At 36.6% G+C, this 72,089-nt stretch overlaps 5 protein-coding genes across 6 annotated transcripts in view; all 5 read right to left on the bottom strand.

Moving 5' to 3' along the window:
* Nucleotides 1-3,754: 3,754 nt before the first annotated feature.
* Nucleotides 3,755-30,445, bottom strand: LOC138323778 (probable chitinase 10). Of its 2 annotated transcripts, none has more exons than XM_069268615.1 (37): nucleotides 30,356-30,445; nucleotides 25,158-25,194; nucleotides 24,699-24,894; nucleotides 24,115-24,367; nucleotides 23,863-23,987; nucleotides 23,175-23,298; nucleotides 22,742-22,927; nucleotides 22,480-22,596; nucleotides 22,133-22,287; nucleotides 21,645-21,688; nucleotides 21,196-21,403; nucleotides 20,642-20,894; nucleotides 20,390-20,514; nucleotides 19,705-19,828; nucleotides 19,200-19,385; nucleotides 18,914-19,030; nucleotides 18,530-18,684; nucleotides 18,158-18,204; nucleotides 17,214-17,421; nucleotides 16,662-16,914; nucleotides 16,377-16,501; nucleotides 15,154-15,277; nucleotides 14,637-14,822; nucleotides 14,381-14,497; nucleotides 13,914-14,068; nucleotides 13,471-13,520; nucleotides 12,303-12,498; nucleotides 11,834-12,086; nucleotides 11,550-11,674; nucleotides 11,165-11,288; nucleotides 9,554-9,739; nucleotides 7,870-7,986; nucleotides 7,578-7,732; nucleotides 6,184-7,034; nucleotides 4,882-5,271; nucleotides 4,346-4,441; nucleotides 3,755-4,005 (listed from the first exon to the last, which is right to left on the bottom strand). In XM_069268615.1, exons 2-37 carry the CDS (start codon nucleotides 25,192-25,194, stop codon nucleotides 3,824-3,826), a joined length of 6,345 nt encoding a protein of 2,114 aa, XP_069124716.1. In that variant the 5' UTR covers nucleotides 30,356-30,445; the 3' UTR covers nucleotides 3,755-3,823. The 2 variants fall into 2 exon arrangements, with proteins under 2 accessions (XP_069124716.1, XP_069124715.1); XM_069268614.1 differs by having other exon boundaries at nucleotides 18,140-18,204.
* Nucleotides 30,446-32,668: 2,223 nt separating this feature from the next.
* On the bottom strand, nucleotides 32,669-33,022 carry LOC138324411 (BTB/POZ domain-containing protein KCTD5-like). The gene has a single exon (XM_069269476.1). It carries the CDS (start codon nucleotides 33,020-33,022, stop codon nucleotides 32,669-32,671), a length of 354 nt encoding a protein of 117 aa, XP_069125577.1.
* Nucleotides 33,023-33,675: 653 nt separating this feature from the next.
* LOC138324412 (uncharacterized) lies at nucleotides 33,676-34,308 on the bottom strand. The gene has a single exon (XM_069269477.1). It carries the CDS (start codon nucleotides 34,306-34,308, stop codon nucleotides 33,676-33,678), a length of 633 nt encoding a protein of 210 aa, XP_069125578.1.
* Nucleotides 34,309-45,482: 11,174 nt separating this feature from the next.
* On the bottom strand, nucleotides 45,483-58,659 carry LOC138323779 (chitotriosidase-1-like). Its single transcript, XM_069268616.1, has 12 exons — nucleotides 58,502-58,659; nucleotides 57,063-57,099; nucleotides 56,372-56,567; nucleotides 55,461-55,713; nucleotides 52,967-53,091; nucleotides 51,009-51,132; nucleotides 50,063-50,248; nucleotides 49,783-49,903; nucleotides 49,280-49,430; nucleotides 47,782-47,903; nucleotides 46,690-47,049; nucleotides 45,483-45,729 (listed from the first exon to the last, which is right to left on the bottom strand). Exons 2-12 carry the CDS (start codon nucleotides 57,097-57,099, stop codon nucleotides 45,527-45,529), a joined length of 1,878 nt encoding a protein of 625 aa, XP_069124717.1. The 5' UTR covers nucleotides 58,502-58,659; the 3' UTR covers nucleotides 45,483-45,526.
* Nucleotides 58,660-64,473: 5,814 nt separating this feature from the next.
* LOC138323780 (putative chitinase 1) overlaps nucleotides 64,474-72,089 on the bottom strand; it is a 14,623-nt gene continuing 7,007 nt past the window's right edge. Inside the window, exons 3-9 of the mRNA XM_069268618.1 lie at nucleotides 71,805-71,988; nucleotides 71,255-71,507; nucleotides 70,450-70,574; nucleotides 68,081-68,192; nucleotides 67,152-67,322; nucleotides 66,688-66,807; nucleotides 64,474-64,894 (exon numbers count right to left, since the gene is read on the bottom strand). Of these exons, the coding sequence (XP_069124719.1) occupies nucleotides 64,595-64,894; nucleotides 66,688-66,807; nucleotides 67,152-67,322; nucleotides 68,081-68,192; nucleotides 70,450-70,574; nucleotides 71,255-71,507; nucleotides 71,805-71,988 (1,265 nt within the window). The 3' untranslated portion in view covers nucleotides 64,474-64,594. The remainder of the gene's footprint in view (nucleotides 64,895-66,687; nucleotides 66,808-67,151; nucleotides 67,323-68,080; nucleotides 68,193-70,449; nucleotides 70,575-71,254; nucleotides 71,508-71,804; nucleotides 71,989-72,089) is intronic.

Genomic DNA, 72,089 nt, shown 5'->3' on the forward strand with positions numbered 1-72,089 from the left:
CTGAATACGCCGGCTTTACTTGATCATCTAAACATATTACGTCCAATGTATACATGTATAGCACTGGATGTCTACTTGATATTTTGCAAACTTTGAATAACAAAAATAAGATGTTTTTTTTAAGTTAAAGTCCCATATTCGTAAATTGTCAGTATCATATAAGGTGCCACTGCTGTGATCCTTACCTACTCTTTAAAGAGATAAAATCAGATTTTGAAGGGATATCCACAAATTCACTGCTTTATTATTCTTAAGCTATACTTTAGCTTCATATGTATATCAATTTTTACTTTAATCACTTGAAAAGGTCTCAAATCGATTCTTTAAGGGGGGTGGGGGTTGGTTATTTTGTTATGTAAATTTTCAAAATTACCTAGCAGCTTATTGGTAATAATTTAGAGAAAGTTGCTTTAGTGTTAGAGTTAATATTTGCATATACATACTGACACGCATACATGTAATCATGGATGGATGGGTGTGCATGGAAGGAGGGGTCTGTCTTTTAGAATTTAAACAGGCATGTTATTTGTCTTCTAATGTACCATGTTCATAGCGTCCCAGTAAGTGATCACTGTAAAATAAAATAATAATGTTATTGATATTATGTAATATGTCTTTCAGATGTATAAATTGTAAGTGATACAACCGCTTTCCCTATATTTTTTATCAAAATTATATCCACATGTTTAGCAAAATTTCACTCCGTGCGTGGGAAAAATAAACAGTTCACAGATATAGAAATGCAACTTCCAATTGAAAACTGTGTTTGGAAAAAGGTTACTATGCAAATACTTCATGCAGAATTTTTTAATAAGTATGCCTCAGTTAGCTACATGCTCAAAGCAAGTATATGACTGGTGCTAAAATATCTCCTGCAATATTCTACAAAAATATTTCTTCACTGACTGATTTTTTTTAGATTTGTTACACATGTTATACAGATGAAACTGTTTAAAATTTAACATCATTTTAAAGTTTTAAGAACTTAACTTATAAAAATTGTACAAGAAAAAAACATTCATGTACAAATAAATTAATTCTAAATTTGGTTCTAAATACATGTATTTACATATTGACAGCTCACTAGACAAAATATCGCGCGGGGTCTCTATTCAGTAAGTTGGTGATTTATACATATATTGTAATAGCTGATGATAAATCAACACATAGTCAACACTTGAAGGTGATCTTTTCTGTACTCTTAAACTTTTCCTGTTCTCTAAAATTTAGGCACATTGTACATGTATTTGTAACTTACTAGTGTTGGACCAGACCGGTGTTGTTTATTATTGCATGTATCATGTTTTCTTTCGATAAAAAGTGGGTAACTTTTACATATGTAGCGCGATTGGACTAAGTCGATTATCGGTTACCAGGTAGCTCAGTCGGTAGAGCACTCGGCTAGTATTCTGAAGTCCTGGCTACTACATTTTTTCCATTCCTGTTACAAATTTGGCCCCGACTAAATTACCAACGGTGGTGATATAAGGGTCTCGTACATCTTCGAGGGCGAAAATTTTGAAAAGGGAGGGAGGTGTGTAGCGGAATTGGACTGGGTCGATCATCGGTGAGCAGGTAGATCAGCGTTAGAGTATTAGAATAGTGTTCGGAGGTCCCGGGTTGGAATCGCGGTCTTGTCGCTAGATTTTCTCCTCCTCTACACATAATTAATCATATAAACTAGGGTACGAAAATACAAGAATACAAACCTGTCATGTCATCTATATAACATTTTCATATCTTTGATCATATCATTACATATATCGATATATCAGAACCAGTTTCTAAGTAGGATTTCTGTGGATATTAGTGATGTCAGATTATTTATGATGGCATTGATACGTTCTGAAAATATCATTATCATTTTTTATGATGTTATAGTCATTGTGACATCATATTACATATTGAGTATTGATTAACTCTTTGCTGTTTCCACCGCTTAGAGACAGACTCATATTACTACATTCCAGTTTCACTCAATTTAAAGATGCTCCTCCGCCGACAGAGCATAACTGATATTCGTCATTTGAACAATAATTGGTGTTTCATCGTATATACATATATATGTCTAATTAACACAAAAAGTAATACAAAATAATTTATTTTGCCTTTGGCGCATGAGCAATCAGTACTTCATTCCTTACAGGATAGTGCCACGAATGATTTTTTTTCGGGTAAGTTCAAGTTATCATGATTTATATTTTAACTTGAAGTAAAATAAGAAGCTCAAACTTTTCAATGGTGGCGATTATGTAAAATAAGTAACTTTTTTAACTGAAGAAAAATACTAAATTATCTGCTCTTGATTTTAAAAGTGAAAAAATACCATTTGTCAACGGTGAAGCATCTTTAAGAAAGTGACAGAATAATATCCTGGTAGAAATTTAGTTTTTAGATTGACTTTTCTTCTTATTGTTTTTAATGGAAAATCAATCATAATTTATCTTTTAGAGAAACTGTCAGTACTGGGCGACTGTTAAAAATACGCAATAAGCAGATACACTGTGTGTCATTTTGTAAGTCGCGCCGTGTTCTAGGCATTAGCATTTGAGTTTTCGATAAGCTTACTGTGATACACAACTGTTTATTCTGACGCCATCATGTCCATTGATGGAAGCGAGGGCAGTTGTTTTTGTAGAGGTATTTCAGCTCTTTCCCATTCTTAAATGACCCTTCCTGACAGAGAACACAATACATTTTAGATTTGATAACATCACATTAAAGGAACAATTCATTGAAGTTAATTCTGCTACATAACCACGAAGCAAAATGTTATAAAAGCTATACTTATGAAAAAACAACAAACATATTGGAAAATATTCAAGGTCGTGTTAGCAACATCGCTGAAATCCTTAATTACAATCAATGTGCGCTATATCAATACCCGAGTATGGGATACAAAAACTCGAATAGCCGCTTTGAAGCTGAGGCAAATACAATATTGTAAGAATGATTCAATTAGTTCTAGACATTTATCTGATTCTGTTCTGTAGCATGCTGAGATGAAGGGACACTTTTTTTTTTTGATTAAATGATTGACCTTGGCCTTCATTCAATGTCACGGGAGTCTAAATTGGTGTTTCACAGAACGAGACTAAACTCTTTTGAAAGTAAATCCTTATGGCCTTATGGATCCTTATCACTGCCTTTAAGGGAAACACCAAGACTTCGCTCCCTTTCGTAATTATCTCCATTTCATCCATGACACTCCTTTAGGTTTCACACACTATTAAAACTGGTCCCTTATGTGCGTTCCAAACTATGTCCTTTTAACAACCCAGCATCATGACGACATAAGTGGGCTGCATTTTACCTTTTAGCATGAAAATAACGAATACCGAGTTAATTTTCGTATGTCTTTTTTTTTAGTTTTTTCGTTCTCCTAATTAATCTTATCTTTTAATCAACAAACCTATTGATAACGGTCGATTGCGGTCACTCGTATATAAATACGTAAACATTTATAAATCATAAGTAGATAGCCAGGGTTTGCGTGGTCATATGCGTTATCATCATGAGGTTCTATTGAATATGTACGATTATTCAGCGACTGACCTTCCAAAAATTGGCCAAAGAGCGTCAAACCATCATTAGAACATACGACAAATAATAAGAAAACAGAATCCTTTAAGACTGGTAAGTTATTTTAAAAATATATATATATTTGGTATCTGTCTCGCCCCGGCCACTCTTTAAAAACCTAAATTAATTCAATTGTTATTAATTTGTCAGACACAGTGATATGGAGCGAATATACATTCAGTTTACAAGTTTATTGAATGAAGTATCAATGATGTAGTAAAATGTGTTAATGGCATAATGTCTATCTTCCAGACGATCCGCAGTTCACGTGTTGTGGATAGTCACAGTTCAGAGATACGGGGTTGAACAGAGTTCCCGCAGAACATTGCTCGTGGAAAGCCAAGCCACTCGCACACTCGTAGAAAAAGCCGCAGTGATCAGGGTCGGAATGGAGACCAAGATTTTTTCCTTGACAGAATTTCTCTGAAAGACGTACCAATGTTGTTAAAGATATAGCAAACACAGTAGTCTTGGTAGTTATTACTTTACTTATGAGATATACAAATACACTGCCAACCAAATAAAACTGTACATCTATCGAGCGAGTTTGGTATTTTATGCAAAGTTTAAACAGGCATTTGCATAATTCCAACACATCTGTGCGGAGATGCTTAACAACTTTTCATAAGATGCGCATGAGTATTTTACAGAAGCCTTGTGTAAAGATACTTTTTTCATTTCTTCAAATAACATTTTATTCAAGAAACATGCAAATAACAAGTAATTTACCTTTCGCTTTAATATCTATATCTGCGGGACTTACCTGGTGTGATAGGCTGGTTATTATGACTTTTAGTCGTCTGTGGTTGTGTCGGTGCTGGAGTTGGAGCCGGTGTTGGTGCTTGTGTTGTCGTTTGTACTGAAATTACCAGAGTTCAATATAAAAACCAGGTCAGCAGACTTACTATGGCGACAGATATGCAAATTAAATAGGAAATATTGGTAAAAATTAAACTACCGTACAGGCGGTTAGTTTCACAGGTCAAACTATTCGCGATTGGGAAAGATTTTCAGTATCCACAATAAACCATCGGAAAATACCGTCGTCAGTATTCGTTTATTATCAATTTAAGATGCGTTTAAAACTGGACAATTTTTAGGTTGCTATTACTCCCAACCATTTTTCCGTGGGAAACAATTTTCAACACACTTTGAACATGCGTTCATGTTTGTAACATGCGTTTTCAGTAAAAATATTTATTACTATTATATGCATCATGTATCATAGTACATCAGTAACTTGCATTATTTTTTCGAATAAATCTTCAAATACTTATAACCATTTGTGTATGTATGTACCTGGCGTAGTTGTGGACGTAGTCGTTGGCGTAGTCGTTGGCATAGTCGTAGTCGTTGGCGTAGTTGTGGAGGTAGTCGTCGGCGTAGTCGTGGATGTAGTCGTTGGCGTAGTCGTGACAGGAGCATTTGTACCGCTCGTCGTCATGACAACTGGCCTTTGCGTAAATGATGGCGGTATTGGAGCTCCATTGCATTGTACATTACTTGGTGAATCACAAAACGATGAAATTGGATTAAACAATAGACCTGGGGTACACGCAACTTCAAATGCTGATCCACCAGCACAGATGAAATATTTTGAACAGTCGGCGGGACTTGGGTAAAACCCTGTACCATGGGAGGCACAATTAAAAGTATTCGTAGTTCCAATGGTATGATGGGCGACGGGACCTGAGTAGAAGAAATATAAACACGAGTTCATAAATAAGGTAATTTACTTCATACTAGCCTACATCGTATTGTTTTCATAAGGTGATATAATTTTAATATTCATTTTACATTTTGTATGACCGTAGAAAAGACCCGTTCTCAGTCGACAACGCTTCTCTTTTGGCCGTGTGTTAGCGTTCATCATCAGAAGAAGAAAAAACAGAAATTTACACATACAACATATCGCTAGCAGGGGAATACGTCCTTAAATGATCTTAGCTGTTAATAAGACGTTAGTTTCATAAACTAATCAACAATCGCCTTTGTGAAGAATGTTTCCGACGATGCCCTGGAGATAAACATCATGAACGCATTTGCTTCGTTTTTCTATTCGGATGTCAGGTTTATATCCTGCTTTAGTAGTTGTTTTCTATATTTTGCATTGACAAACAGGTGTGTCTGTCAACATTAGTCTTCATTTTGAATTTGTTTGAAAGACATTCATTTCCATTTTATTTGACGGAGCTATTATATTTAATGTCGAATTTCGGAAAAAGACATTATGTATGACATATCACCCAGTGTACATGTAATACTGCATGTCATCATTTTGTAATAAAGAAAATAACGAATCAGCTCGGCTACCGAAATCATGAAAAATTATATATATTGTATATGTATAATCTACACGCTTGTACTGCTTGAAAATGACTTCATGAATTCATGAATTGCTGAAACTCGAAAAATCATTCAAAATACAAAACCTACCGAAAGCATATGATTGGTACTACTATTCAGACAAAATGACTAAGTCACTATTTAAATAAAGATACATTTTGTTACTATACATATTCACTTGAGTTCCTTACTTGGTATCAGCTTGTATATGATATATAATGGGTATCATCAGCACAAGTCAAATGCTATACTTACTAGATGTGGAAGGTGCAGAAGTCATTGGGGCGTTGGTTTGAGGTGCTGCGGTTTGGGTAGCTGAAGTTTGCGGTGCTGCGGTTTGTGGCGCTGCAGTTTGTGGCGCTGCGGTTTGAGGAGCTCCCGTTTGTGGCGCTGCGGTTTGAGGAGCTACCGTTTGCGGTGCTGCGGTTTGTGGCGCTGCAGTTTGGGGAGCTGCCGTTTGAGTTGCTGCGGTTTGAGGAGCTACCGTTTGTGGCGCTGCGGTTTGAGGAGCTACCGTTTGTGGTGCTGCGGTTTGTGGCGCTGCAGTTTGGGGAGCTGCCGTTTGAGGTGCTGGAGTTTGTGGTGCTGGAGTTTGAGGAGCAGGTGTTTGTGGTGCTGGAGTTTGAGGTGCAGGTGTTTGTGGTGCTGGAGTTTGAGGTGCAGGTGTTTGTGGTGCTGGAGTTTGAGGAGCGGGTGTTAGGGGTGCTGGAGTTTGAGGAGCAGGTGTTTGTGGTGCTGGAGTTTGAGGTGCAGGTGTTTGTGGTGCTGGAGTTTGAGGAGCTGGTGTTTGGGGTGCTGGAGTTTGAGGTGCAGGTGTTTGTGGTGCTGGTGTTTGGGGTGCTGGAGTTTGAGGAGCAGGTGTTTGTGGTGCTGGAGTTTGAGGTGCAGGTGTTTGTGGTGCTGGAGTTTGAGGTGCAGGTGTTTGTGGTGCTGGAGTTTGAGGAGCGGGTGTTTGTGGTGCAGGAGTTTGAGGAACAGGTGTTTGTGGTGCTGGAGTTTGCGGGGCAGGTGTTTGTGGGGCTGGAGTTTGTGGGTTTGGTGGTGCAGCAGTTGACATCGGGAGAGAAGTTGCGTTAGTTGCCAAAGTCGGCGATAATGTTGGTATCCTGTAAACATGCATCAAAGTATGTTTAGGAAACGATTTCGATTGATATGTGAACTTATGAAGAAGCCGTATATTTATGCAAAACATCAAAAGTTACAAATATTTTGCATGTAGACCTAATTTTCCCATCACATACCAAGTTTACCTACTTTGTTACCATCGTAACTGATCCACTACCTCTTAACTCGTTATAGATCGCGTTCATTAGTGGATATTTGCCCTTTTCTTTGAAATCGTCAAGGTCGTGATCACATTCCATTACACATTTGTCATGTTTTCACATTTGTAAATTTGACCGAAAATGACATTGACTGTCGATGGGCCGATAAGCTTAAAATAACAAACAATGAAATATTTGTGTTACCTAATTCAAAACAAGACTTCTATGTGTCGTCAATGTATACCTTGATATTAATTAATAAAAACACTGACGATTCATTTATCAAGATTTTAACCTCCCAGTCCACAGCGTTACCTACAATATACCTAAATTAATTACAATACTAGCCACATTTTGTCATTTCAACACCCTTCCTGAACTTACTTGGTAGTCAACATATTTGGGTCAACTTTTCTCAATTCGTCATTGATGGCGTTCAAAAGTGGATATTTGCCTTCTCCACACGATCCACTGAAATCGTCAAGTGCAAGATCCCAAACCATTACACCGCCAAAATGCTCTTGTTTCACGAAATCCACCTGTCGAATATTGTACTCCTTAATTCTGACAGTAACAACACTTGATGTAATTTTATAAACATTCAGTTTAGATGCAGAAACTTTTGTCCTTTACTTTACTATATACATTTACATTATATATTTTTAGCAATCTTTACCTTTTTACGGAGACTTTCCTGGTCATCGTAACCCACCCACTGGTTACCCTGGACGATGTATGGTACTTCTTCACCTTGTATAATGTGCTTTGTAGACTTTGGAATCATTGTACAGATCTGGATGGAAATTATTCAAACATAAAGCAATGTTTAAAGTCGATAGTATATATTCATTATACAAGGTAGGAGGCAAAGAGTATCATATTAATATTAATATTGCTGGTCAACTTGGATCCTTTTAAAGGTACTACACAGATCATATTTTATCAATTGAACATCATATTTCCAACTTGTTTGTTTGTTTGATTTAATTAACTTCCTATTAACAGCTAAGGTTATGTAAGGACGGCCTCCCATGTATGCGGTGTATTGCATGCATGTAGTGCGAGGTGCGTATTTTGGGAGACTGCGGTATATTCGTGTTGTGTCTTCTTGTATAGTGGAACTATTGTCCTTTTTATAGTGCTATATCACTGAAACATGCCGCCGAAGACACAAAGCAACAAACCACACCAGGTCCACACCACACAATTCTAACGCCCTAACTGCAGGGCAGATATTTCCAATTGTATTTTGATATTCAATCAGGGGATAGAATGTCATTTTTTCATAAATCTACTGGAGATTAGATAATGAATTTTAGTTTTAACGGCAAAATGTATGATATAATCTACAATAGATTACTGAAAAATGACATTCTTTCCACATTCTAAGATATTTAGGATGCAGTGATGCATAACTTGTCGTAAAATTTATCAAACATCGTCATCTAACAAGAAATTTGAGACCGCACCGCTATTTTTCCGTTAGCCAATCAGATGTATTTAGGGTATTTCCAAGACGCCTGTCTGTTTTTTGTTTCACCTGTTTTCTGGATAAAGGTAAGAAAGATACATAGCTACCGGCTAATTATGTACAAAAGATTTATAGATTGTCGTGATTGGAATCTGCTGTACCGTGTCAAGGTTGATTAACCGATAGGCTTTTTTTTTTTTACAACTGACTGAGATTTGTTTTCAATTTTTCAATCTGTTGTACGTTTGAATCATTTGTACTATGTTTCGAAAACATTAAATTTTATAATTTTCAGTTTGTTTACACTGTCAATGATATAAAACTTCGTCGCGATCTGCATCTGACAATATGAAAGCCGTGTAACCGTTTACCGGATTCGACGTCGACACAACAATGTCATAAATTTCTATGTTAAATGGTATTTGATCATGAAAATAATCCAATAAAAACATCATTTTAGAATTATACATCAGGGTTCTTGTTATATTACTATTGTTTGCGAAATATCCAATATATTGATTATGTGCTGATAGTAGTGTTATTGTCAACTACGACTTGCTGAAAAAGTTGCAATATTTTTTTGGTTTCGTTTCAGCAAAACAATAACAAGTATGGTACCGTAATTAAGCATTACCGCTAGATACTGTGAGTTACTACAGAAACCCCTAGTCTTACCAATTTTTATTGTTTAACATTGTTGATATTATTGATAAACAGCAACTAGTGATACATGTATACTGAATCGTTCTTTACATAGTCTTGTATTAAGAGCTAATCTTGCAGCAGATCAAAAAATATTTGCGGCACCCCAGTTGAAGATCCACAGCATTTCTTTTCTTTAATTTGAAATAATATTTTGGCCAAAGAATCTTCCTATCTGGACCTTTACCTCGTAATAGGCCAGAAATCCACTCTCACGGGTAAATCTCCCAGCGGTTCCTCCTCCTCGGACGGGAGCGTGAAGACCAGTGTTACTAGTGCTGCTCAAGGTAAAGGAGCGACCATATAGAGGCATTCCGACATTAAGCATGCTCTTTGGTACTCCTCTTCTCACATATTCATGGGCAGCCCATTCCTAATAATCAAATGTGTGTTACTGGAATACATTGAACAGCATAGGGTTTGGGTACTATATACAGTATATGTATATACTGTATAATACATCACCTTAGAATTATCATGCAGTTCAATTTACATGTCCTCTAAAGGATCATCAGTTCGAGGAAAACAAGCTTATTGACTATTTTCAGAACAAACGGTTTCTAGCCTACGGTTAACCATTAATTTGTTTGTTTGTTTGTTTGAGTTTTACGGCCCATCGACAACTAAGGTCATTTAGGGCCAAACTACAATTCAGGCATTAATATCAGGATAAAAGATCAGGGTAAGAAAAGGCAAGTAAGGATTAAAACACAGATTGTAAACGTTTATTTGATAAAAAAGGTTTGCATGTGATAAAATAGTTTTGGCTAAAACACACGAGAAAACTCATGCAAAATGTTGATGAAACGATGAAATGTTGAGTTGATACGATGATATGATGAGAAAAACGTTCATATTTTATCTAAAATACCAATTTCTTTGAGATAATTAAAAATACTATTATGTCTCACGGCATGAAACAAAGTGTACATGTCGGAGACATCGTAGTGCTTATCTCGTATGTGCTTAAAATCAATACAGTGCACTAAGATATGCTCCACTGTGAGAGGAGAACCACATGCATGACATGTTGGAGGATCCTCCCCTCTCAATAGATAGGAATGTGTAAAATATGTGTGTCCAGTTCGGAGCCGAGAGAGAACAACTTCCTCTCTGCGGTCTCTCCGACTGGACAGTTTAGGATTAAGTGTAGGTTGAATTTTAAACAGTTTATTGTTTGTTTCGGTAGACCACCTTTGTTGCACATGGTGTTTGATGGCTGACTGAATTGAAGGTTTGATGTCGGTGTATGGTAGTTTCAAATCTGTTTGTGCTAGGCGAAGAGCAGTCTGAGCTGCTTTATCAGCCTGTTCATTCCCCTTTATACCCACATGACTGGGAATCCAGAGATAAGTAATTTGAGTTTAAGAAGATAATCGAAATGTTCGGATTAAAAGATTTTGGATTAGAGTATTTCTAGGACATCTTGATTTCAAAGCCTGAAGAACCGAAAGAGAGTCTGAACAGATGATTGCCTTTTCAATGCGGTGTTCTTCGATGTGGTCAAGAGCCAGACCGATAGCACAAGATTCCGCAGAGAAAATGGAGGCAACATCTGGAAGTCGGATAGAGGAACAGTGATTAGATGTACAGCATGCTGCCGCAACTTTATCACCATCTTTTGAACCGTCAGTGTAGATCTTAACATGATCAGGGAAAGCTCTGATGCACTCCCGAAAGGGGGATTTATGTTCTTCGGGTAATGCACTGGACTTTGCCCTCTCATGCAAAGATAAATTGATATCAGGTGTTTGAATGAGCCATGGTGGTACATAGACCACTGACAAATTCTACATACCACATTCAATGTTGTGTCGTTTCCGGTATCCATTGGACCGGCCTTAAGTGGACTGTTGTGACCAGTGTGATCATCAAACGCACCATGGAGGTCATACGTCATCAAGTTGATCATATCCAGATACCTACGGAATGGATTGAGGACATTGTAATTGGTTCGTCTTAAAATAAACTTTACGTATTTTACAAAGAATTCAAAATGAAAATTTAATCACAATCTTTGCATTAGGTAAGTGAATAACAAAACACTTGATAATTATGCTGACGTAAAATGGAATACAATTATATATTGTCATTGATATAAAGGTAGTTGCTTAACCAAGATGCCAATTCTAGATTTCTTTATCCCTCTGCAAATTAACCAATTTCATATAAATTTAACCCACTTGATGAGCTGAGGGAAATCGTAGGCAGTTTCAATTTTTTCCTTTCCCGCTCCTGTCGCTGCTGAGAGAATCAAACGCGGTTTACCAGTTGATTGTGCGTCACTATCAAACAGCTCACGTGTTTTCTACGTAGATAGAGAAATAATCAATCATCAATCAACAACTACAATTCATTCACCTACATCAACAAATTTAAGAGAAACAGAAATGAACTAATCTTTACTTCAGCAGTAGCAAACTTATCGGACGTTTCATTACATGCTAGAACATTGCATATATCTTACCTTTACAAGTTCAACGAAGTTTTGTTTGTCTTGAGGTGGACTCCCTCTGTTGGCCGGATATTCCCAGTCAAAATCGAGTCCATCAAAATCATGTGACCGAAGGAATTTCACTGCATCAGTGGCGAAGTCAGTACGAGTTGCATCGGAAGCTGCTATTCTTGTGAAGGGTGCAGATCCAAGGTTCCAGCCTCCAACCGCTAGAAGAGTCTTAACATTTGGATTCTGTTTCTTCAATGCGTTGAATCGTTCATACCTAAGTACATACAGACGTTTTAGAAGCAATAAATAATGAAATCAAGACGATCAGATAAACGAGTTGATAATTTTTCCGTCCATTATATTAGGGATTTTCCACATATGTCAATATGTGGTCTTTTAATGGTAAATGTAATAACCAAACCAAACTCAATCAATTTTTCCACAAAATGTCGGACAAAGGAAGACTTATTTTTGGTTATCAACTACTTACATGCCTGTGGACCATGGTGTACTCTCGTCGTTCCATTCAAAGGCTTTCAGATGATTATTATTGAGGGTTGCAAACGCGTAGATGATGTGTGTACAGAGACTTGCGTTGATGCTCTCGGGGAGGAACTTCCCTTCGCCGTTTCTGTACTGGGACCAGTTAGAGTGGTAACAAATACGGCGATAGGAGTCGTTTGATCCTAATACGAAAAGAAAAACATGTTAAACATATTTCATAAGCTGTAATTATAAGAAAGGATATATTCCCGTGCACTGCAGAGTTTTTGTTTAATCCTAGAAATCATTGAAATGTCCCGATCAGCATCAGAGCGTTCAAATACAAAATGTACAAGCTAGCAGCTCTTGTGTGGTGATAGTTTTTGGTACCAAGAAGCTTTGTTATAATGGAGTAGTTTAAAAATAACTAAAACTTTCGTCCAGTACCAACCCATACGTCTGCCCTATTCCCTCCCCAGTCTCCAACTCGTCGTAAGAATTGATTTTAGTTTTAATTGTTTATGAGTAATAGTTGGCTCTCAAAGTGAATCCCTACTTCGCGTTTCTCGGATCTGAATTCGATATTGGTGTTATAGTCCTATGTAAACCTGGCTTTTGGGGTTTATGATGAGAGCACACTCATACTTTGCGCTTTATGATGAGATAACACACAGATTTTTGTGTTATATCTCCATAATTTACAAAATGTATTCAAGTTAATGATATTATGAGCTGATAAAGCAAAATTTTAAGCCAATGGAAATTATAGAAAAATAAAAGAACTTTAAATCCAAGCTATGATATTATTCCATCAGAGATATACTTTCCTGTCTCATTATAAATGCATATCAAACAGTAATGTCTATGAACATAGACACGAGAAAGAAAGCATCTGGTTACAAATATGACAAGGGTGTACTGTTCGTTGTCTCTGGTTGTATGTTTCAATGAGATAACACTATAGTAAGGGTATGAATCCTATTATTACAAAGGAATACAATACGAATATACCGCAGTCTCCCAAAACATTCATATATTAATCCAGGCAACACGTTGCATACAAGGGAGGCGGTACTTAAATGATCCCAGGTGTTTATGGGATGCATTAAGCCCAATCAACCAACCAAATTTCAACGAAAGTACAAAGGCAGCTGTATTTGAAATGTAGCATTTACCTGAGTTTGAAGTTGTACTGGCAGGTACGACCGTAGTTGTTGGCGGTGGACTGAGGAAAATCATGAAATTAAATACATCATTTCCTGTTGCTAGCCTACAGAACATTTCGATAGCAACATAAAATTATCTCAAAATTATAAATGAAATTATTCCGGTTGCATTTAACATGAATTCTAGTTCCCATACACAAGTATTGTATTTCATTGTGTTGTGATAAAAAAAACCTTTCTATATATACAAAAAATAAGGTCGCCTTACTTGGTTATCACTGGTCCAGTCCTTGTCAATTTTGTCACATACGAATTGAAATGAATTCTGATCCGAAAAATATTTCGACATGTGTGTGAATATTTAAGTTTGAAAAGCAGTCCGAGAAAAAAAACAAGACAGATTGCATTTGTAAAATGAATAAATCAATATTTTTATAATAATGTCGGCTTACTTGGTTAGCACTGGTATAGGTCCAGTTCTTGTCAATTCATCATTGATTGCGTTCAAAAGTGGATATTTGCCTTCTCCGCACGATCCACTGAAATCGTCAAGGGCAAGATCCCAAACCATAACTCCGCCATAGTGCTCGTTTCTGACAAAATCTACCTGTTATAAATACATAAAAGCTTTTTTTTTAAATTTGATCTTAAGAAACAACTCAAATTTATTGGCCTTGTTAAATCTGAATGATAACATTTTATGTTTTAGGAGTTCGGGGATTGCAGCTATTCATTCTGTTCAGATATAGTCCTTTTAAATCTAAGAAGAGTAATATTCGTGAATATATTACAAATTGCAATTTGGAGATATTGAAAGACATATAGCTTTTGATGAAAGAGACAACCGGAAGTACAAACTACAAGGACATAGTTAATCTAATATACATCATAATTATACTTGTCTGAGTGATTACATTACCTTCTTACGGAGACTTTCCTGGTCATCGTATCCCACCCACTGGTTACCTTTGACGATGTAGGGTACCTCCTGGCCTTCTATCATGTGTTTCGTAGATGTGGCGATCATTGTACAGATCTGAAATTAAAGACATGCCAAGTTGGAACATAATGAGCAATAAATTAGTTAGTAAAATATTTATTGTGATTTATGAATGTTTATAATACAAATTATATAAAACAAAATATAGATCGTTTGTATAAAGCTAGACCCTTACCTCGTAGTAGGCCAGGAATCCACGCTCTGCCGTATACATTCCAGCGTTTCCTCCACCGCTAACAGGAGCGTTCACACCAGTTTCACTTGTACTTTTCAGAGTGAATGAACGACCGTATAGAGGCATTCCGATGTTAAGCATGCTCTTCGGTACTCCTCTCTTCACATATTCATGGGCTGCCCATTCCTTGTAAGGCAAATAAATTCGTAGAAATCATATCTGCCACCTCAGGAAATTTTGTAAGTTAATATAATTGAGAATCATATAGCAATTGCATAATGTTGTCAACCTGCAAGAATTATCGTACAATAGCGGCAGATGACAACGATCACTATTGTGCGAGGACATAATCCGAAAAATCGACAGAACCTTTCAGGCAATGGACCTTGGTACGATTGAGACGGAAATCTGTTAACAGAAAAAAATAGGAGTTGCTGTCTCCCAAAACACACATCCGCACACTATGTACAACATTGATCTTCTTCGTTATTATCAACCACTGATGAAGTCTACATACCACATTCAATGTTGTGTCGTTTCCGGTATCCATAGGACCGGCCTTAAGTGGACTGTTGTGACCAGTGTGGTCATCAAACGCACCATGGAGATCATACGTCATCAAGTTGATCATATCCAGATACCTGCAGATTTGATTATGAAACAATCAAGGATGAAGATCACTAAACTGCAAAAATCATTATATTACAGTACAAAGCAAATATTTTGATAAACATAATACATGGTGTTGTTTTGTTTCAAGTGTGATCTATTAAAGTACAAAGACCAGATATAAGGTTTCGGACAAACGAGTTGTTTTAGACAACGTTAGTATCGTGCACCGTGCGAACATTTCCATAAATGTCGAGATTTAAATACAAAAGGAAACGGCTAGTTTAAACTGAAAGTACGATCGGAATCCGTGGTAACTTATGGCTAACCAGACACAACTCTGTGAAATGGTACAAACAATTTGACAAACAAATTGAAATCGAAAACAGAGTTTCGAACAGAGTTGGCCCCGGAGGTAGGGCGTTAAGATTGTGCCTAGCGTACTTCTTTACATTTTGGCATGAAGTTGAGCGTTCGCCCCTCTGAGAAAGGCTCTTATCCCCTGACCGAGATACACCTAAGTATATTAAAATTAATTTATTATTAGCGCTGGATATAAAGTAAGTGGGACGACTGGTTTGCCCGTTGTCAGTACAATATAACCAGATGAAGACGCACTCCTTCCACTTTTAGAAATATGTGAGACCGCAGCTAGCGCAGAAAAAAACCACGCATGCCGGTTGTGACCAAGGCTTAGAGCCATTGCCATTGAATAATGAGTTGACCACTGTTCAAGACTATTGCCAATGAATAACAAGTTGACCACGGCTTAGGGCTATTGACATTGAATAACGATTCTCGGTTCTGTACTAAACAATCCCTTGTTTCAATTTCTCGCGAATTATGACAATAGTCAAGTTACAAAATTACATGACCTTTGCATTTACAGTCAAACATTTTCATAAAACATAATGGGCGAATCAATTGCTAAGGATATATTAATTATATAGTTCATCGGTTTAATCGTACCTGTTACTTATAAACAACTGTTCCACAGAATTCCGATCAAATAGAAAATTTTATATTCAGTTTCAAAATGCATAAATGGAATCAATGGAAACAAGCGAATTTTAGAATATATCAAGCAATCAGAGACAATTATACATAAGCTATATCAAAGATTACACTCACTGTATAAGCTGAGGGAAATCGTAGGCAGTTTCAATTTTTTCCTTTCCCGCTCCAGTCGCAGCTGAGAGAATTAGACGCGGATTACCAGTTGATTGTGCGTCACTATCAAACAGCTCACGTGTTTTCTGTACATAGCAGTAAACAACTGAATATTAATCTATAACTGGAACCGAATCAAATACGTCAAACATCTGTTTTGGCAGCAGAAAGTTCATGCAATGTTTGAATGTAAATGTATTATCAAACGTAGTATGAAGTAGTACGAAAACGTGCGGTGTCATTTACCTTGACGAGTTCAACGAAGTTTTGTTTGTCCTTAGGAGGGCTCCCTCTATTTGCCGGATATTCCCAATCAAAATCGAGCCCATCGAAATTATGTGACCGAAGAAATTTTACTGCATCAGTGGCGAAGTCGGTGCGAGTTGCATCGGAAGCTGCTATCCTTGTGAAGGGTGCAGATCCAAGGTTCCAGCCTCCAACAGCTAGCATAGTCTTCACATTTGGGTTCTGTTTCTTCAATGCGTTGAATCGTTCGTACCTGCAGTTAAATATAATGAAGACTGTTTGATTCAAATTTGGATTAAGTGATTAAGCTAATGATTAATTTAATAATTAATATGTAAGGACTAAACTCGTTACCTTGCCATTTTTTGTCTAACTCCTTTTCTATTAATGGCAATAAGACATGATTTCAATGGAATAATGGAATCAAACGATTGAATAAGTTACAGTGGTATTCCGGTCGCTAATAATACTTTATTAGATTTATGTACTTGTCAAACCTAATTTGTAACAAAGAATGTCAATGAATACTTCATGGATCTGTGTTTTACTTACAAGCCTGTGGACCATGGTGTACTCTCGTCGTTCCATTCAAACGCTTTCAGATGATTATTGTTGAGTGTTGCAAACGCGTAGATGATATGTGTGCAAAGACTGGCGTTGATGTTCTCGGGGAAGAACCTCCCTTTGCCGTTTCTGTACTGAGACCAGTTAGAGTGGTAACATATACGGCGGTAGGAGTCGTTTGATCCAGATGCAGATCCTTAAATAAAAAAGTCTGAGTTTTGTAATAGTGGCCATGATAACGCTTGTAACTACTGATTTGGAGCAATATTTCAGGTATTTGTATAATCGTTAATTACAAAGGTTACTGGCAAGGTCTGTCACCCAGGTACTGCAAGGTTTTTGTTTAATCTAAACAAATACATCGTCAATACGTTTTGGTCATCGTCATTAACATTAAAAAGTAATTACTTGGAAAGCCTGTATTCACTTTGTTACAGACAGATTACTAGGATTACCAGTCATCTTGACAATGTTCTGGTTTCGGGACATTATGAATATTCTTTAATGTAGTATGTAGTAGAATAGTTGAACTAGATTTTAATCATATTTCCAGCAAGCTCTTCAATCCGACGGCTGCCATGGTATTAGTTAATCTGCTAATTCTTTTGGATAGAGTGAATTTCTTTCTGCATACGTCTTTACTCTTGTAAATCTGAATGTATTCTTTGCAAGTCTTTTTGATAATTTGTCTTTTTAGTGCTAAGAGGGGCTTGACTTTACTCGAATACTTTGTAAAATGGAGATTTTTATTTATTTCCGGGAGTGTTTGTAATTATATGATGTATTAAAAAGATCTAAACTGGTTGTGGAGTTGAATATATTGTGATCAACTCAAAGTCTGTAAACCTTAACTTTCATTTATTATTAGCACTCACTTGAAACAAAGTCATACAATAGCAAAATGTTTAACTCACCGGAATTTTGAGATGAACCTGAAGGTGTTGAACTGACAGGTACGACTGCAGTGGTTGGCGGTGGACTGAGGACATTTATAAAAATATCAGTTACTGTTCTTGTTGTAATATGACACGTTAAATTAAAACGCTGTTTAATACAAATTATATTCATCGGAAATTATAGTCTAGTATTATGTATTGAAGTGGTCTGCGGATGGACTGCCGAAATCCACATATCAAAAGCGTATATACGAATTGAAAGGTATTGTGATCCGTTGGACAATTAATTACAAAACATGTTTCGTCAACAGTGAATTTTTTTAAGTTTAAATGGAGTCTGAGAATAAAAAACAGATTGCATTCGTAAACAAATATTATATCAATATTTACATAATAATGTCTACTTACTTGGTTATCACTGGTATAGGTCCAGCTCTTGTTAATTCGTCATTGATGGCGTTCAGAAGTGGATATTTGCCTTCTCCGCACGATCCACTGAAATCGTCAAGGGCAAGATCCCATACCATAACACCACCGTACTGCTCGTGTCTCACAAAATCTACCTGTTAGTAACGTATGAAACCATCTTTATGTTGATTTCAGTAACAGTTCAAACCAAACAATTTTATTGGATCTTAATTTTTATATTTCATCCTTGACGAGTTTGAGGATTGCATTAATTTAACCACTTCAAGTTCAGTTCTCTTAAATCTAAAGCAAAGAAATGTTAGGATATTGTTAATCCAGTATAGAATACACATATACCTACACATGTCTGGGTGATTGTATTACCTTCTTACGGAGACTTTCCTGGTCATCGTAACCCACCCACTGGTTACCTTTGACGATGTAGGGTACCTCCTGACCTTCTATCATATGTTTCGTAGACGTGGGGATCATTTTACAGATCTGAAGTAAACGAAATCCATGAGAAACCAAAGAGAACAAGACTGAGCTAAAGTATCATACGAAATATTACAAAAAATAATGATATTAATCCTAATTTATTCTGGTTTATAATTAAAATTGTATGAAGCAAATCAAATTGTAGATCATTTGTATAAAGCTAGACCTTTACCTCGTAGTAGGCCAGGAATCCACGCTCTGCCGTATACATTCCAGCGTTTCCTCCACCACTAACAGGAGCGTTCAAACCAGTTTCACTTGTACTTTTCAGAGTGAAGGAGCGACCATATAATGGCATTCCGACGTTAAGCATGCTCTTCGGTACTCCTCTTTTTATATATTCATGTGCAGCCCATTCCTTGTAAAACAAATAAATTCATAGAATTCATGTCGGCCAGTTCAGGAAATACTGTAGGTTAATATCATTGAAAATAGGACAGTTATTGTAAATTGTAGTAAAATAATTTTGTACTAAAGTAGCAGATGATAATGGTTTCTCCTATTGTTCACTGATTAGTCAACGGTTTTCGTCGTTATAGGTTTCTTTAGGGTATGACAGATTGCACGCGCTAATTTTGTGAACCTGAAGTTTCATTAAAACAATTCCGTGACGTTATGACTTCATGCGGTGTAACTGTGGCGTGGAATGTCGATGACTTAATCAATATTAACTATACCACATTCAATGTTGTGTCGTTTCCGGTATCCATAGGGCCGGCCTTAAGTGGACTGTTGTGACCAGTGTGGTCATCAAACGCACCATGGAGGTCATAGGTCATCAAGTTGATCATATCCAGATACCTACGGAGTTCATTAAAAAAAACAATCTCAACTAAAAGTCGTTTTCATGCATAGAAGGTATCTATTTGACAAGAACGGAAAGTGATCCTTGTAGCTAAAAGATTTTGGTAAACAAAATAATAATATAGATCTATTTTGAAATGTCTTAATATGGACCCACGATACGGAATTGCTAGAATTGCTACGGAATTGGAGTCCAGATGTCCTAAAGTAGCGTTTCTAGACTATATATTTCAGCATTGGGCTCAATACACCGTTTTTAAGTTCTGTCAGACACGTGCTTTCTGCAACAAGAAGCCCAATGCGCCTGTGTAGCTCACCTGGACAATGATTATAATTTAAGAAAAAAAAACTACAATTCACAGAGGAAGACGATTTTCAAAGATTTCTTATAAATAGAATGTCATACAACACGGTAAGGGAGGCGAACAAATTAAAGACAACCTTTACCATTGTCCTTTTCATTCAAAGATAGTACATTCAATTATTTATATTTATCCTGACGGACAATTCCTTCTATTCGCCTATATACAGATACTACAGATACCAATACCAACTCACTGTATTAGCTGAGGGAAATCGTAGGCAGTTTCAATTTTTTCCTTTCCCGCTCCTGTCGCTGCTGATAGAATCAGACGCGGTTTACCAGTTGATTGTGCGTCACTATCAAACAGTTCACGTGTTTTCTGTACATAGATATAAAACATTCTTGTTTAGATGAGAATCCTAGAGACCAAGATAATAAAACAACATTTATATCAGAATATACTAAACAAGCAAGCCAACAGCAGAACACTACTGCAATATCATTACCTTGACGAGTTCGACGAAGTTTTGTTTGTCTTTAGGGGGGCTCCCTCTATTGGCCGGATATTCCCAGTCGAAATCGAGCCCATCGAAATCATGTGATCGAAGGAATTTCACTGCATCAGTGGCGAAGTCAGTACGAGTTGCATCAGAGGCTGCTATCCTTGTGAAGGGTGCAGATCCAAGGTTCCAGCCTCCAACAGCTAGCAGAGTCTTAACATTTGGGTTCTGCTTCTTTATTGCGTTGAAGCGTTCGTACCTTCAATTCAAGAGACAGAACAAAAGGAATATACCAATTTTCGAAGTGCATCTTGTATGGCTTCTATGAAAACTACCACCAGCTAAGTATAAATTTCATTAGAAATTATGTCATAATCTTATATCGCGATCAAAGAGTGACCTTCAGCAGGTAAGTACAATCATACTTTAGCGCTGCATTTATGGTGCGAATAACGCTAAAATAACCGCCAAACTAATATGTTTATAGTGCATAAATATGGGTTTATTACTTTTACTATAGATGATTTCATTTGGATATATTTTGCCTGTCTTCTACTTACAAGCCTGTGGACCATGGTGTACTCTCATCGTTCCATTCAAATGCCTTTAAATGATTACCATTTAGAGTTGCAAACGCGTAAATGATATGTGTGCAAAGACTGGCGTTGATGTTCTCGGGGAAGAACTTCCCTTGGCCGTTTCTGTACTGAGACCAGTTAGAGTGGTAACATATACGGCGGTAGGAGTTGTTAGATCCAGATGCAGATCCTAATTAAAAAAAAAAAGTCTAACTAATAAGTTCATGTTTAGTTGCTAAGGTTACACTTGTGTCTTAGTTGCACTAATCGAGGAAACACGTAATTTTTATACAGAATTTCAAAATGAACCAATATTCCAATATGGTTTAGATTATATGATCAAAAATTCTTTCTGTATAAACAATGTATAATACATTTAGAAATGAACACAAACTAATCCATTTCATATTAGATATAAAAACCGGAATTACCGGACGCCGACGTAGTTGTAGCCACAGTAGTAGTGGTAGGTGGGCTGAAAAACAATATTTAAATCGAAATATTACAAACAACCATGACAAAAATCATTTTCGTTTAATAGTCTGTCTTGGCAAGTAATTCAGTCATGTTTAGTCGATATTGTAGATCTTTGATTGACACGGGTATACCACAGACTCCCAAAACACGCACCACGCAATTCACACACGCAAGACATCGCATACACGGGGAACCATCCCTCAATGGCCCTGTCTGTCAATAGGACGTAAATATAATAAAGTATAATAAAACCAATCAATCTACGTTGTTTAAAGGGAAAACGAATGATGTTTTTTTTTTATTTCTTCTTTACTCACTAGCTATCACTGTATCGACTAACCATGAATTCTTAATTCACAAGTACTTTATTTAATTGTGCTGTGTTGTGAATTTTACTTGGCGTATTAATATTATTTCTGTTTATAAAATTATGTCGACTTACTTGGTTATCACTGGTATAGAACCAGCCCTTGTCAATTCGTCATTGATGGCGTTCAAAAGTGGATATTTGCCTTCTCCACACGATCCACTGAAATCGTCAAGGGCAAGATCCCAAACCATAACACCACCATACTGCTCGTGTCTCACAAAATCTACCTGTTATGAAAAAAGATTTTATCTGTTAACCATTAAATACAATATTCGTAAAATGAGAGATATGATTGCCATACATTCACACCAAACGCAAAACATCCATGGTACAAGAAATACACATAAAGTTTCAACTGCGGTTAGTGGGATGTGGAGTATTACAAAGTCAAATGTAATATCATGTTTGATTTAAATTACCTTCTTGCGGAGACTTTCCTGGTCATCGTATCCAACCCAATGGTTACCTTTGACGATGTAGGGTACCTCCTGACCTTCTATCATGTGTTTCGTAGACGTTGGGATCATTTTACAAATCTGGAATCAACATAAGGTAACGTGATGAGCACCAAACTGGTAAAAAGTATTATTGAACCTATGAGTAAAGTATTAATCGTGAAAATTGAAAATTGTAAACAACAAAAAAAAAATTATAGATCATTTGGATAAACTAAGACCTCACCTCGTAGTAGGCCAGGAATCCACTCTCACCGGTATACCTCCCAGCAGTCCCTCCCCCACTGACGGGAGCGTTCACACCAGTGTTACTTGTGCTTTTCAGAGTGAAGGAGCGACCATATAGAGGCATTCCTATATTTAGCATGCTCTTCGGTACTCCTCTTTTCACATATTCATGGGCAGCCCATTCCTTACAAAAAAAGTAAAATTCATATCAGCCACTGCAAAAATATTGTAAGTTACTACAATAATCATTGAGGATCTGATTACAGTTGAACTTGCGAGAAATAATGTAGAAAAGCGGCACATGACAATCGTCTATAATGTGTAAGAATCATTATCTCGTACATCTAAATCTGAAGAAAATACTGAGACACAGTTTCTCCAATACTCATCAACTCAAAAGTGGTTATTAACTATTGAAAAATTCTATATACCACATTCAATGTTGTGTCGTTTCCGGTATCCATAGGGCCGGCCTTGAGTGGACTGTTGTGACCAGTGTGGTCATCAAACGCACCATGGAGGTCATAGGTCATCAAGTTGATCATATCCAGATACCTACGGAGTTCATTAAAAAAAACTCAACTAAAAGTCGTTTGCATGCATGGAAGGTATCTAATTGACAAGAACGGAAAGTGATAATTGTTGCTAAAAGATTTTGGTAAACAAAATAATAATATAGATCTATTTTGAGAGTGTGGTTGTTACGAAATGTCTTAATATGGACCCACGATACGGAATTGCTAGAATTGCTACGGAATTGGAGTCCAGATGTCCTTAAGTAGCGTTTCTAGACTAAATATTTCAGCCTTGGGTTCAACACGCCGTTTTTTAAGTTCTTTCAGACACGTGCTTTCTGCAACAAGAAGCCCAATGCGCCTGTGTAGCTCACCTGGACAATAATTATAATTTAAAAAAAAAACTACAATTCACAGAGGAAGACGATTTTCAAGGATTTCTTATAAATAGAATGTCATACAACATGGTAAGGGAGGCGAAAAAATTAAAGACAACCTTTACCATTTTCCTTTTCATTCAAAGATAGTAAATTGAATTATTTATATTTATCCTGACGGACGATTCCTTCTATTCGCCTATATACTGATACCAATACCAACTCACTGTATTAGCTGAGGGAAATCGTAGGCAGTTTCAATTTTTTCTTTTCCCGCTCCTGTCGCTGCTGAGAGAATCAGACGCGGTTTACCAGTTGATTGTGCGTCACTATCAAACAGTTCACGTGTTTTCTGTACATAGATATAAAACATTCTTGTTTAGATGAGAATCCTAGAGACCAAGATAATAAAACAACATTTATATCAGAAAATACTTAACAAGCAAGCCAACAGCAGAAAACTACTGCAATATCATTACCTTGACGAGTTCGACGAAGTTTTGTTTGTCTTTAGGGGGGCTCCCTCTATTGGCCGGATATTCCCAGTCGAAATCGAGCCCATCGAAATCATGTGATCGAAGGAATTTCACTGCATCAGTGGCGAAGTCAGTACGAGATGCATCGGAAGCTGCTATCCTTGTAAAGGGTGCAGATCCAAGGTTCCAGCCTCCAACAGCTAGCAGAGTCTTCACATTTGGGTTCTGCTTCTTCATTGCGTTGAAGCGTTCGTACCTTCAATTAAAAAAAGTATGGACCAATCCATCAGTTCGGTGGACCGTTTTGGGATTATGATATATTGCTAGTTAAAGAAGCCCAGTATTAACCTTTACCTGGGCACCATGGAACGTATTGCTGCAAAATTGTAATTATTATACCAAACACGCTTAAATATTATACAAACACAACTATTAGCGTGCTTCCATACGAATTTCATTTTGATATATCAAATTGACATGCAATCTCACGATATCGGAATCAGTCACTTGAAAATTAAGTTAAAACATTTTTTTTTATTATGGATTATTTATTTCATTTGAATATCTTTTGGTCGTCTTCTACTTACAAGCCTGTGGACCATGGTGTGCTCTCGTCGTTCCATTCAAATGCCTTTAAATGATTACCATTAAGTGTGGCAAATGCATAGATGATATGTGTACAGAGTGTGGAGTTGATGTTCTCGGGGAAGAACTTCCCTTGGCTGTTTCTATATTGAGACCAGTTAGAGTGGTAACATATACGGCGATAGGCATTGGTAACCACTGAAATACGAAATCAAATAGCAACATCAGTCTTCAAGCGCATAAGTTCCACAGCAATGAACTTTTTACTAACGTCAATTAGCAATTTCACAACTACAAAGAAATGTAGTAGGGAAGATTTTACTAACATCGATTAACAATTGCATGTAGAGTATAATTTTGTGATGCTAATATTAAAAGAGAAAATTCATTTGTAGTCAATTTTGAATTTTGAAAAAGTCAGTGCATGCCTTTGGTACTATCTAATATGCTAATGTACTGACCTGCCAATGCTATCACCAGGCATGCAATTCGAAACATCTGTAAAGAGAGAGTAATCTATCTTACATTGTAGTCTAGTCACATTCTAAACAAAAACCTCCAAAACATTGCAACAAAAAATGATTGCGTCTATCGTTTGAATTATATTTATATCGTTTATATTAATAAAGGTTGATTGCAAAATCGGTCAATGGGAAAGCCTTTGATATATAAATACAAAACATCGCATATTCTGTGCAATCCACATGGCATGTTTGGGCTGCCGCATGAGATTAGCAGGCAACGGAAGTGGTGGCATCTGAGTAAATAATAACTATTTTGTTTTATCAACAAATATGGCATAAAAAGTGAATCATAAGTGTATATGTGGGTTACTGTATGTTTTTCTAAAACTTTACAATGTGTTTCTCTTTATTAAAATATTGGAACCTATTTTTTCTCTCTGAATATCTACTTTAAAATGAAAAAAAAATCTGGAATATAATCCTCTGACTACGTGTGAAATAAAGTTTATTTGCTTGTTTGATTCTTTTAACGACCTATTAACAGCCAGGGACATGTAAGGACGGATTCCCGTGTATGGAGTATGTAGCTTTTGTGAAGTGCGAGTTGCTTGTTTTGGGAGACTGCGGTATGTTCATGTTGAGTCTTCTTGCATAGTAGAACTGTTGTTCTTTTTAAGGTGGTTCGATATAGTTAGGCCTAAAAATTTCCTCTCGTTTGATTTTCTTGAAAATTTGCTCACTGAAAGATTGGTTGATAAACTGTTTATTAAGGCTTGTATTTGAAATTTGACCGTGCTGTTTTTGAAATATTATACTTTCAATAAACCTACTTTACCGTCTGTTTTTCTCAAAATACAATTTTACACACATATTTTCAAAGCTTGGTTATTGACTGAAATATTACAAATAACAACATTTTTTATCTTTAACATGTAAGTTTGTATGGCTACCAATGACCTCAATGTCGTTTCCACTCTTAAAAATACATTAATTGTGATTTTTTACGCGAATGTGTGTAAATGAGGCCTAAACTGAACTAAGTACAATATCGACAAATATTTCGTTTATAGACTATTCTATCCCGATTTTAACGTTAAAAGATAAGATATCGTTAGACGGATAATATATAGATAGCTATCCTTCATAATCTTAGTCACAAAAGAGTTTTCATGTGTAGTTCCGAATGCACGCATTGACCCAAGGAGGTCCGAACGAATGGCGCATTCGATCACTGTTCGGAACGTCCTTAAAGGAGCAAAAACTACAACTTTTATAGACTTTGTGTGTCTCGGCCAAGGGACAGCATAGGAGCTTTCCTCACAGGGGCGAACGCTCAACTCAAGGCCAAAGGGAGGCATTAGGAAAGATAAAGTCAGTTAGGAAGAGGAGAACAGATAATATCCTAAACTTAGTCGCCTTTTACAATCATGCAATACGGGCAGCTGGTACAATTCTAAACCCCTTCCTGCAGGGCAAGTTTATAAAGGAAATAATTGTTTTAAACTTCATTACCTTGAATGTATAAGGAAACAATGTCAATGTGTAACCAAATGTGATCTCACAACAGTGGAAAGTCCAGGTAAGTAACCAATGCGAAGGCAGATTTTCCTTCTGGTATGTCTAAGAACGAGTTTTAATGAACTAGTTTCTTATCTTAGTTGTAAACATTTGTTTCGTGCTGAAGAACTATCACACGATAAACATAACATAACAATAGAAACGTTCACAACAATGTATTTGTATTGTTTTTTCATCTATTAAAGAGACTATGATTTAGAATTAAGTACGTATAGCAATGTCACTTGGTTGTTTTCTGGTTTTTGTGTGTTTTTTTTGTTTTTTTTTTAATTTTTTTGGGGGGAAAGGGGGGGTGTTTGTGTGTTTTGTTTTGTTTTGTGTTATTTTTTGCTCTACCTTTGATGGTTGGATTTATTTTCTGAGTGGTATGGTAACCTGATATATTTTACTTACACTACCTCACATGAACGACAATGATTAGTGAAATGATATATAATAGAAGATCTTTGGTGCCTCACCTATTGGCTACAAATGTATCAATATTTTACCTATTTTGTATGTATTTATTTGCAGCATGGCTGCCATGGCTGACACTGTTGTTACTATATATGTTATGTTAGTCGTCATTTGGTAAAATAACATTAACTAGAAATATCCATTCGTTGTAATTTATATAATAAATCCAAAAACTCTTAGATTCAGATTCTATTAGATTTCCTATTTGTCTTTTAGTCAGAGTGATATGAAGGCTATGTGAATATGAAGGATAATGATATTCTACCCGGGGGTATTGCATGGGTAGCTTTGCTATTTAGCCTCAGGCGACAGGAGTGTATTATTCTAGACAAGCCAGTATTACACGTGTATGTATGTGCTATGTACTATATCACAGTAGTGACATTACCCACCTACACGTAATGACCACAAGGATTTGTATGTCCTCAATCTAAGTAACAAAAGGTGAACATTCTTCTTGACCTATGGTCTCAAAGAAAGCGATGGTTTTCTTGCCATGACCTAATTCAGATCACAGAGGTGATAAGGTAGTGCGGTCGTAAACATGACAGGAAGTTATTAGCACATGCCCGTTCTCAAGACAGTGGACGCCAACGTTATTCGCTGCTGACCAATACAATATTGATGTTGGTGACTTTTATAATATCTCCTTAAGACTGATTTTCACTCGTAAAATATTTCAATGAAAATTAATTGCAGTGATACTGTCATTTAATGAATTATGATACACCTGGTAAGCAGATAGCGCGTAGATAGTTATTCGACTTCTCAACTCAAAGCGAAAACAAATGTAGCCTTCACTACTGTAAAGCTAGTCATACAGAGGTGAATACAAAAATACTTCTGATATGAGTATTCGTCCGGATAACCTAGTAGATGTCATGGTGATGCTGTCTGCTATGTTAAGGCTGAAATAAATGGTGAAGGAATAGTTTTGGATTGGTTTGGTTATGTTGTGACATGCTTCAGTAAGATAGCACTATATAAAACGGCAAGAGATATACTTTATGTACATACGAATATACTACAGCCTCCCAAAATATGATAGATCCACACACTACACAAATGGAAGGCCTTCCTTAAATGAACCTGGACGTTAATTTAATAAACCAAACCAAAACATATAAGTCTTATAGTCATATTAACAGTTAAGGTAATTTATATGTGTGAACGTCTATGTTTTGGTAGAATGTGGAGCATTTGTGCTGTCTAATACCTTTCACATTTGTTAATAAAATGGTTTGAAATTGAATTTGTGTTGTACCTTTGTAATAGTGTTTATAGTGCTCACTGCATACAACATGCCATACAATACAAACAAATCTCAAAATAGATCAAAGGATAAATTAAGACGCTGGGAATAAAAAGGTTTTGATTTGTAAAACAATTTTGATATACCACCTGAAAACACAGTTTGTTCTCGGATTTATTAAAATATGTTACATTTTGTAAATTAATGTTAATTAATCAAATTAAAAATATGCGTTCGTAGGAATGTTGCTTCAAGCATGTCTTTCACTTACATGTTTTGGTATAAAAAAAGGGTAAAGAGAGGTAATTCCTTTTTTTAGAAAAATCTGTTCTGTCTATTTGTTCCTCATATTTACATCAGATATATAAATTTTAATATAATATTAAACATTTAGATGCCAATTTGCTTTATATTACTAAAGAGTGACAATGTGTATTCTGACTTACGATGTTTCATTGATGATCCATAACACAATATCTTGGTTCGAAATAAATTCAAACGCTAGTCTTTAGGAGGAAGAGAAAGTTTTAGGATTCAAAAACTATGTCTTCTAGTTAAAGATAGAAATATTAAAATGTACTGAAGATCGACGAAAAGATGGCAAAATATAAGTTATTTGCTTTTGAAACGAGAACAAAACATCCTTATCGTTTCATTTTCAGAGCATAACTTTCGAGCAAGACCTTTCTCATACTATTTGGGAATGTGGCCGGATGATGTGAATTTCTGAAATTCCTAATCAGTATTGCTATATTGAAATTGTACTATAACGTATACTTTATTATAGTTTGTTTGTTCAATTTTAAAAGGACAGTCTTATCAACTTCTTCCAATGCCATTCAAGAGGAACATTTTATGAATGGCATGACGAAAAATGTCACATATTGGAAAATGTCTTGTCTGGTTAAAGGTACCATAACGATTATCGACAAAAACTCATTTTGGTTACATTGTGTAAAGATTTACATAATAAACAAACAGATCCCAACATTCTTGTTTGTTTGTTTGTTTGATTAGTTTAACGTCCTATTAACAGCTAGGGTCATGTAAGGACGGCCTCCCATGTATGCAGTGTGTAGCGTGTGTGAAGTGCGTGGTGCGTGTTTTGGGACGTGTGTGAAGTGCGTGGTGCATGTTTTGGGAGACTGCAGTATGTTCGTGTTGTGTCTTCTTGTATATTCTAGAAGAGCCATCAGGTTGTAAAGGATATATCAGTCTATAGTTATTCAATACAACCAGTGAAAGGTTTGTCTCGATAACGACTCCAAAGTTACAAACAATTTTGCAAGTAATCATTAATTTATCGGTGACGTATTTAATATATGCATTTCTCCATTACGAAAACTCGATCTAAATCAAGTGAGTATCAAGTAGGATAAACGTCATTATCAAAGCTCTCTGCTTGTACTTTAATGCCTTTTTTTGTTAAATTATTACATATCACTGGTCATTAGACATCTTATTTTCCGATACACTTATTTTTAATATTACTATTAATCATAGGTATTTTTTCTAATTTGGTTTGTATCTTACTATTTACCTTTTTCCGGATTGGAAAACCGGAAGTGAGTTGGGTTTTGGATATTAAAATGAAGATGGAAAAAATAAAAATGTTAAATAAAACAACCACCTCTGGGAGTTAATTCCCCCAACGATATAACATTCCAATATGTTTATAATATTGTAGTTCTGTAGATTTTAGTGTGTTGTCATGAAATTCAAATGATGAAGAATTGTTATGACACATTTAAAATATTCTACTTAATAATAATAATTAACATATATTTGTTTTATTTTGAACTGTCTCGAACATTTTTAATATAACGCATGGCTATGTTTCTTCATTGAATGCGTACGAGATAAATCAATGAATAGCTAGAGTTTGCTGGCGTTGAAATATTTTACTCACATTTATGGTTTCAGCTATCCCATGCGTTTTCTGCCCTCCCTGGAACACAGTCTGATGCCTTACCTACAACAGATCTTATATCTGTCTCGGCTATCAACTTATCAACGGTTGACCCGGTTTAAAGGGTGTCACCAGGTCCTTGAGGACATTCATTCTATCATACAATACTTTATATTTACTGAGCTTCTACATATACTGACTACATTGTTTTAAGAATTAATGACTTCATCGAATGTTTTACATTTTCAATGAACCTATCGCCGATGACTAGATCTATCAAAGATACCGATGATTTGGTCTGAAACTCTTACATTTTGGTTTCTCCTGACGGTAAAAAGGTCCTTCGGGATATAAATTTCCTTTTTTGAATTGTCTCCATTGACCGGGTTACTAGTGCTACAACCTTACCTTGACTAATGTCACTTAGTCGGTCCCTGAGAACACCGGTATCATTCAGTACATGATGAGTACCAACGGGCGGAACGGTAATATTGGGCCCTTGCCACTACGAACTTTAGGCTGTACATATTTGCTTAAGTAATTATTTCTGGTGGCATTGGCAACAACCAGGATCAAATAGTCAAATAGGATCAGTCCTGAATATTTTTTGAGTACTTCTAATTTGCAGAATATTTTTGATATACAGAAAAACATGGATAGTGTCTTTTTTACTGATAAATTACGGCTTTAAATATAGTAGAATTTGCCATTGTTATAGTATTCTAAGTCTTTAACTACATCTCACCTGAACGACAAACGTTAGTGAAATGTCCAACCTCGACATATAATGTTTTGGGGCTTGTTTGGGTACTTTATCTTTTTGGATATTGCATATGATGTATATATATATATATGTTTATGCGAAATTGAATTGAAATGCTTATATTATTTTTGACATTACTTCAAATCTGGATTAAATGATCCATTGGTAAGGTATTGACCAACAATCACCATTTTTCCCGAATTCTGCCATATTAGGTCTATATTATAGATCTAATGGTTGAATAATCTCTGTTCCTCTGCTAGGATAATGGTAAACAAGCTGAGGAATTTCTGCCTTTTTTACCCTTATCGGTACGCAACCTCGCGCCAACGAAAGTATCTTTAAAATTCCCCGCACTTTATAACGTCACGTGCCGGTTTTTGAACTCTAGTAGAAAAATGCGTTGATGGCGGCACGCCCATACAAGGCGTTTTTTTACCGGAGGGTATAATGCATTACAACATAGTCTATAAAGTCGGAACTTACTTAAAGGTGTATGTATTATAGGGTAATATATAAGATACTTTTACAATTAGACTATCAATAAACGTACATGGCTCATGCTTAATCTTAAATGATAAATAGAGCTTATTTCATATCTTACTACACAACATCATAAGAATCGCCATTTTCTAATCGCCACTTATTTCATACAACATAGGTATTATTGGAGACCTAAAATGAGGTACGTTACACTGCCCCTCCACTTTATAAAAATTCGTCCTCGAATTTCTAATGAAATACTCAAATATAAATATCATATATAAATCTTGAATATTATTCTATCAATAGCTAATATTAAAGTTAAAATAACGGTTATCGCATTCCGAATTAGTAAGAAATGTCAGTCATGTATCATAAGTTAAACCGATGAAAATCTTCTATCGTGTTGTCTCTGCCAACATCGAGTAGATGTCCGTAAATATTCACAAAGTTCATGTGTTATTAATTAATTGCCATACATGTATGCCAAGGACGTATAAATCCTTGATGTATGAAAGTTAATCACAGTCACTAGTTATATTAATCTTTTAACTCGGCTCCAGGAAAGCTGTCATATCATCGGGGATGATCCTTGCAGAAGTAAAAGAGAAATATTATAATCCATTTGAAAAAGTATGTACACATCTTCACTTATACGGTTGTCCAGGACTCCAGGTAAGTATCCGGTAAAATCCAGGTAATGTATGTAATCCACTTTGAATGCATAGATAGAATCCTGTGGTGAAATCCATTACTGTAGTGGTACTGGTAAACTTCAGGATTTGTCTATATATTTACGTAATCCATAACTTATAGAATACTCTTATATTCACTTATATCAATTTGTATTTATACTACTAAAATATACTTTGTAACTTAAATATATATAATTATACTGTAGATATCCAAACCTTTCACTCCTTGAGACTTGAAGATATACTCATAAAATATCACTTACAAATAATATTATATCACTTCAGAAAAATATTAAAAATTAATTATACACAGTCACTCGTCGAATCACAGGTAGTCACTTGTCCATTTGCTGATATAGATTGATACATTGATTAATAATTATATTCCTGAATTTTCCTTTCACATAATTTCTGGAGTCCAGCCAGCTGATAATATTTCGCCTCCACCAATATTTCCTCCAGCACTGCTGTTCCTGCCGGCAGGAGACGAGCCATGGATACAAAGTTGATATTTCTAAGGTAATTTAGTACAAATCTGAAGTGTCGTGGGTCTCTGTCTATAAAATATGTGTATAAGTTATCCACCTCGTATGGCTTCATGGGAGAGTCTGCTGATATCATTCTAGATAGTAGTCCTGCTGGATCGTTATTCAGAGTCTGTATCGTTGTCTCGTATTTTGTCCCTCCAACGTTAATTGAAATTCTTTTGTTCTGCATCTCCGTCATGCCTTTTAGTTTTATGATCGTCTTGTCTGTCGGGGTATATTCTTTTTGTTTGTTTGATTTATTAACGTCCTATTAACAGCTATGGTCATGTAAGGACGGCCTCCCATGCATGCGGTGTGTTGCGTGTATGTTGTGCGAGGTGAGTGTACTGGGAGACTGCGGTATGTTCGTGTTGTGTCTTCTTGTATAGTGGAACTGTTGCCCTTTTTATAGTGCTATATCACTGAAGCATGCCGCCGAAGACACCAAGCAACACACCCCACCCGGTCACATTATACTGACAACGGGCGAACCAGTCGTCCCACTCCCTGTATGCTTAACGCTAAGCAGGAGCAGAAACTACCACTTTTATAGACTTTGGTGTGTCTCGGCCAGGGGACAGAACCCAGAGCCTTCCTCACAGGGGCGAACGCTCAACTCAAGGCCAAAAGTGAGGCGGTGCCAAGGGAGGCATTAGGAAAGATAAAGTCAGTTAGGAAGAAGAGAAAAGATAAGATCCTAAATTTAGTCGCCTTTTACGATCATGCAATAGGGGCAGCAGGTACAATTCTAACGCCCTACCTGCAGGGTGGGTATGGGCGTAATTGTGATGATGGTCTTGTCGGTTGTCCTTCTGTCAAGTATGGCTTTCCTTGCAGCTTCCTCATTGGTGATCAGTCGGATTGATATATCGTCCTCTTCATCTTGCTCCTCTTCCTCATGGTATTTCCATTGTCACAGTCCTTATCCTTCCCGCTGTTGTCTTGTTCACTTGTGTCGTCGTGCTGTCTGTCCTGTCCGTTGTCTTCTAGTGGTACCATTTCCAAGTCATTGTCAATATCTTCTAAAATTATCTCTGGAGTCTCAATCTCGTCTTCTGTGTCGGAATCTGTTAGGTCCAGCCCTAGGTCCTTTGCTGATGTCTTTGGTAGCCAGCTGCGTCTTCTGACATTTGTAACTTTTAATTTCTTATTATACGGTCTTGTTGGTTTCGTTGGTTTTCTTATAAAATTTCCGTCACTCAGTTCATCTCTGTCCTTTGTCTCTGTTTCCTCTTCTCTCAATCTCTTCACTGTCTTCTCTTGTTCCTCTTTTCTGTTTTCCTTTCGTCGTTCGTCCTCTTCTTTCTGCCTCATCAGGTTCTTCTGTCTTTCTTCCTTTCTAGCTTCCTCTTCTCTCAATCTCTTCACTGTCTTCTCTTGTTCCTCTTTTCTGTCTTCCTTTTGTCGTTCGTCCTCTTCTTTCTGCCTCATCAGATTCTTCTGTATTTCTTCCTTTCTAGCTTCCTCTTCTCTCAGCCTCTTCATATTCTTCTGCTGTCATTCATCCCTTCTCTCTTCCTTCCTTCCTTCATCATCTTCCCTCTTTCTTTTCAGGTTCTTCTGTTCGTGGCGCCTGCGATTATAGGTTTCTCTAATACTCTCTGTCTCTTCTGCCTTCGTCAGTGCCTCCCTCTCTATCGATCTTACGATTGTCTCTATCTTCCTGGAATATTCTTTATACTCTTTCTCCTCTTCAAAAGTAAGGGTCATAGTACTCCTTTTAATCAGTTCCAACCGTGAAGACTCACACTTCCTATGTTTCCCTTCTCTGGAGTACACCTGCCGGCATTCTAGACATCGGTAACCGAATCCAGAGTGCGCCGCCAGAATATGTCTCTCACAATACAATTGCTGACTGAATTCCTGGTCATCTCCGCAAATGGCGCAGTAGTAGCGGTAACCAGCTGAAATCGATAATAACGTAGTCTTAGTACGAGTGAAGTATATTATTGAATCATATTAGGACCACTGAAAGGTTGGTTTATTGTTGATAGATATTTTTTATTCCTTTCTTTTTCATTCAAGGGAAGTTAACTCATTTTTATCATATATTGCTATCAGGCATGTTTGTCTAACCTGGTTCCACAAGATCTATACATGTATGTGTAATTTCACGGGATTATGATACCCTAATATTTTAACCATGTAGGTTTGTTTTCACCTTTGTAAGGTTTTAGATGGTTGTGGTGTACAATTTGTATTCGTGATCTTGTATTTCTTTGAATACGATATAATACATCATTTATTCCTTCTGTTATGAGAAAAGGACCTTCCCATGATAAACTTAATTTTGAATCTTTCCCCTGTGAGCAAGGGTTGTATTTCCCAAACGGCATCACCCCTTTCATAACGATTCATTTGAACTCGTTTATCATATCCCTTTTTTTCATATTTTGGAAGAAAGTTTGATTCTTTCCCGAGCAAACTTGTGTATATTTTCTATCTGTTTGTTTAGAAGATAGGCATAGTCTGTTTCTGTGTTGTATGTTTCAGTTTCGACCCGACCTAGTATCAAATCTTACAGGAAGGCTTATCGGAGATGACCAAACACCATTTTAATTTGGGTGAAACACCTGTAGTCTCAGTTTCAGCGGAGCGGTACGCCATCATAAGCAGGTAAATCTTTTCGTCACCAAACACTCTTGTTTTCTGAAACATAAGGCCGAGAGCATAGCCTCTATGGTTCTGTATGCTCCTTTCTACCATACCATTCTGATTGTGGCCGATATGGTGTGGTCCTTGTCTTTTCTATACCAAGAATATTACAGTTTTCTTTAAATACATCATCGAGCCAAAATTTTGCTCCTTGATCAGTGTGAAGCTGACTTGGTACCCCAAAGGACAGTAATTATTCTATCAAGTAAACTTTTGAGCGATAGTGGTCGCCTTCTGAATTCTCACGGAATGGCCTCAGTATTTGGACATCTTTAGACATCCATGCCCACCTTACGCCAAAAATATCGCACTCTAACTTTTGACAATGTTTTCTTAATCCCTAATAACCACCTGTGGTATATGTATTGTGAAGATACTACAGTATTAGTGTTGTGAGGTTTTTAGGGATCACCATTTGATAGGTAGGTTGTATCCCTTTCTCCATATCCCATTTATGGCAAAGTATACTATTTTTGACCTTAAGGGAATCAAATCTTGCACAATAGTATTTTGCTTCTTCACTCATATGAAATATTTCACTCCAGTCAGGTTTCTTACCTGATACTACCCATTCAGTAATAGCTTTTAATACAGGATCTTTCCCTTGCATTTCTTGAATACATTTGTGTTTGGAATTTGAGAATTTCTAACGTTTTTTTGTTGTGTATTTACATCGCTATTGTTTTCTATTACATGTACCCCATTGGCTTCCTGATGTGTATTGTCCAGTGCATTCCTAGAGTCCACCACAGGTTCATCCTTGTTTGACTCACAAGACCTGGTAACAACAAACACATTTTCTGTGATCATTATCTTTTGATTCAACAGTTGAAATTTCATATTTTTGTTCAACTCTTTCGCAATGACTACAGTTTGACTCTTGACATGGTCGTCTAGACATAGCATCTGCATTGTTATGAACTCGTCCAGCTCGATACTCGATGGTAAATTGGTACGAAGATAGAATTTCAAACCATCGGGCTAGTTGAGCTTCTGGATTTTTAAAGTTCAATAACCAAGTAAGAGCACCATGGTCAGTTCTAGCTTTAAAGTTTTGTCCATATAAATAGTGATTGAACTGTTTGATAGAACTTACTATGGCTAATAGCTCTCTTCTTGTCACACAGTATTTCCGTTCAGTTCGACTGAAGGTTTTACTATAATAACTGATGACCTTTTCTTTTCCTTCCTGTATTTGTGACAGGACTGCTCCCATTCCTAAGTTGGAGGCATCAGTGTCCAGAATGAACTGTCCTTCAGGAGATGGAAAAGCTAAGATTGGAGAACTAGTGAGAGCCCTCTTCAGGAGATCAAATGCTGTCTGACAGTCATCGGACCAGGAGAACTTCTGATAAAGTTCTTTAAGTTTGTACAGGGGTTTTGAAATGATTGCAAAGTTGTTAACAAATTTCCTGTAGTAGGAACATAAGCCTAGAAATTGTCTTAACTTCCTTTCACATTCTTGGAACTGGCCTAAGATTTAACTGCTTCTATTTTCTCGGGATCTGTAGTGATTCCTTGTTCACAAACAACAAGACCCATGAAGGATGCCTTTAATTTAAAAATGGGAGGCACTTCTTAGCTTTCATTTTCAAACTTGCCTTTTTAGTCTGTCAAGCAACTTGCCAAAATTTTCTCCATTAATCTTTCGAATGTGCTTGGAGCGTTACACAATCCAAATGGAAGTGTAACCCATTTGCCATAAACCTCCCCCTGCTACAGAGAAAGCTGTTTTTGGTCTTTTTTTTATCTAATTTAACCTGCCAATAACCACTTTTGAGATCAATGGTTGAAAACCACTTTGACCCGATTAATGCATCTAGGAGTGCTATCTATTCGTGGTATTGGATGACTATCTTTGATGGTAACATCATTGAGTCTTCTGAAATCAATACAAAATCTAAGAGAATTGTCTCGTTTTCTAACAAGTACAATAGGAGAGCACCATGGACTATCAGATTTTCTATTACACCTTTGAGAACCATGTCCTCTATTTCCTTATCTACCTCTTGTCTACAGGAGAGTGGAACACGCCTGGGGGGTTTGTTATTTATAGGCTGAGCATTTCCCAGTTGTTTATCTGGTGCTGCACTAGATTCTGTCAAGCCTAAACATTTGAGATTTAGAGAAGGTATCTGGGTAATCTAGTAAAAAGTTTTCTTAAAGCTTCCCGTTCCTTCTCATTTAAGATTTAAGCAACTACGTTCGTAGAGGGATACCAAATGTTCTGGTAGTTCAGTTGGAGAGACCGAGTAATCTGATCTAACCTGCTTTACACTAACATTTTCCTGGGGATTTTCAATACAATTCTTTAACTTCTTGAATAGTAGCAACCACTGATCCACTGTGTAAAACACAATCTTTGGTCAGTTAAATTAAGTAAACGTAAAGGAATAGCTTCCTTTGGTTGGATTGACAAGACTCTTAGCTACTAACACTTCATGTTTTTCCATGAATTTTGGTGCAGCTTCTACTAGAGCAGTTGTCTCCCTAAATATTGGATCCATAATTCTCCCCAGGAACAATAATTTCATTGTTGGAGGGTATTTTTACCTCTTCATACAGCGACACTCTACAACAAGTAGTTCGATTCCATTCTGAAATCTAAAAAACTGAACTTTTTCCCCTTTTATATAGAGATAAATCTCTTTCAATGACAGATCTGTTATATGTTCAGTCATGAAGTCTAGACCAATTATACCTTGTTGGCCTATATCAGCGACAAGAAACTCATGGTTTTTGTAGTCTTTCCAAGAGCGTAAATTTCATTGCGTATCACTTACCAATAAATAAGGTTTTCTTCTCCCCAGTTGCTGTCACAAGTTCAATTTAGTTCCAAACTGGGAGATCTAGTGAAGGATCTTAATTTATCAATGAATGCTTGACTAAGAATACTGATACTGGCTCCAGTATCAATCAGTAAATGAGTATACTGATTACAAATCTTGAGTACACTACAAATAATCCTTGTCCTTCTCTTGTCATTGATACTACTGACTAACTGCTATATCATGGGTCCCTCCCCAGATTTCCCTGCTGACTATTTGACCCTCAAAAACCCAGCATTTAGAAGTTTTCCCGAATTCGAGAGACGTTCCTAACGATATTGTAAAGAATGTTTATTTGTTCGTGGTTCTGTTCTCCTCTGAGATCTGATTGCTATGGTTCTGTGAAGTCTGATTATGTTGGCCCCATTGATTGCTTGGAAAAACTCTGGTTATTGGCCCAGTTACACTCCCCTGGATTGATTCTGGTTATGACTCCAGTTACTTCCCTTGGATTGGTTCTGATTGTGGCCCCAGTTATTTCCCCTGTGTGAGTTCTGGTTATGATTCCAGTTATCCCCCTGTGTGAGTTCTGGTTATGATTCCAGATTTATCCCTAGACTGATGTTCTGCTGATTGAGTATTATCATTTTGTTTCATTTGGTGACAATTATTACCGTGTTTCCAGGAATTTCTCTGCTTTTGTACTGGGATTGGTATTTTGGTTACTATGCCCCTGATAGTGTTAACAGGAAGAAACTACCAACTCTTTTGCTGTGTGGGACTGGTTCAAAGTTCCTATAGATTTGTTTAAGGTTTGGAATGTCAATGCCGGATGTTTCTGTGTTAGGTTTTTGTGTGCTGTGTTATTGACTGTTGCATTGGATTCTGTGTCTAACACATGGCACTAACCTACCACGCTGTCTGTCTGCTTGTTTAGCATTTGCTTCAAGACGTTTTTGATAGCGTGCATTTCAGCCTCATCGTTTAGATGTCTTATAGTCTTAATGCCTCCCTAAGCCTCACTTTTTGAGTTGAGCGTTCTTAAGGCTCTGGGTTCTGTCTGGACACACCAAATCTATAAAAACTCTGGTGATAGAAATCAGTATAATAAAATGGTCAAGTGCTAACACATACACGCAACACAAAACAAAGTTGGATCAGAAGCTGTTGGATAAGCTCGTCTTGTCAACTTTCTTATGTCTTGTGCTAGTTCGGCTAGTGACTCATTTTTACTTCGTGTTCTTGTTTGTAATTTTGCTCTAAAAATATTTCTGGCTCTTTCCTCATAACCAAACCTTACATTTAATGCCTTTGACCAAAGTTTTGAAGTCATGTTTTTGTGAAGTGTTTAGTTCTGTGAGGATAGATCTTTGCTGAACCTTTTAGACTACTCGCCAGGTATAGAGCTTTAGACTGATTGTCCCAATTATTTATCTGTGATATTGTTTCAAATTGGAAAGATAATCTTCAAAGTCATCATCTCCATCATAGGTTGAAGGTTTTATTTTAAATGGATTTAGTTATCTCCCTTGAATGATGGTGAGGAATACCATTAAAATTCTGGGTCATCAATTTGAATGAAAAGGAAATATAGATTCTTCATTTGAGAAATTGCTAACCACTTCTAGGTTTTCATTGCCAAGTTTCAGATACCTTTTGTTCCAGGAAATTCATTTTATGATCTAGAGTTATATAAAATCCCTTTTCAATTCATGTAAATCTCTGTGTAAATCATTCTTCAATTCAATTTTGAGATTGAGAAAGTTTTTCTTGTTTCTCTTGTCCCAATTTAGCAAATTGTTCACCAATTTCATTTTAAAATGTTTTTTCTCTGTTATCTCAGATCTGGAAGATGGAATAGCTTTGTGGGTTACTTGCCTCAGAAGGTGTGCTGTATGAGCTGGCGTGTTCAACTTGATATCCATTTGTGACACAAGGATCCATCCATCTTGACTATAGATCACTTGGATTTTATTTTCATATGAAAATATATGTTTGATATAAATATTTTCTAAAATTGTTGAATTAGTCTTTGTGCTGATGGGTTTCGATACAAAAAACTTTTCATTAGTATCCCACTTTTTTGACACCACATGTGTAACGGTGTCGTTTTCAAAACTTTATAACCTGATACAAAACTTTGGATCCGTTATGTACCAACAGTTACCTCAGCACCAAGAGAACAAAAGAATTTGAATAAAGTATCCAACATTTTTAATTTGCGTAGTACAATTATTTTCATATATTCATCTCAAATATAACTAACTCCAATATGTAACATCACATATAATATTAAGAATTATTAAACTCTATGATATCTAATGAACACTACACATTCATTTATTTATACACACAATTAAACCTTTGGCATAGATTCCCAGCATGCCACCATATAAAATTAGGAGTTTTAACTTAAGTTTCAGATTAGGAACCATTCTTGTGTTTCCAGACACCTGGAACTGGTTCCGAAATAGAAATTGAAGAAGTATATAATAATTAATGACCATTTCGTTCAAATCCTAGGGATTAAATATCCATTGTGTGAAGGATTGACCAACACAACACCAATTTTCCGAAATCTGCCATAATAGGTCTAGATATATAATCAAATGGTGATATATCTCAGTCGTCTGTTGAGAGAATGGTAACGAAGCTGAGAATTTCTGCCTTTTATAACCCTTATCGAACGCAACCTCAACGCACAAAGTATCTTTAAAAAATTCCCGCACTTTATTCGTTACTTCCGGTTTGTAGAACTTTAGAAAAAGCGTGTTTGCGGCCTGCCATACACGACGTGTTTACCGGAGTGAATAAAGCATATTACAACATGTCTATAAAGACGCTAACTACTTAAGAAGGTATGATTATATGGTAAAATAAGGTACTTTTACAATTAACTATCATAAACTTAACAAGCTCATGCTTACTCATAACGATAAATTATATAGCTATTTCAATTCTAACACTCAAATCATATGAATCGCCATTTTTACCGCCAATTATTTCAAACTACATAGGTAATATGAGACCTAAAATGAGGTACGTTACACAGCATGGCTAACAACGGTGTTACCATATCTGTCATTTTACAAAATGAAATATTTTGTTTGTTTGTTTGTTTGATTGATTAACGTCCTATTAACAGTTATGGTCATGTAAGGACGGCTTCCCATGTTTGCAGTGTGATGCGTGTATGTTGTATGAGGTGGGTGTTTTGGGAGACTATGGTATGTTCGTGTTGTGTCTTCTTGCATAGTGGAACTGTTGCCCTTTTTATAGTGCTGTATATCACTGATGCATGGCGCCGAAGACACCAAGCAACACACACCACCCGGTCACATTATACTGACAACGGGCGAACCAGTCGTCCCACTCCCTGTATGCTGAGCGCCAAACAGGAGCAGAAACTACCACTTTTATAGACTTTGGTGTGTCTCGGCCAGGGGAACCCAGAGCCTTCCTCACAGGGGCGAACGCTTAACTTAAGGCCAAAAGTGAGGCGGTGCCAAGGGAGGCATTAGGAAAGTTAAAGTCAGTTAGGAAGAAGAGAAAAGATAAGATCCTAAATTTAGTCGCCTTTTGCGATCATGCAATAGGGGCAGCAGGTATAATTCTACCGCCCTACCTGCAGGGCAGACAATTGGAAATTTCTATTTGTTATGATATATAATATATCTAAAATATCTTAGCTTCAGTCGTGTGTTTTAGTCAGATGATGCAGATGTACAACACGTAAATTATATAGTAGTATAGAGTAATTTTAGGCTAATTTTACTACATAAGATGTGAAAAGCGAAATGTTTGTTCTCAAGTATCTCATTAGACCTTTTCATATGTGGATATGAAGTATAGTAATATTCTAACCTCGGCATCACAGACTATTGCGACCCTCAGATAGAATATCCCTGTCTTTCATAGAGTCTTAATATTATACACTATTAGATATGTTCTGGTTTCCCACTATTTTCATTGGCTAATACATGATCACATTGCGTTCAATAGATAGCATATTGACTCGGTGTTTTTATTTTTAGAAACACCGAGTTAATATGCCTTTGCGAATTCCATTGCCCAAATGCTGCATTCCTCAGAGTGGCATTCAATGACCAATGTTTTTCTTGTAATTAATATACAGATTAGAGAATATTTTTGACATTTGTTAAAGAAAACGACATATATAAAGATTAAGGACATTTGCTTCGGTCCACATGTTGTTATATCGCCCTTGTAAGATTTAAAAAATAATGACCTCGGGCGACGCCCTAGCTCTTTCATTCTGCGCGCGCGATATAAGACCATCTGGACCGCAACAAAGGTCCATAATTTATATTATAGAATATCGTTTCGGTATATCCATTTTAAAAAAACATAGAGCCAGTATTTAACGATGTCGTTAACTGTTGTTAAGAAAATTAACATTTAACAACTTTCTAATTAATCGTTAACTTTAATCACTTGAGAACCCTCGATTAAGGATTAAACGAGTCGTCAAATATGGCTGCCAGGATGGTTGTGGTGGTGCCTCCTCGGAGGAAACCGCGCGTGTATGGACACCAAGCCATCTTGGACGGTGCATACACCGATCAGGAATTGAGAGCACGCTACAGGTTTGGACAACAGTCCATCGCTTTCCTGAATTTCCTGCTCAAGGATAGGTTGGAGAGACATTCCGTCAGGAACCATGCCCTGACTGTAGATCAGCAGGTGCTGGTTACTCTTCGGTTTCCTGCAGGTTTCCTGCAGGTTGTAGGAGATACAACAGGTTAGATTTGATTAATATTGATTTGTTTGAGCATTTTTTGTGTTTTGGACATCTATACCAATAATGCAAAATTGAACATTAATAGATTTTCTAGTAACTAGTAAAAATGGCAGACGACAAAAGATGAGTTGAAAGAATCCTTCCAAAACAGAACCTAGACTTATTGCAAAATTGACTTACAATATCACAAAAGCTCTTGTTAATTTGCTAATATAATGCAAATATGGTGTTAAATAAGACCCCAAATATTTACAGTAATGAAACCTTAAATGAACTGATGGTCGTTGATTTCATGATATTTTTTTCAGTACCGCGTTTTATGTATTGTGTAGTTTAGTGTTGTTGTTTAAACAGAAATCTTGTCTATTGCCTTTGTGAACATATCATGTAAGCATGTTTATACTTCCGTTGCATCACAGGATAGAACAATCTATATATTCTTCGATGTATAATATAATAAAAGTTAGGTATGCAGCCTTGAAACAAAAACAGGTTTGCTTCTAATGAACCAATTCTCCGAAAAAACTTACTACGAAAAAATGTTGGACAAGAGCACGGTATCACGTTGCGTGTACCGTGTGTGTGGTCGGCTGGCCGACCACCACAACATTGCTGTAAAATGGCCTTCCCTTGATGAGTGCCGGCGCTCCAAGGCGAATTTTTTTCTTCAATACGGCTGGATTTCCGTCAGTGATGGTGCTGTGGATGGGACCCACATCCGGATACAAGCTCCACACGTGGATAAGCCATCCTACGTCAACCGGAAGGGATTCCACAACATCAACGTGCACTGTGTCTGCGACGCAGATGGTAGGTGTTAAGTCCATTAGTGCATTGCCCGAAATCTGTAGTCTGTTTCAACTTTGAATATTACAGAACATATATTCCCAACCATTGATTTCTTAAGGGTGCCGTCATATGGCCATTATTCTTCTAATTAACATGCACAGTAATTACAGTAATGCTTTTAATGTTTGTTTGTTTGTTTGATTTAATTAACGTCCTATTAACAGCTATGGTCATGTAAGGACGGCCTCTCATGTATGCGGAGTGTTGCGTGTATGTTGTGCGAGGTGAGTGTACTGGGAGACTGCGGTATGTTCGTGTTGTGTCTTCTTGTATAGTGGAACTGTTGCCCTGTTTATAGTGCTATATCACTGAAGCATGCCGCCGAAGACACCAAGCAACACACACCACCCGGTCACATTATACTGACAACGGGCGAACCAGTCGTCCCACTCCCTGTATACTGAACGCTAAGCAGGAGCAGAAACTACCACTTTTTTATAGACTTTGGTGTGTCTCGGCCAGGGGACAGAACCCAGAGCCTTCCTCACAGGGGCGAACGCTCAACTCAAGGCCAAAAGTGAGGCGGTGCCAAGGGAGGCATTAGGAAAGATAAAGTCAGCTAGGAAGAAGAGAAAAGATAAGATCCTAAACTTAGTCGCCTTATACGATCATGCAATAGGGGCAGCAGGTACAATTCTAACGCCCTACCTGCAGGGCCAAATGCTTTTAACTTTTGTCGAAAAATACATACTATGGTGTTATACGACCCTGTTAGAATACCTTAAATTTGGATATTTTGTATGTGGTCATATTTTGGTATATTTGTCGCTAGGAAAATTTAACACAAAAATGTGACTACGTATTTATTTGTTTATATATCAAGATCAACATAAACACTATATTAATCACATGGGTATGTAGTTAATTGTAAGTTACTCAAACACGTTATGTAAACATACGTTTAAGGTATCTTCTATCAACCGTAAAAACTATTACACGGCAAGTGTTTATTTCTTGAAAACACGTATAAATGTATGTGATCATCAAACTTCTATTGAAGACCAATATTAGAAAGGATTGACCAAGAAAAGTTTATTACATGGCTTTCGGTACTTGCGGCTTCAATTTAAATCCCATCAGTGTTTCATTGTTGGGGGATCTATGCGACAATAGGAACAAGTAATACGACATCAACAAAGTTCCATATTTGAAAAATATGTAAAATAATGTATATGTATATATAATAAATTATAGAAAATCAAAAAAAGTTACAACACTATCAATACATAACAACAAAAAATTGATTAAGATAGCTATATTAGTAATATAAGTATCTGGTGCGAAAACTTTATACAAGAAATTACGTATACCACACAATACCTTTTAATCCTTGCTTTTCCACAATATATTGCTCCATTGCTTTTTCACGCAAAAACTTTAGTTATCCAGTTAATTTTAATATACATTTCGCATATATACTTCTTTTAAGATTTGTTGAAAAAATTGAGTAGGAATTGCAAGCATTTCCGTCAGTCAACATGATGTTATATGATATAATAACAACTTTTGAGGAACAGTATATGACGATTTCCCTTCCGATTCATCCATTCACTTACCATTCGGTCAAAGTCATATGAATTAACGGACACATAGATACCCAAAACAAATATAATATAAAACAATGATCCGTTATAAGAAACTTTATTAGTATAAAACAGAAAACTGCATCTTAGCCCACACTGCTGGCGCAACTTGGCACATTCATTCGGAAGTCACAAGCATCAAGTTTAACGTTGAAGCTCAGTCCTGGGGGGCAGGGCTGGCGAAAAGCTAGTCCAAAGGAACACTGGTAGAAGTACTGGCAGTCTTGTGGATCAAGGAAGTACCCATTGATTTTCCCGGAGCAAAAACTGTTGTTTATGTTGACATTTGCTTTAATGAAAAATAAAATCTTTATCCCAATATTTCATATCCACATATGAAAGAGTCAACCATACGTGGGATACAATGCAATAGTGAAATTTCACCAAGGTATATCTAACTATCAAGAATGTTTTGAAATTATCAGTAAACATCAATGGATATGAAAAATAATTTTAGACAGAACATGTTTGTAAATTTTGTGAATTTTTTTTTAGTAGTAGTGACCTTTGTAGTTGACCTTTTGACCCCAAATACAAACCCAAGCTATATTATCTCCTATGTTACCATTGTATGAAGTTTGAACAAATTCCGTTGATATGTTCCCAAGTTATCATTCGGACACTGAAATTTGTGAAATAAAGATTGTTTCACAAATTTCAGTGTCCAAATGATACCTTGAGAACACATCAACGGAATTTAATGGTAACATACCTTGGGTTTGAATTTGTTGTTAAAAAGGTCAATTTTTTTGTAAGTGACCTTTGTAGTTGACCTTTTGACCCCAAATTCAATCCCAAGCTGTAATTTCTCATATGCTACCATTGTGTGAAGTTTGATCAAAATGCGTTGATTTTTTCCCAAAGTTATCGTCTGGAAACGTTTGTTTGTTTGATTAATTAACGTCATATTTACAGCTATGGCCATGTAAGGACGGCCTACCATGTATGCGGTGTGTTGCAAGTATGTTGTGCGAGGGGCGTGTTTTTGGAGACTGTGAATGATTTTAAACAATTCATTTTTAGTAATAGTGACCTTTGTTGTTGACTTTTTGACCCCAGATTCAATCCCAAGCTGTATTCTCCCATATGCTATCATTGTGTGAAGTTTGATCAAAATCCATCCATTAATACTCAAGTCATCTGGAAACCAAATCCGAAACCAAACACTAAAGTCCCTTTCCAGTTTCCAGCAGTGGACTAAAAAGAATTGCTTGATGTCTGCTGGTATAGTTACCTGACATACACTTACCTGGAGCGCTGGTCGCAGCTGGAGCATGTGTTGGTTGTGGCGTATTTATACCTGGTTGTGGGGTTTGCAGAGGCATGTAAGTGACTGGTCCGATGGTGACAGAAGCGGTGGCCTGGACTGGATTCTGTGTTACTGCCGGGGGCTGAGAAGAAGGTGACTGACTTACGCTGCAGTGTACGTTTCTTGGCCAATCACAGAATGAAGAGGACGGATTAAATAAAAGCCCGGATGTACATGCCACCTCAAACGCTGATCCACCGGCACAGATAAAGTATTTGGAGCAATCGGTCGGGTTGGGGTAAAAACTAGGATTTCGTCCTGTACATTTGAAGTTGCTTGAAGGTGAAACTGTGTGATGAGCTGTAAGAAGGTAAACAGCAAAATTATCAATACTTGTTTTTAGTTGTTTCATCATTAATGAAAATGCATCTTCACATAATGTTTTTGTGTGATGAAACCATTATATCAAATTCATGAAATGTGTATACGACTTGAGTGACATATCGGATGTTGGCCCTGCAGGTAGGGCGTTAGAATTGTACCTGCTGCCCCTATTGCATGATCGTAAAAGGCGACTAAATTTAGGACCTTATCTTTTCTCTTCTTTCTTAATGACTTTATCTTTCCTAATGCCTCCCTTGGCACCGCCTCACTTTTGGCCTTGAGTTGAGCGTTCGCCCCTGTGAGGAAGGCTCTGGGTTCTGTCCCCTGGCCGAGACACACCAAAGTCTATAAAAGTGGTAGTTTCTACTCCTGCTTAGCGCTCAGCATAACGGGAGTGGGACGACTGGTTCACCCGTTGTCAGTATAATGTGACCGGGTGAGGTGTGTTGCTTGGTGTCTTCGGCGGCATGCTTCAGTGATATAGCACTTTAAAAAGGGCAATAGTTCCACTATACAAGAAGACACAACATGAATATACCACAGTCTCCCAAGACACGCACCTCGCACAACATACACGCAACAGACCACATACATGGGAGGCCGTCCTTACAAGTTACATGACCATAGCTGTTAATAGGACGTTAATTAATCAAACAAACAAACAAACAAAAATTGTTTTTGACTTACAAGATGTTGTTTTTGACTTACCGGATGTTGTTTGTGGGACATGAGTGACATGGACAGGAGCATTTGTCGTCACTCTTGTGGTACGAACAGGTGCTTGAGTTGTAACTACAGGCTGAGTGGTAACGGGTGCTGATGTCTGTGGACTAATGCTAGTATTCTTAAAATTGATGAGCTTAATGGAAGAAATTTAAGGTGCTCTGAATGGTAATTTCTCGGAGAGGGCAATAATTATATAATAATTAGAAAGATAACTCGTACGAGCTTATTTTTGCTTAAACGTTTTTTGTATTTCATTAAAAACATTTGGAAGAGAGCTTAAGAGTCAACTTTTCTATTGTGAAAATCAATCGCGTAAACGTTAGATAAGAACTTTTTGTAAAATACTGGTATATGAATCAGAGTGGACAGCTACGATACTGAACCATTGCATTGTGTACACACTGGTGACCATAATATATATTACGGTGTAAAACGATATGATTTTCAAATACAGCAGATTAAACCCTTCCTTAGAAGAGCAAAGGAAAACTTTCAACGTCATCTTAAATCACCAAAATCAGCCCAAAACCGAAACTTACCGATTTCGCCGGCAGCCATCTTTAATGACCGTAATATATATTACATTATATTATTATATAATTATATTATAGTGTGTGCACAGTGCCTTGGCGGACCTCGCGTCAAAATTGCTTTCAAAATTTGATTGGATGTAGCTAGGTTCAGTCGACCAATTAAAAGCGGTTTTTACGACGATTTTATGTTATAATGTAACGTTTTAATAACGTATTGCTATTGTATTAATAACGTTATTCTGATTTACTTGCGTTTTTGATAACCTGATCATGACTTATTCCGCATTTACACCACCATAACTTACCCGGTAATAATTACATCATTCTGACTAAAATTCAGAATGAATAACTGACTAAAATTCAGAATGAATAACTAATGGCCCTGCAGGTAGGGCGTTAGAATTGTACCTGCTGCCCCTATTGCATGATCGTAAAAGGCGACTAAATTTAGGATCATATATTTTCTCTTCTTCCTAACTGACTTTATCTTTCCTAATGCCTCCCTTGGCATCGCCTCACTTTTGGCCTTGAGTTGAGCGTTCGCCCCTGTGAGGAAGGCTCTGGGTTCTGTCCCCTGGCCGAGACACACCAAAGTCTATAAAAGTGATAGTTTCTGCTCCTGCTTAGCGCTCAGCATACAGGGAGTTGGACGACTGGTTGGCCCGTTGTCAGTATAATGTGACCGGGTGGGTGTGTTGCTTGGTGTCTTCGGCGGCATGCTTCAGTGTTATAGCACTATAAAAAGGGCAATAGTTCCACTATACAAGAAGACACAACACGAATATACCGCAGTCTCCCAAAACACGCACCTCGCACAACATACACGCAATACTACGCATACATGGGAGGCCGTCCTTACATGACCATAGCTGTTAATAGGACGTTAATAAATCAAACAAACAAACAAACTGAATAACTAAGGTTTTGAATACTTCATCCTGACTTACTTATTGTGGCTTACTCCTGACCCAGACCTTGTCAACTCGTCATTGATAGCGTTCAGGAGGGGATACTTTCCTTGTCCACACGATCCAATGAAATCGTCTATAGCAAGATCCCAAACCATAATACCACCAAACTGTTCCTGCTTAACGAAATCTACCTAAAACAAGAAATTCAGTAATGACAGTCATTGATCATAAGATGTTGTTCAGATTGAATCTTCGTTATCAAGTGTTGTGTTATTGCAAAATTAATACGTTGATTTGGTTAGTTTTATTCTGCTTCCCGTCCGTCCTTTCAATATCAGAAACCATTTAAGGATGTTCTTTTCTGTATTCGATATGGTTTTGGGAGACTATGGTATATATTCGCTATGCATTCATGTGATAGCGGAAATGTAATGTAGTTATATTACTTCAGTATCGTTTTCATAACATTATATAAATCATGATATAGTAAAGACTTTTTTTTCACATCTTCAAATGACTCGTATCCATGTGAACATTACCTACCTTTTTACGGAGACTGTCCTGGTCATCGTAGCCCACCCATTGGTCACCCTGGACGATGTAGGGAACCTCTTGACCTTGTATTATGTGTTTCTGAGATGTTGGGATCATTTGACAAATCTGAAGGTTAAAAGATACATATATTGTGAAACTCGTCCTGAAATTTGAATATTACCGCGGCAAGGCACGTAAAATGTAAGACTCGTACGTTTCGTATGAAATAGATACTAATACATATCATTATCGAATTGACAAAATAATAATAGCCATATTTCTTACCTCATAATAGGCTAGGAAGCCTGCCTCATTCGTATAGCGTCCAGCATTACCAGCTCCCCGGGCTGGAGCATTAACACCGTTATTGTTAGGGTCCTTCAGTGTAAACGAGCGGCCGTATAGAGCCATCCCAACGTTGAGCATGCTCTTCGGTACTCCTCTCTTTGTATATTCGAGGGCGGCCCATTCCTTTGGAAAAAAAACATGCACATGGAAAAAATGTAATTACTGTACTTTTTTAATATCAATAGGAAAGAAATAAAAAGTGGCATTCATTAGAAGGGCCCGCTTCCGCTAAGGTGAACATTAGCTGCAGTAAATGACTAAGTGACACCAAACATTCCTAAATGCTTTCATCATCAGTGTACGCAGTATCTTCAAAAGGTTCTAGTGAACAAATGTCATTGGCATCGACCGATTTTCTTCACAGGTTATTGCGGCCTTCTTGAATTTCTCGGGAAATACCCAACTCCTTATTGAACATCTTCATTCTATCAGATTGTACTATGTGCAGTTTTAATTCAAAACAAACGGTGTTATATTGTACAGACACGGTTATCACTGTAAGAACGGCCTCCTATGTATGCGATATGTTGCTTATGTGAGGTATTGATGCGTGTTTGTGTGTCTCGGACAGGGATAAGAACCCGGAACCTTCCTCACAGGTGTGAGCACCAAACAATAAAAGTAAGGCGGTGTTAAGTGAGACGTTAGTAAAAGGTAAGTCAGTTAGGATGAATAGAAAAGATAACATCCTAAATTTAGTCGCCTTTTACGAACACACAATGAGGACAGCAGGTGCAGTCCTGCAGTATTCAGTTAGAATTGCAGTTTCCAGCTGTTTAAGAATAGGGCGTATGAAAACCCCGAAATTATCTTATATATGATTTATATGCCCTTAAAATGTCAATTATGTCACGTACATGTTCTACTGTTGATGGGATCTTACCAGATTCAGGGTTGCGTCATTTCCAATATCCATGGGGCCTGCCTTAAGTGGACTGTTGTGACCAGTGTGGTCTTCGAACGCTCCGTGAAGGTCATACGACATCAGGTTGATCATATCTAGATATCTAAGTGGAAAAAACCGAATCAATTCTCAGATTAATGAGAGGTTGTTTATATATTCTTAAACATGCTCCATCACTGACAAATGACATTTTTTCGCTATCAAAAATAGGAACAGACGGGAAAAAATGAAGATAATTAATTGCATCCCGAAAAAAAAATCTTTCGAATATAAGTACCTGGGCTCTGAAATGGGACATAAAGTTTAACCCCACTAAAACTGAATCATTAATATTTTCAAGGAAACGAAACGTCATTCATCCCGATATATATTTTGACAATAACACGGTTCATACAGCTAGCACACATAGACATTTAGGAGTTCTACTTTCTGACGACTGTAAATGGACTCACCACATAGATTATGTATACCAGAAAGCATTTAAAAGGATAAATATTTTAAAAGCATTAAAAAAAGAGTGTCACGTAAAACTCTTTTAAACATTTATAAAAGTTATATTTTACCTATTTTAGAATATGCTGATGTTTTATGGGATAACTGTACTGAACAATGTAAACTTCTGTTAGAGTCTGTCCACTTAGAAGCCGCTAGGATTATAACGGGATTGCGCAGAGGTACCTCCCATGATATACTTTATAAAGAACTAGCTTGGGAATCTCTTTCGGATCGGCGTCAAAAACACTAACTTTTCTTATGTTTAAGATACTCCGTGGATTTGCTCCACAGCATTTGATTGAAATTGTACAACCATTTTTATATCAGCCTGAAAATGAGAGATATCCACTAAGGATGACAAGATATTTTAATATTCCTATGTGCAGAACTGCAAGTTACTATACTAGTTTTTTTCCAAGTACCTTTAGAGAATTTAATTCTTTCGCTTTAAACTTTGACTTATCGAATGTTAATACTGTTGCACAATTTAAAACACTCCTTTTTAACATTATTAGTAAAATGGAACCTGATATAACAAATACCTTTATAAACAAAGGTTCTCGAATTATAAATATTACTCTGTGCCAGCTCAGAAATTCCTCTAGCAATCTAAATTCTGACCTATTTCGCGATCATTTGAGAGATTCTCCAATTTGTTCTTGTGGCCTTGGTAATGAAACAGCCGAACACTATCTTTTCATATGTCCTTTATTTAATGAACAAAGATCATCACTCAGAACCAAAATACATAACTCTAATATCCCCCACTCGCATTTTAACGCAAAAACTCTACTGCATGGCTGTGACAATTGTGATGAAGAAAAAATACATATTTATTGCAATGCATATCAGAATATATATCTGAAACTAAAAGATTTTTTTAGATTTTTCTACTATGATAGATTGGGGAGATACACTAATAATAATATTCATTCATAATGTAATGTTAAATGTTAAAATATTTTGTTGATAATTGTACTATACCGGATTTGTTTGGAGATGGCTAATATAGGCTTTGCCTGTTGCCAAATCCATTTGCATATTATTTGCAATAAAATTTGTTGAAATTAAAAAAATTTAAAAAAAATCCCGAAAAAAATCCGTGGCAATATGTCCTGTATGGAATTGATTATTGATTGCGCATGCACCAAAAGCAAAACCAATTATTTCATATTAATTGTTGCGTTAAGTAGACATACATGTATTTATGCACGATTAAACACCAATTATTGTTCGAATAATGAGCATCGTTTATGCTCTGTTGGCGATGTAGCATCTTTAACGTACTTGATTGTTGATATATTATCTTGTAACGTACTTTATTGGTGATATATTATCTTAAATCGTACTTGATTGTTTATATATTATATTGTAAGGTACTTGATTGTTGATGTATTATCATGTTACATACTTGATTTCTTATACATTATCTCATAACGTACTTGATTATTTGAGGAATGTCATAACCCGTGTCGATCTTGGTCTTGCCTGCACCTACAGCAGCCGACAATATCAATCGATTCTTACCAGACGCGGCGGCGTCGGCATCAAAGGTCTGACGTATAATCTGTAAAATAACATTGTATTATTAGGTATGACGTAAAATAGCATTTTATTATTAGGCCTGACGTATAATCTGTAAAAAAGCGTTTTATTTTAGGCCTGACATATAATCTGTAAAATAGCGCTTTATTATTAGGTATGACGTAAAATAGCATTTTATTATTAGGCCTTTCGTATAATCTGTAAAATAGCGATTTATTTTAGACCTGACATGTAATCTGTAAAATAGCGCTTTATTATTAGGTCTGACGTATAATCGGTAAAATAGCGTTTTATTATTAGGCCTGACGTATAATCGGTAAAATAGCGTTTTATTATTAGGTATGACGCATAATCTTTCAAACAGCGTTTAATTATTAGGCATGTTTTATAATCTGTAAAATAGCGTTTTATTATTAGGTTTTTTGTATAGTTTGTTAAATAGCGATTATATATTAGGCCTGAAGTATAATCTGTAAAATAGCGTTTAATTATTAGGCCTGAAGTATAATCTGTAAAATAGCGTTTTATTATTTGGCCTGTCGTATAATCTATAAAAAAGCGTTTTATTATTAGTTATGAGTATAATCTGTTAAAAAAGCGTTTTATTATTAGTTATGACGTATAATCTGTAAAAAAGCGTTTTATTATTAGGTCTGACGTATAATCTATAAAAAAGCGTTTTATTATTAGGTCTGACGTATAATCTATAAAATATTAATCTATAAAATAAAAAGCATTTTATTATTAGGTCCGAGCGTATGAGAAATCTTAAAAGGCGTAAAAAAGTGTTTTATTATTTAGGTCTGACGTATAATCTGTATAAAATAGCGTTTTATTATTAGGTCTGACGTATAATCTGTAAAAAAGCGTTTTATTATTAGGTCTGACGTATAATCTGTAAAAAAGCGTTTTATTATTAGGTCTGACGTATAATCTGTAAAAAAGCGTTTTATTATTAGGTCTGACGTATAAATAAAAAAGCGTTTTATTATTAGGTTATCTGACGTATAATCTGTAAAAAAGGCGTTTTATTATTAGGTCTGACGTATAATCTTAAAAAAAGCGTTTTATTATTAGGTCTGACGTATAATCTGTAAAAAAGCGTTTTATTATTAGGTCTGACGTATAATCTGTAAAAAAGCGTTTTATTATTAGGTCTGACGTATAATCTGTAAAAAAGCGTTTTATTATTAGGTCTGACGTATAATCTATAAAATAGCGTTTTATTATTAGGTCTGACGTATAATCTGTAAAAAAGCGTTTTATTATTAGGTCTGACGTATAATCTGTAAAAAAGCGTTTTATTATTAGGTCTGACGTTGACGTATAATCTGTAAAAAAGCGTTTTATTATTAGGTCTGACGTATAATCTATAAAAATAGCGTTTTATTATTAGGTCTGACGTATAATCTATAAAATAGCGTTTTATTATTAGGTCTGACGTATAATCTGTAAAAAAGCGTTTTATTATTAGGTCTGACGTATAATCTGTAAAAAAGCGTTTTATTATTAGGTCTGACGTATAATCTGTAAAAAAGCGTTTTATTATTAGGTCTGACGTATAATCTATAAAATAGCGTTTTATTATTAGGTCTGACGTATAATCTGTAAAAAAGCGTTTTATTATTAGGTCTGACGTATAATCTGTAAAAAAGCGTTTTATTATTAGGTCTGACGTATAATCTATAAAATAGCGTTTTATTATTAGGTCTGACGTATAATCTGTAAAAAAGCGTTTTATTATTAGGTCTGACGTATAATCTGTAAAAAAGCGTTTTATTATTAGGTCTGACGTATAATCTGTAAAAAAGCGTTTTATTATTAGGTCTGACGTATAATCTGTAAAAAAGCGTTTTATTATTAGGTCTGACGTATAATTTATAAAATAGCGTTTTATTATTAGGTCTGACGTATAATCTGTAAAAATAGCGCTTTGTGATTACTGAAACATTTTTTTGCGAGATTCGTGTTCATTTATCTTATCAGTATTTTCACATGATAGGTTTTGTTTCGACTTTATAATAGATATATAGGGACAAAGGTAATATTGATGAAAAAAAAAGAAAGTAAAGACGGATTTAACGTTTGTTATATTTCTTATTTAGAGGAGATATCAACTAGACAAACACTACTTTGCAACTCGCTGAACTTATGCTGTTAGAAGAAGACAATTTTGACAAGGGATATATAAGGCATTATATATTTAGGGAATATACATTCAACAATACTAGCATATCAAAATCTGACAACCAGATGTTTGCTAGTAAACTGATAATGTATATATTGAACTCTGTATGCTCTGTTTGATAAAAAGTAGCTCTAGTCAACTTGTGGAAATAAAAATATCCTGATAACTCTTGCAACCCTATGATAATATATGCGACTACTGACCTTGACAAGTTCAACGAAATTCTGTTTGTCCTGTGGAGGACCCCCTCTATTGGCTGGGTACTCCCAATCCAGGTCAAGGCCGTCGAAGTTGTGTGTTCTCAGGAATGTGACTGCATCGGTGGCGAAATCACGTCGATTTGCATCCGTAGCTGCCATTCTGGTAAAGGGCGCCGTACCCATACTCCACCCACCTACCGCAAGTATGGTCTTTAAGGTAGGATTTGTTTTCTTTAGGTCGTTAAAACGTTCGTACCTGATAATAGAATTACAGCAAAGGTGTGGATATGTCAGCTAGCACTTCCATATGTAATCAACTACTGTTTCACAAGTTAATTCACGTTACAAAACCAGTGTAACTCGTATCACTAAGCTCATTATATTGTCTACTACTGTTTCACAAGTTAATTCACGTTACAAAACCAGTGTAACTCGTATCACTAAGCTCATTATATTGTCTACTACTGTTTCACAAGTTAATTCACGTTACAAAACCAGTGTAACTCGTATCACTAAGCTCATTATATTGTCTATCTCATTAAAAGCAAAAGAGACATATTAAAATGAACCATATCATTGAAAAATATATTAAAACACAAACAAAAAGAGGGGGGCAACATGAAAGTCACAAATGATTTTAATTCTTACTTTCTTTTACGTGAATGTGAAAATAGGGGAAAGAAGTCTCCTAAATATTACTTGAGTGACTCCACTATGAATAAACTTCCTGACTAACTCACATAAACATTCATGTCTTTACAATGGCATTGTTCCTAAAGTGATCATAGGAATTGAAATGACGAAAAGCATGATATTACTAAACTTTAAACATTTCTCTTTAAAGACACTTTGACATACAGATATATATGTTGACCCCGGAAAGCATATACTAGGTATTAGGTGTCTTCACGTACATGCCCTTTGACCACGGCGTGCTCTCGTCGTTCCATTCATAGGCTTTAAGGTGATTTCCGTTGAGGGTAGCGAATGCGTATACAATATGGGAACAGAGACTGGGATCGATGTTCTCCGGGAAGAACTTCGCTGGTTTGTTTCTATATTGTGACCAGTTGGAATGGTAACATACTCTGCGATAGGCGTTGACAACCACTGCAATAATGTATGTGAAATCATGACTAAATTACACATATTGATTAACAAAACTCACTATGGACGTTTATATGGCGTAAGATGGCGTTTCTTGGGAGTGGTTTATGAATACATTCTTTAGTAATCTATACAGAAATATCATAGTATGTCCACTTCGGAAGCATACTTTCGTTAATTGAATTTTGGTGATAAATGATCTGGTCTATTTTAATTCCAATTCATGTAGAGACAAATAAAAAGAAAGAAGATGGCCTAACGAATACCTACAGGAGTCCTCTCTCTGGTTAAATATATTGTATGTTATATAAGAATCAATGGAAGTCTATTTTCCTTCGTTTTAGAACACACATATTTCTGATGGGTTAATCAAAGATGATTGAGCGTAGTCCTTTTGCAAACTACATTTCCAACATGGACAAAGTTTAGATTTATGTTGAGAATAAGATCCCATCACCGGACGTATTACCTAATGAATTATTCTATGAAGTACGTTACCTGTTAATACCGCCAAAAGAAGAACGATTCGGAGCATCTGAAACATGCAAAAGATTACAATATCTATGAAGTTGTTTGATGATTTATTCCATATTATTACAACAACCTTTTTAAAATTAGTTTCAACGTTGTGCAATATCTTATTTCAGTGGGAATACGGATCATTGAACCCCATTACTAAAAGAAAACACAACGAAATGATCTTATCTGTTGATAACAGAACGTTACGAAATATTCTAATCCGAAATATCGAGAGTTAAAGCCACACTAAACGTAACTTGCAGCAAAAAGCCAAGTTAGATTCGACCCAGATATTGTTATATTTGTAGATGTTAGTTGAAATTAACTTATATCATATAATGTTTATAATGAATTCTTAAAAACTTAGGTACAGCAGTTGGTGAAAATCGATGCCTGTTGACAAGCCTTTACATCAAACTGGTCGTTACTAGGATTAGAAGTTACGATTGTTGCCGAACGGGATTCGGAAAGTTCATGATCCGTTCTCGGAAGAGTTTGGAAAGACGTTACGTAGCTCTGGTGGCCACATGGTGTTCTCAGCAACGACGATACAATGTCGGCTAACTTCGGCTTGTTTGTAAAGTGGGAGCAACTCAGCAATATCCAATAATTATTTGATTTTTTATCGAAGTTTTCGAATCATTATAACTCATCTTGACTTCGAGTTAATCTTGTCTCAGCATGATTAACAACAAGATTCTTGTCACAATTCTTCTAGATCATAAAAAAATCGGATAGATACGGATATTGTGACTTTAAACACACTCCATTTTACAGACTTCAGTATGGTTATGGCCAGAAATAAAAGTCTTGACCGGCTCAAATCAAGACTCAAAGATCGAACTTTTCAGTTTGCTTGGTGACAAGTTAATACCATTAAAAACACCTTGGACGTTTCTTATCTTGTCAGGGTTTGCGTTTTACAGGCTATAAATATTGAAAGATGTGATTTTCTTAAACTTAAATGATATAGTACTATAAAAAGGACAGGACAGGAGATTTACTATTACAAGAAACATAGCCGGAATATACAACAGCCTCCCAAAAATATCGCAACACATTACACACATGGGGGTCGTCCTTAAATGACACTGGTTATTAATTGGACCTTAAGTCTAATATACCAAATCAAGCATATACAAGCATGTGGTTGGGCCTTATAACAGGGTAGACGTATCAAAGAATACAGGATGATGAAACGTATATAACACTATATCCTTAACTTTGTGTTCCATGCTGACCACGCAGATCTGTTTCTTTCCATCATAAACGTCATTAATACAACATATCCAGCTGTATATTCAAACTGGTAACACTAGCAAATATTTCAAAGAATCCACATTGACACGAAAACTTGGAAGCTAAGTAAACCTTTTTACAGGAAAAGAAATCAAACATATCATTGTCATGATGCTTACCTTTTTTGAAGAAATTTGAAGATTGCTTTTGGACGTCTGTCGTTACCAATTTATCTTTATCGCACCTACACGTGATCCCAAACTGACCCTCACACACGTGACAGTACATATGGTTTATATGGGACGAAACCCCATGTCGTGCCTTCCCAGATGATCGTTTCCATGTCTTTGTATTTTATAGATAGCAATACAGTCCGGTTCTATAGGTTATCAAACCGTAGGTGTGTGTATTTGTGCTATGACGTATGAATTTTACACAACGTGATTTTATTTCAACTCCATGTTCTTTTTTCACATGGTAAACATGTATGCATATTTCGTAGTTCTTCAACATATGTTTTTTCCCTTTTCCCGTTCCTTTCTTCATTCAAGTCAGACAAAATATTTACCCTTTTCTCTTTTCCTACCCAATTACACATTTTCATTTTTTTTATTTCTGGATAGTAATTTTAAGATTCTTCAGTATTGCACTTAATCCATTTGCCCTTTTACTTCAAAACCCCACGTTTGAATTTTGGATTTCTGGATAATGACTGTATTTGACACTAGAATCTCTCGGCAATATTTAGTCAGATAAAGCATTTATCACTTTTCCCTTTCCCTACTGAATCCACTATTTCATTTTGCATTTCTAAATAGTGACCGCATTTGCCTCTTGAATAGCTCATCGATATTTAGTCATTTTTTTTGCTATCGCTACTGGATTTACATTGAAGGCTACACTTAAGAATTGTAAGTTAGATCTCGTGGATGCAGTGAAGAGTGCTTCCTCCTCAGGGAATATTTCGGGTTCATTTCTGTTTATAGTGATCTTCTCTTGGAAATACTGGATTAGAACATATACTCGATTCGACTTGCTCATTTTCGTTATAAACTGAGAGGTTGATTACGTGTTGAATAAGCCATAAAGACTACACAAAAATGAAATAAATGAACTGAGCTGTTCACAGGACTTCAAATCCATTTTACCGACCACATTGACTGAAGAGTTCGTATTAAGCCAGGTTGTCGAGTTTTTCCTATTTTGTATTAACGATTTCACAATGCTTTGTTTAAAGTACTGGTTCATAAAAATTCTTTTATGGTCATCAAATTTACATTTTTTTACCTTTATGACCAAGGTCATCGAAATGTCGTATAATGTCGCCTCGCTCAGTCAACAAATGATATTGTTTGTAAATTAGACACGAAAATGTATACAATGGGTTTTTCAGCTACGTATGATTATTTTGTGCGGGTTGTTTCTAATTATTTGAAGATAACATTATATTAACATTCTCGATTTGTGTAGTAGCTGTATCATACATTATATACAGGATCTGTTCCAGTAGTTTTAAGATTTGTAATTCTACGGCAGGCTGTAACTGAAATGATGTAATTAACGTTCAGCATAAAAGGAGTGGATGGAATGACTGGTTCGCCCGTTGTCATTATAATGTTAACGGGTGGGTTGTGCTCAGCAAACGGAGAGTGGTTTGGTTTGTTTAGTTTTACGTCTCATTAACAGCCAGGGTCATGTAAGGACGTGCCAGGTTTGTTGGTGGAGGAAAGCCGGAGTACCCGGAGAAAAACCACCGGTCAGCGGTCAGTACGTGGCAACTGCCCGACATGGGATTCGAACCCGCATCCCAGAGGTGGAGGGCTTGTGGTAATATGTCGGGACATCTTAACCACTCGGCCACCACGGAGAGTGGGACGACTGGTTCGCCCGTTGTCAGTATAATGTGACCGGGTGGGGTGTGTTGCTTGGTGTCTTCGGCGGCATGCTTCAGTGTTCATTTTCAAGAAAAATGTGTTTTTCAAAATGACGGCTGTGTCGGCGATCTTGGATATTCTTCGGATTCGAGCCCGAAAAATAACAACACTTGAGACGGTAAGAACCATGTCTGATCATTTCATGCAATTTTTCAGCCAACATCGCACTGGTATAACTTGAGAAGAAGTTCAAAATGTGTTTTCAAGATGGCGGCTGTGGCGGCCATCTTGAATTTCGGATCGACCCGAAAAATAACAACACTTTGTCGGGACCATGTCAGGATCATTTCATGCAAGTCTCAGCCAAATCGCACTGGTAGAACTTGAGAAGAAGTTCAAAATATGTTTTCAAGATGGCGGCTGTGGCGGCCATCTTGGATTTCGGATCGACCCGAAAAATAACAACACTTTGTCGGGACCATGTCAGGATCATTTCATGTAAGTTTCAGCTTAATCCCACTGGTCAAACTTGAGAAGAAGATTGAAATGTGAAAAGTTTACGGACGGCGGACGGCGCACGGCGGACGGCGCACGGCGCACGACGACGGACGAAGCATGATGACTATAGGTCATCCTGACCCTTCGGGTCAGATGACCTAAAAAACAGCACTATAAAAAGGACAACAGTTCCACTTTACAAGAAGACACAACATGAATTAACCGCAGTCTCACAAAAAAGAACCTCGCACAACATACACGCATCACACCGCATACACGGGAGGCCGTCCTTAGCTGTTTATAGGACCATAGCTGTTAATAGGACGTTAATTAATTAAACAAAGTGTTACTTGGTGTTTTCAGCAGCATGCTTCAGTGATATAGTACTGTAAAAAGGACAAGAGTTCCACTATACAAAAAACACAACAAGAACATACCGCAGCCTTCCAAAACACACTCACATACACGCAGCACACCGCATACATGGAAGGTCGTCTTTACATTACCCTTGTTGTTAATTGAACGTTAATGTAAACAAACAAACAAACAATCGTTTTCCATTGTACTGTTTGGCTTAAAACTTGCTTTGTTCACGAGGTATTTCACAATACATCAGTGTCATATAGTCAGCATTGACATTATACTTCCTTTATTTAATTTTGTGTGGTTGGAATTTTGACCAATCATATTTCGAAAAAAAATCATTATGTGAGTCTTCTTGGAACAGGAAGAGATTTACTTTCTTTGACGCTCAAGATAAGATATATACGTCATCAACAAAAAAATGTCTTAAAAACATGTAACATTTTGGTGTAATTTTGTTTGCCGGCATGTTTACACAAAGGGTTAATCAGGAGGTTCCAGATTTGGGCTAGTGGATGACATTCTCAGTACTCGGATAAATTCAATTGATATACGACAGGAGCGAATAATATCTCATAGTAACACAATGTAATAATGTGAACGTTATCATATTCTAAAATTTTCCAATATTTTGTAAATATATGACAAACGTTGGTTTACTTTTTTTACAACTATTAGCAGGACGCGTTTGAATTTGGTGATGGATGGAAGCCGCAGCAACCGGATAAAAACCTTCAACTAACGCCATGTCATAATTTTACCATTAGTTCTTATATATGAAATTAGCATATCACTGACTTCTTTTGAGTTCAGTTATGTTACCGAATGTCTTCACTAAGACACAAATACCATTGTACTTTTATATGTTTCTTATATCATCAACATTCTTTATCCCTCAAAACGTGAGTATGGACAAATGAAAAAGAGAAAAACTATATTGACATTGAAATTTCAGATCAAAGTTCAGCCTGCAATAATATAGATCAAAGTTCAGCCTGCAATAATATCCCGATACTATTTGTATTATAAGACTCTTTCATATGTGAATATGAAGGATAGGGATATTCTACCCGACGGTCACAAAATGTAATAAAACCCGAGGCTTGCCGAGTGTTTTGCAACATTTTGTGATCCCGAGGGTAAAATATCCCTATCCTTCATATCCACATATGAAAGAGTATTTTTCTTTCATACCTCGACGTTTTATAACAATTTTGCAACTATAATATCCCGCCATTTTGAAATAAATTCGAAGAAAACCACAACTGCAAGTCAATTTTCCAAACATGAAGAATTATGTGATTTATCAACACAAATTCCGTCGTTTCCATCTATTATAGTAAATACAGTCAAGTTTGTGAACAAAAATGTTAAAATTTTACCGAGGAAATAGTAATTTTGATGATACCATGACGTAACGAGGCTTTATTGCAGGGGTAGCCATGCAATACAGCCTCAGGCGACATGAGTGTATTACCCTAGACTAGCCAGTATTACATCCTTAGGTATGAAAGAAATTAATTTACATGCCAGTTAACAGATTTCCTGTTCTAACACCACGAGAGTAGATTTCTGCTGACTAAATGAGGATATACGCACAATGTTTTGCAAATTCAACTGTGATTTCTTCTTATTCGAAATATTTTCTGGATCAAAAAGGTCTGGAACGGAAAGGTGAAACATGATTACATATGGTTTGACACCATTAATAATTAATTTCGTCATAAAAGTGTCTCTCAGTACGAAGTTAAGGTGGGGGTTATTCTGGAATCGGTTTGTGCGTCTGTCTGTCGAACACCTCCTAAATTACTGGACATATTTTGATAGAACTCCGATATAAAGGGGAATTGAGCAAACTTTATAGGGTTCTGCAATATCCCCTATTAATGGCTTATCACATAAATTACATACTCCCCAAGACACGGGTAATCATTTAGCAGATATGCAGCACTGTATAATTGCCAAAATCCGATGTTTGCAGTATGTGATAAGTAATATCATATGTAGAGTAGAATACCTAAAAGATACGTTCTTTTTATCGTTTGTAACTTTTTTAGAATGCTTTCAAGAATGTTTGGTTTTCAAGGAAAGCTATGACAATTTGCCTTGATATACAATTAAATACACATTTGATATGATATTAAACTATAGAAACAGGTGGCGATTTGTTTTCTACATCGATAATGATTTAATTTTAATTTGTACATGATTTTCTTTCAACATCAGCCCGTGTTTCGAAGATGTATTCAGTTTCACTATTTAATATCAAACATATAATCACTTTTAACTCACCGTTGTTGACGTCAGAGCATTACTCTGTGACTACTATTGACATAAAAATAATGACGTTCTACATAATGAACAGTTTTGTTATTAATTCCTAAATTACTTTTGTTTGTTTGATTAATTAACGTCCTATTAACAGCTATGGTCATGTAAGGACGGCCTCCCATGTATGCGGTGTGTTGTGTGTATGTTGTGCGAGGTGCGTGTTTTGGGAGACTGCGGTATATTCATGTTGTGTCTTCTTGTATAGTGGAACTGTTGCCCGTTTTATAGTGCTATATCACTGAAGTATGCCGCCAAAGTTTTGTTTGTTTGTTTGTTTGATTAATTAACGTCCTATTAACAGCTATGGTCATGTAAGGACGGCCTCCCATGTATGCGGTGTGTTGTGTGTATGTTGTGCGAGGTGCGTGTTTCGGGAAACTGCGGTATATTCATGTTATGTCTTCTTGTATAGTGGAACTTTTGCCCTTTTTATAGTGCTATATCACTGAAGCATGCCGCCGAAGACACCAAGCAACACACCCCACCCGGTCACATTATACTGACAACGGGCGAACCAGTCGTCCCACTCCCTTTTTGCTGAGCGCTAAGCAGGAGCAGAAACTACCACTTTTATAGACTTTGGTGTGTCTCGGCCAGGGAACAGAACCCAGAGCCTTCCTCACAGGGGCGAACGCTCAACTCAAGGCCAAAAATGAGGCGGTGCCAAGGGAGGCATTAGGAAGGATAAAGTCGGTTAGGAAGAAAAGATAAGATCCTAAATTTAGTCGCCTTTTACGATCATGCAATAGGGGCAGCAGGTACAATTCTAACGCCCTACCTACCCCACCCGGTCACATTATACTGACAACGGGCGAACCAGTCGTCCCACTCCCCGTTTGCTGAGCGCTAAGCAGGAGCAGAAACTACCACTTTTATAGACTTTGGTGTGTCTCGGCCAGAGGACAGAACTCAGAGCCTTCCTCACAGGGGCGAACACTCCACTCAAGGCCAAAAGTGAGGCGGTGCCAAGGGAGGCATTAGGGAAGATAAAGTCAGTTAGGAAGAAGAGAAAAGATAAGATCCTAAATTTAGTCGCCTTTTACGATCATTGTGATTCAATAAATTGTTAAAAAGAAACACAAAGCGACTGTAAAATAAACGTTTTATTTTTGTAGTAACTCCAACAGAAAGTAGCGATATTTTACATTGAATTTTTAAATAACACAACACCCTGTGTTGATCTGAATGATGTCACGACTTGTTTGTTTACCATCCCCGTCTGCGACCACCAGTTCTTCCACTTTGCTGACTATGAATTGCTTCTTGTTGGTCCTGCATTTGCCAGCCTAGCGCCCTCTGTCGGTAGATTTCCTTCTTAGCGGCGGCCTGCTGGGCCTGGTCCTGTTTGGCGTTAGTGATGAGCTCATTGTATCCATGGCGGGCGTTTAAACCGTCCAGGGCAGCGTTTATCAGAGGGTAGGGCCTGCCACATGAGCCTTTGTAGTCGTCCAAATCTAATGTCCAGATCATTACACCACCAAGGAAGTTGTTGAAGACAATACGAGCCTGCAGCACAAAATGGTGATAAAATGTCAGTTCTTTCCGAGGACAATAGAATTATCAGCATTTCTCGTCAAAAGTTTACAGAAATTCTTCACCTGATATCTTAAAGGGACATGAACCTAAAATAATTTGTTCTGTATGCTTAGATATGGTTTTCAGATGTTTATTGAATATTTTATTACAATTATTGGTTATCTAAAACGACATGAAAACGTGGGGAATAACTACCTCAAAAATGATAAAAATAGACCGTCATATTCTATTTTTGGAACACAAAACAAAAGCTGGCCGAAAGCGAGGTTATAATGATAGTTTTCTACATTTTAAGATTATTTTCTAATTTACGATGGTTGACAAATGAAGATTAAGCCATATTTGTTACAATTTTGGTTTGGTTTGGTTCTTTAATTAACGTCCTATTAACAGCTATGGTCATGTAAGGACGGCCTCCCATGTATGCGGTGTGTTGCGTGTATGTTGTGCGAGGTGCGTGTTATGGGAGACTGCGGTATATTCATTGTGTGTCTTCTTGTATAGTGGAACTATTGCCCTTTTTATAGTGCTATATCACTGAAGCATGCCGCCGAAGACACCAAGCAACACACCCCACCCGGTCACATTATACTGACAACGGGCGAACCAGTCGTCCCACTCCCCGTTTGCTGAGCGCTAAGCAGGAGCAGAAACTACCACTTTTATAGACTTTGGTGTGTCTCGGCCAGGGGACAGAACCCAGAGCCTTCCTCACAGGGGCGAACGCTCAACTCAAGGCCAAAAGTGAGGCGGTGCCAAGAGAGGCATTAGGAAAGATGAAGTCGGTTAGGAAGAAGAGAAAAGATAAGATCCTAAATTTAGTCGCCTTTTACGATCATGCAATAGGGGCAGCAGGTACAATTCTAACGCCCTACCTGCAGGGCCATATTTGTTACAAAACAATTTGTATTTAGCTTAAGAATGATAAGTCAAAAGTCAAACGAGACTTTTCATTCGACAGGGCACCGCGAAGGGAGGTTCCTGACTTATTGCACATATGTACATCACGCAAGTATAAAGTGGGGAGTTGCTCCCGTCTTTTGCATTTCAGCGATCCATTTAAATTTACCTACTTTCCCAATCGCACACGTTACTGACTCTTGACGTACACTGTTTTCTATCGGAATTCGTTTGTGTTCGCTTCACCCACATTTTTGACCCACCATTTGTTTACATTAATTTAATTGGAGCAATGCATTGTGGGAGGTCACTTAAGATCAACACAGCTAAACTATCGTTACTAAATTCGACCGGGCCGGTTCAAAATACAGAAAGATGGAATTTCCATTATAATTATTTTATTTGACACATTTGCACAATAACTGATATATATTACTTAGTAAGGTATCTGACACGTCTTAAATATGTATTTTACTCAAATTTACATGGTTTATTTAGGTTCATGTCCCTATAAAACATTATGAAGTGTGCTTTGAATCAATAATTTTCATAAACTTGCAAGGACATCTACGTACTTAGATAATTATTTGACTGTTGTCATGCAATTGTTATTACGTTAGTTTCATGTAATTGTTTTTAGTTTCAACAAGCAACTTTCTACACATTGTTTATTTTTAACAATAAATGGTATAATATGAAATAATAGCTTTTTTAATCGTGTGTTTTTTGTTTTGTTAGCTATATTGTGTTGTATACATTTTTACATAATTTATAGTTGTATGTTCCCATACCATAACAACAAAGATTTATTGAAATTCGGGTATCAATGACACATAAGAACACTTGATCAGTGTTGTACTTACCTTTTGTTTAATACTTTCTGGATTATCGTATCCGATCCATTCGTTGTTGACGATAACATAAGGGACACGTTTGTCGGCGATCACCATTTCTTTGGCTCCGTTCTTGATCAAGTGGCAAAGCTGTTGAGTGGATAAAAATGCTTTATCAAATTTGGTTTATGGTAATATCCACATACTACAACGGCACTTTTTTTTTCGCGAGGTACCAATGTTCGTATAATTTCGCAATATAGCTCTAACACGAATTCAAATAATTGTTAAAATGCTAATAGGAATTTATGATTGAGAATTTATGTATCCACGAATATACTGAAAATAACGAAAATGTGAAATATTGTGCACCCGAAAATAAAGTGGTTTACAGTAAGAGAGAGATAGAGAAAGAGAGAGAGGGGGGGAGAAAGAGAGACACAGAATCCATTTTGTATTGGTTTAATTACGTTTGATAGGATAGGTCGCCTTACCTTTGAGATGGGGTAGCCGTCTCCCTCGTCGGAGCCCGGCCCAGAGCAGGGAGCCCCAGCCTGTGTATAGTTTCTGTTGGTCAGTGTGAAGGAGCGGCCATACATTGGCAGACCCAGCACGATCTTGTGGCGAGGGACTCCCTTGTTTACCCAGTAACGGCTCAGGTTGTTCTGGAATAAAAGAAGGATTTGTCATCCAGCAGATGTCGAATTTATTTTATACATTTGGTAAGACAGATTATCGCACAGATTATCGTAAAAACATTCGATAACATATAGCGAAACAGCAAAACCAGACATCAACGATGGAGTAACATGTCGAACCTATTTCAACTAACCTATTAGAGGAACTCGCCGATATTCTTTTTTTCAGTTATTAAAGACTCTATCAAGAGTCCTGACATGGCAATTGTATCTGTTTTGTATGGTTGTTTCCAGTCATGGTAAGATCAGAACCGCCTTATCTATACATGAAATGCCTGTGTGTAGCGTTAGGTGTATCAACGAAAATTTATATGTTTTTGTCCTTCAAGAAATTGCAAAACTGCAAGATGGAATTAATTTGAGGATTTTTGAGATATATATGTTTGCGTTTGCACGAGACTTACAACATCATTGGTGGCACTATCGAAGATTATTTGATGAACAATGATGTTTATTTTGTTTCACTTGAATTTAGGTGTGATCGGTGCACGTTTAATCTATACAGCTGATCCTCATACTGGAATGTTTCACGCTAGTGTTTCTACAGCAAAGAGGGAACATATAAATTGTTATCCAATGTCTGTGTTTTGGTGCACGAAAAAAAATATCTATATATTTAGATATTTATTTATAGATTTTATCTCAATAAGACCATGCCGACATAACAATGTTTTTTTTAATGCGTTCTTGCGTCAGATAACTGCCAAGAGCACTCCCGTACTTACCACGTTTTTAGGGTCGTGAGCACTGTAGAGGGCGCTGTGGTGATTTGCGACACATGGGTCATTCCAGTGGCCATAGAAATCAAACATTTTCATATTGATCCAATTCACCCATCTATAACCGAGAAACACAATTCTACTCAAACAGATACAATGCAATTGGTATATCATCTATGTCTAGTCCAGGATAAATTCTTTTCGCACAGCCAGTATTATGCCAGTATTATTTGACAAGTTTGGATAGCGACGTCTTTGGCAAAGCCCTTAAAAGTAAGTGAGAAAGTACTTTGAAGTAGGAAGTATCGTTTACCAGTTATTTTACGAGTCAAAATTTTGCAATTTGGGTCTTCGGTTGTATGCTTCAGTGATATAGCAGTATAAAAGGGCAACAGTTCCACTATACAAGAAGACACAACATTAATATACCATGAAAATTAATTTTCGCGAATGAAAAATACCGCGCTTTGGCTTCTGAGGTATACATAATTCCATCATATCTTAATACTTCAAATGTTCGGGACCATGGCCATGAAAATATTTAAAACTTACATGTGGATATCTTCAATTTTAAGGTACTATCTAATGGAATTTTAATAGGTTAATACGATAAAAGTAACAAACTATAGAACATAGTTCTTTTTAAATATCGTTTGTCAAAATATTTTTAGCAATATTAGTGTATTTTTTCTCTCTCGCAGTTGTCCTTTCCATACAGCTATTAAGCTACGTAAAGTATACATAAACGATGCAAAACAAAGAATCTTTTTTTTTTCTAAATATCGTTTGTCAAGTGTATGTGAATTCTTGTATCATCTTACGCCGTCGGAATATAACATATTATACTAGGTAAAATTCTCTGCTCCGATGTACATATGTATCACTCTATTTACTATAAGAATGCGAGGACAGATTTAGTTTATGTCTGAAGTATGTTATATAATGATGCTTTTTAGCTATTCATAATTGCTAAGGTATGTTCACGGTAGTGACTTACTCAAATTAAAAATAGAAGCATGCCGCATATTGTAGAATTATCATACGTGTATTGTTCAATAGACAGTGATTGATGTGCCTTTACTAATAGGTGTGTATATATATATAATTACATATAAATAATGACTGTTATCTTAGGAATAACAAGGACTTATTAAATTTAATGATTTATCAAAAATATAAAACCATAAAGGCGTACTTTTCCCGAGAGACCGACTTGTTTATTGTCAGTCAAACTGATATATGTTTTAACATTGCTATTCTCTTTGTATACTTTTACTCGATTTCGGTATATTTCTAAATTTCTGTAAAAGCTATATCGGCTACAAAAGTTCTACTGCTTAACGTATGAATTTCAAATGTAGGGTTACTTATTTATAAGCGACACTAAAAGTATTCATCGAAGTCGAATTCGAATAACAATATCAAAACGAGATCATATTACAGAATTGATGAAACTTTCTGTCAGGGATATAGACAATACCATCAATATTAAACAATAAAATCGTCATCGAAGATCTTTTCGTTTGTACTGCAGTACATATTAATTTTGAAAAAGATGAATTGCTTCTTTTTTAATAACTACAATTTGGCAGACATCAATTTTATCTAAACACACATATCATATTCATAACAAACAGGGGATGACATTTATACCGTCGCCCGGACGAATGACTCACCTGTCGACGTCTATCGTGTTAATTGAACTACTTTGATATTGATATTACAGTGCGACTTGACAAGTATGATGGATCTACGAGATGCGCTAACGAATCGCATATGAATTGTCTTACTGCATTTTGCAATTTTAATTTCCATTTTACATACACATGCTTATTTATACTGTACATTAAATTTCATTACAGCATAAAACGCTACGTTCTAAGCTTAATTAAATGTATTTACCTAAAGGAAGGATATATTGATCGACCTGCCTAAGCATTTTGAACCATTGATAGAAACAATGTATGGTAGCTCATCTGCATGAAGTAAACTTGGAAATATTTTATGTAAAATATTTTGTTTTGTGTGTTGTTTTTTTTAATATTTTCTTAAGAGTTATAACACCTGCTCACGTATTCAAAGCATGATTTCTCTGCATGCGTAGTGCATACATGGAACGAATACTAGCATGTCTTGAAATACATATTCATACGTTGTGTACTTATCATGGCGTGGTAATATTCTAATGTGTAGTGCTTATCGGTAAACATTACATTGAATATTCAAGTTAAAAAAAAGTCAGTAGCTGTTAAAGTTTGGGAAAATTCCGATATTAGCGATACGAAATTTCAATATATGTTCTATATAAATACAATTAGGGCGACGAGGACATTGTTGGCGCCTGTAGGGAAACCATGCCAACAGAATGTGATTACCTTGAGTATCTAGGAAGATCGTATGAGATAGCAGCTCGTTCAACTGTAGGATCTACAGAGATTGTCAGGATAAGGGTACTCTTGTCATCAGGTTCCTCTTCGTGTTCAAACTCCCATTGGAGAAGCTGTGAGGTAAAAACAAAAACACATTCTGATCATGTGAACAAAAACCAACAACAATTTGTAATTCATTTTTTCGGGCTAGCATAATAGTCAAACACCATTAGTTTCTTGCCCATCAATAAACCATTAAAACATATAGATACATGTTTAACGAAGGTACCGTCAATTGTCATTTGCTCAGCTTTTTGTTGTCATCTGCACTAGACTAGAGTTGTTTGTTTGTTTGTTTGATTAATTAACGTCCTATTAAGAGTATGGTCATGTAAGGACGACCTCCCATGTATGCGATGTTTTGCGTGTATGTTGTGCGAGGTGCGTGTTTTGGAAGACTGCGGTATGTCACTATCACCAGGGCAGACAAAACACACAAAAATGTCATTTACGGTCAAATTACCATGTAGTTGATATATTGTTTGTGTTGAGCATGTTGTATACTTCTGATATACATATAAGTCAGAAATCTTGCTTACAAAGGCAGTGATCAGCACAAGGCATACATGAGAGTATATACTTAAATGACCATAGCTTTTGATTGTAACGTTAAACAAAGAGATAAATAACCATTCCATGACATTCCAAGAAAATCATAGATGGTTATCACACAATCAGCTGACCATAGAAAGCTGTACTAGCATAAAATCCAACTTTGGATTATCCAAGAACATGGAAACGGTAAACCTACCCTAAGGAACCTGTAATAACGCTGTACATCCTCTGGTGGACTACCACGTGTTGCTGGGAATTGCCAGTCGATGTCAAGACCATCGAAGTCGTGTTTTCGGAGGTAATTAATTGCCTCCTCTGCAAAGTGTTGCATGTTGGCTTCAGAGGACACTGTCTTAGAGAAAAGTTTACTGTCAGTGGCCCACCCACCAACTGATAACATCATTACCAGATCTTCGTTCTTCGAACGCATGCTGTGGAACCTCCGGAACCTGGAAATGATACCAAGCTTTTACAATAAGTAATAGAGATTAATTACTTTTATCAAGAGTACTAATTCTTCTTCTGGCTTTAAAGATACCATGGAAATCAATAACTGTTTGATTTAATTTTGCTTCACATTTTCCAAACAACACAACAGTAGATATATTGTAGATAACACCGCCATAGTCTTTATAGTCTCTCACTTTGAACCTTAAATCGTCACCAGAACATAATGTTTTTGACATTGACTGAAATATTTTCACTTGAAGTGTCAATTTATTGGATGGAAAGACATGGTAACTTACAGATTGAGTTCCTCGGTTTCGTAGCCATCTGGTACACGTATTTGAGTTCCGGTATCATCCAGAGTTGCATAGGCGAATACCACATGTGTACAGAGATAGGGGTCGATGTCCTCAGGAGCCAGGCCCATCTTCCCATCTCGGTATAATGACCAGCCACTGTAGAAGCAGACCCGGTTAAACTCGGCTGTTGAGAGAAGAACGCGAGTGAGCAACATTACATCACAGGCAAAGTAAAACATGCCGAAGAGGTTTAAATCATGTTAAGAAAAGTAGAACACAACTTAG

Source organism: Argopecten irradians, chromosome 5 (genome assembly GCF_041381155.1).
Source record: "Argopecten irradians isolate NY chromosome 5, Ai_NY, whole genome shotgun sequence".
Classification (NCBI taxonomy): domain Eukaryota; kingdom Metazoa; phylum Mollusca; class Bivalvia; order Pectinida; family Pectinidae; genus Argopecten; species Argopecten irradians.

Excerpts from the sequence above, each read along its gene's own strand:
- LOC138323778 (XM_069268614.1), bottom strand. The coding sequence starts at position 25,194 with ATGTTTCGAATTGCATGCCTGGTGATAGCATTGGCAG. Across the intron at positions 20,895-21,195 it reads ACACCATGGTCCACAGGCTT|GTACGAACGCTTCAACGCAA; the intron begins GTAAGTAGAAGA and ends CTTGAATTGAAG. Across the intron at positions 14,823-15,153 it reads ACGACACAACATTGAATGTG|GAATGGGCAGCCCATGAATA; the intron begins GTATGTAGACTT and ends TTGCCTTACAAG.
- LOC138323779 (XM_069268616.1), bottom strand. The coding sequence starts at position 57,099 with ATGCTCCGAATCGTTCTTCTTTTGGCGGTATTAACAG. Across the intron at positions 56,568-57,062 it reads TCTTTTGGCGGTATTAACAG|TGGTTGTCAACGCCTATCGC; the intron begins GTAACGTACTTC and ends ACATTATTGCAG. Across the intron at positions 51,133-52,966 it reads GACATTCCTCAAATAATCAA|ATATCTAGATATGATCAACC; the intron begins GTACGTTATGAG and ends TTTTCCACTTAG.
- LOC138324412 (XM_069269477.1), bottom strand. The coding sequence starts at position 34,308 with ATGAAGAGGCTGAGAGAAGAGGAAGCTAGAAAGGAAGAAATACAGAAG.
- LOC138324411 (XM_069269476.1), bottom strand. The coding sequence starts at position 33,022 with ATGACGGAGATGCAGAACAAAAGAATTTCAATTAACGTTGGAGGGACA.